This window comes from Bison bison, unplaced genomic scaffold (genome assembly GCF_000754665.1).
Source record: "Bison bison bison isolate TAMUID 2011002044 unplaced genomic scaffold, Bison_UMD1.0 scf7180017864330, whole genome shotgun sequence".
NCBI lineage: Eukaryota > Metazoa > Chordata > Mammalia > Artiodactyla > Bovidae > Bison > Bison bison.
The window spans coordinates 539,021-607,299 of record NW_011494902.1 but is presented as its reverse complement, the minus strand read 5'-3'; the positions used below and the strand labels follow the sequence as shown (position 1 = coordinate 607,299).

Here is a 68,279-nt window from a genome sequence, read left to right as displayed (position 1 = left end):
CAGCATCAGGGTCTTTTCCAATGAGTCAACTCTTCACATGAGGTGGCCAAAGTATTGGAGTTTCAGCTTTAGCATCAGTCCTTCCAATGAACACCCAGGACTGATCTCCTTTAGAATGGACTGATTGGACCTCCTTGCAGTCCAAGGGACTCTCAAGAGTCTTCTCCAACACCACAGTTCAAAAGCATCAATTCTTCAGTGCTCAGCTTTCTTCACAGTCCAATTCTCATATCCATGCATGACCACTGGAAAAACCATGGCCTTGACTAGACAGACCTTTGTTGCCAAAGTAATGTCTCTACTTTTTAATATGCTATCTAGGTTGGTCATAACTTTCCTTTCAAGGAGTAAGCATCTTTTAATTTCATGGCTGCAATCACCATCTGCAGTGATTTTGGAGCCCCACTGTTTCCACTGTTTCCCCATCTATTTTGCCATGAAGTGATGGGACCAGATGTCATGATATTCATTTTATGAATGTTGAGCTTTAAGCCAACTTTTTCACTCTCCTCTTTCACCTTCATCAAGAGGCTTTTTAGTTCCTCTTCACTTTCTGCCATAAGGGTGGTATCATCTGCATATCTGAGGTTATTGATATTTCTCCCGGCAATCTTGATTCCAGCTTGTGCTTCTTCCAGCCCAGTGTTTCTCATGATGTACTCTGCATATAAGTTAAATAAGCAGGGTGACAATATGCAGCCTTGACGTACTCCTTTTCCTATTTAGAACCAGTCTGTTCCATGTCCAGTTCTAACTGTGGCTTCCTGACCTGCAAACAGATTTTTGAAGAGGCAGGTCAGGTGGTCTGCTATTTCCATCTCTTTCAGAATTTTCCACAGTTTATTGTGATCTACACAGTCAAAAGCTTTGGCATAGTCAATAAAGCAGAAGTAGATGTTTTTCTGGAACTCTCTTGTTTTTTCGATGATCCAGTGGTTTTTGGCAATTTGATCTCTGGTTCCTCTGACTTTTCTAAATCTATCTTGAACATCTTGTAGTTCATGGTCCACATGGAAGCCTGGCTTGGAGAATTTTGAGCATTACTTTGCTAGTGTGTGAGATGAGTGCAACTGTGTGGTCCTTTGAGCATTCCTTGGCATTGCCTTTCTTAGAAATTGGAGTGAAACTGACCTTTTCCAGTCCGGTGGCCACTGCTGAGTTTTCCACATTTCCTGGAATACTGAGTGCAGCACTTTCACAGCATCATCTTTTGGCTTTTGAAATAGCCTGACTGGAATTTCATCACCTCCACTAGCTTTGTTCCTAGTGATGCTTCCTAACGTCCACCTGACTTCACATTCCAGGATATCTGGCTTTAGGTGAGTGATCACACCATTGTGGTTATCTGGGTCATAAAGATCTTTTTTGTATAGTTCTTCTGTGTATTCTTGCCACCTCTTCTTAATGTCTTCTGCTTCTGTTAGGTCACTACCATTTCTGCTCACAATGAATTGTGCCCATCTTTGCATGAAATGTTCCCTTGGTATCTCTAATTTTCTTGAAGAGATATCTGGTCCTTCCCATTCCATTGTTTTCCTCTATTTCTTTGCACTGATCACTGAGGAAGGCTTTCTTATCTCTCTTTGCTATTCTTTGGAACTCTGCATTCAAATGGGTGTATCTTTCCTTTTCTCCTTTGCCTTTCACTTCTTTTCTTTTCTCAGCTGTTTCTAAGGCCTCCTCAGACAACCATTTTGCCTTTTTGCATTTCTTTTTCTTGGGGATGGTCTTGATCACGGCCTCCTGTACTATGTCACAAACTTCTGTCCATAGTTCTTCAGGCACTCTTTCAGATCTAATCCCTTGAATCTATTTGTCACTTCCACTATAGAATCCTAAGGGATTTGATTTAGGTCATACCTGAATGGTCTAGTGGTTTTCCCCACTTTCTTCAATTTAAGTCTGAATTTGGCAATAAGGAGTTCATGATCTGAGCCACAGTCAGCTCCCAGTCTTGTTTTTGCTAACTGTTTAGAGCTTCTCCATCTTCGGCTGCAAAGAGTATTAATCAATCTGATTTTGATATTGACCATCTGGTGATGTCCATGTGTAGTAGGGTCTTCTCTTGTGTTGTTATAACCAGTGAATTCTCCTGTAAAAACTCTATTAGCCTTTGCCCTGCTTCATTCTGTACTCCAAGGCCAAATTTGCCTGTTACTCCAGGTATTTCTTGCCTTCCTAGTTTTGCGTCCCAGTCCACTATAATGAAAAGGACAACTTTCTTGGGTGTTAGTTCTAGAAGGCCTTGTAGGTCTTCATAGAACCATTCAACTTCAGCTTGTTCAGCATTACTGGTCAGAGCATAAAGTTGGATTACTGTGATATTGAATGATTTTCCTTGTAAACTAGCAAAGATCATTCTGTCATTTTTGAGATTGCATCCAAGTGCTGCATTTTGGACTCTTTTGTTGACTATGAGGGCTACTCCATTTCTTCTAAGGGATTACTGCCCACAGTAGCAGATATAATAGTCATCTGAGTTAAAATTCACCCATTCCAGTCCATTTTAGTTTGCTGATTCCTAAAAAGTTGATGTTCACTCTTGCCATTTCCTGTTTGACCACTTCCAATTTGCTTTGATTCATGGACCTAACATTCCAGACTCCTATGCTACATTGCTCTTTACAGCATCAGACTCTACTTCCATCACCAGTCACATTCAGAACTGTTTTTTTTTTTTTTTGGTATTGTTTTTGCTTTGGCTCCATCTCTTCATTCTTTCTGGTTATTTCTCCACTGATCTCCAGTAGCATATGGGGCACCTACCGACCTGGGGAATTTATCTTTCAGTGTCCTATCTTTTTGCCTTTTCATACTGTTCATGGGGCTCTCAAGGCAAAAATACTGAAGTGGTTTGCCATTCCCTTCTCCAGTGTAAGATGTTTTGTCAGAACTCTCCACCATGACCTGTCTGTCTTGGGTGGCCCTACATGGCATGGCTCATAGTTTCATTGAATTGGACAAGGCTGTGGTCCATGTGATCAGATTGGTTAGTTTTCTGTGATTGTAGTTATCAGTTTGTCTGCCCTCTGATGGAGAAGGATAAAAGGCTTATGGAATCTTCCTGATGGGAGAGTCTGAGTGGGAAACTTGGTCTTGTTCTGATGGGCAGAGCCATGAATGGGCAGTAAACCTTGAATCCAATTTTCTCTTGATGGGTGGTGCTGTGTTCCTCCCTGTTATTTACCTGGGGCCAAACTATGGTGGAGATAATAAAGATAATTGTGACCTCCTTTAAAAGGTACCATGCAAGCACTGCTGCATTCAGTGCCCCCAATATTGCAGCAGGCCACCGCCAACAACCCACACTCTGCCAGAGACTCCTGGATACTCCTGGGCAAGTCAGGGTCAGTCTCTTGTGGGGTCACTGCTCCTTTCTCCTGGGTCCTGGTGCACACAATGTTTTGTTTATAACCACCAAGAGTCTGTTTCCCCAGTCCTGGGTATGTTCTGGCAGCACTATGGTGGAATTAATGGCAATGGCCTCCAAGAGGGCTTATGCGACACACCGGTCTACTGCACCCAGAGCCCTTGCCCCTGCAGCAGACCACCACTGACCCATATCTCCACAGGAGACACTCAAACACAATTATGTCACAGTCTCTGAGGAATCTCTGGGTCCTGGGCAAAGCTCAGTTCAGTTCAATTGCTTATTCATGTCCAGCTCTTTGCAACCCCATGGACTGCAGCACGCCATGCCTCCCTGTCCATCACCAACTCCTGGAGTTTACTCAAACTCATGTCAATTGAGTTGGTGATGCCATCCAACCATCTCATCCTCTGTCATTCCATTCTCTTCCTGCCTTCAATCTTTCCTAGCATCAGGGTCTTTTCAAATGAGTCAGTTCTTCGCATCAAGTGGGCAAAGTATTGGAGTTTCAGCTTCAACATCAGTCCTTCCATGAACATTCAGGACTTATTTCCTTTAGGATGGACTGGTTGGATGTTCTTGCAGTCCAAGGGACTTTCAAGAGTCTTCTCCAACATCATAGTTCAAAAGCATCAATTCTTCAATGCTCAGCTTTCTTTATAGTCCAACTCACATCTAACATAACTACTGGAAAAACCACAGCCTTGACTAGATGGACCTTTGTTGGTAATGTCTTTGCTTTTTAGTATGCTGTCTAGGTTGGTCATAACTTTTCTTCCAAGGAGTAAGTGTCTTTTTATTTCATGGCTGCAGTCACCATCTGCAGTGATTTTGGAGCCCACTGTTTCACATTTATTTGCCATGAAGTGATGGGACCAGATGCCATGATCTTAGTTTTCTGAATGTTGAGCTTTAAGCCAACTTTTTCAGTCTCTGCTTTCACTTTCATCAAGAGGTTCTTTAGCTCTTCTTCATTTTCTGCTATAATGGTGGTGTCATCTGCACATCTGAGGTTACTGATATTTCTCCCAGGAATCTTGATTCCAGCTTGTGCTTCTTCCAGCCCAGCATGTCTCATGATGTACTCTGCATGTAAGTTAAATAAGCATGGTGACAAAATACAGCCTTGGTGTGCTCCTTTTCCTATTTGGAACCAGTCTGTTGTTCCATGTCCAGTTCTAACTGTTGCTTCCTGACCTGCATACAGATTTCTCAAGAGGCAGGTCAGGTGGTCTGCGATTACCATCTCTTTCAGAATTTTCCACAGTTTATGTGATCTACACAGTCAAAGGCTTTGGCACAGTCAATAAAGCAGAAATAGATGTTTTTTCTAGAACTCTCTTGCTTTTTCTATGATCCAGTGGATTTTGGGAATTTGATCTCTGGTTCCTCTGCCTTGTCTAAAACCAGCTTGAATATCTGAAGTTCACGGTTCAGTACTGTTGAAGCCTGGCTTGGAGAATTTTGAGCATTACTTTGCTAGCGTGTGAGATGAGTGCAATTGTACGGTAGTTTAAGCATTCTTTGGCATTGCCTTTCTTAGGGATTGGAATGAAAATTGACCTTTTGCAGTCCTGTGGCCACTGCTGAGTTTTCCAAATTTGCTGGAATACTGAGTGCAGTATTTTAATAGCATCATCTTTTAGGATTTGAAATAGCTCAACTGGAATTTCATCACCTCCACTAGCTTTGTTCCTAGTGATGCTTCAAAAGGCCCACTTGACTTCACGTTCCAGGATGTCTGGCTCTAGGTGAATGATCACACCTACATGCTTATCTGTGTCATGAAGATCTTTGCATAGCTCTTCTGTGTATTCTTGCCACCTCTTCTTAATGTCTTCTGCTTCTGTTAGGCCCACACCATTTCTGTCCTTTATTGAGCCCATCTTTGTATGAAATGTTCCCTTGGTATCTCTAATTTTCTTGAAGAGATCTATAGTTTTTTTTCCATTCTATTGTTTTCCTCTATTTCTTTGCACTGATCACTGAGGAAGGCTTTCTTATCTCTCCTTGCTATTCTTCGGAACTCTAGATTCAAATGGGTATATCTTTCCTTTTCTCCTTTGCTTTTGGCTTCTCTTCTTTTCACAGCTATTTGAGAAGCCTCCTCAGACAACCATTTTGCCTTTTTGCATTTCTTTTTCTTGGGGATGGTCTTGATCCCTGTCTTCTGTACAATGTCAGGAACCTATGCTCATAGTTCGTCAGGCACTCTATCAGATCTAGTCCCTTAAATCTACTTCTCACTTCCACTGTAAAATCATAAGGGATTTGATTTAGGTCATACCTGAATGGTCTAATGGTTTTCCCTACTTTCTTCAATTTAAGTCTGAATTTGGCAATAAGGAGTTCATGATCTGAGCCACAGTCAGTTCCCAGTCTTGTTTTTGCTGACTGCATAGAGCGTCTCCATCTTTGGCTGCAAAGAATATAATCCATCTGAATTTGGTATTGACCATCTGGTGATGTCCATGTATACAGTCTTCTCTTATGTTGTTGGAAGAGGGTGTTTGCTACGACCAGTGCATTCTCTTGGCAGAAGAGTCATGTTCAGTAAATCTTTAATACTCTTTTTGAAGGAGGTTGCCATTATCTTCATTACTTCCACCAGAGCTTGGCCTCAGGTCAAACAACAGGGAGGGAACACAGCCCCACCCATGGGAGACAGAAAATTGGATTAAAGATTTACTGAGCATGGCCCCACCTATCAGAACAAGACTGTTTCCTCAGGGTAATGATTCACAAATGATTCCTAGGACCAGCAGCAGGAGCATTACCTGGAAACTGCTAGACATGCAAATTCCCAGGCCTTCTCTAACACTTCTCAATCAGAAACTGTGGAGTGGGGACCAGCAAGCCCCGCAAGAGATGCTGGTGAAATCCTCAAGTTTTAGAGCCACTGGTCTTTTAGTACATTGTCTCTCAAAAACTCTACTTGGAACACATATATTAAAATACATATAATTTTGCACTAAACTACTGCAGAGGTCAAAAGAACTTAGTGTATTACCCTTTATACCAGAATATCATGACACAGATAGCCTTCCACAAAATTTTGCTTTGGATGTTACATGATCTAACTGATTGACACTGAATTTTTTTGTTGAGGAAAAAAAGAAAATTGAGAGCTATTCTGAATAAACAAATACTGGCAGTAAGATTCTGAGGCTGTTTTCACCTTATGTCCAAAATAAATAAGATTCTTGAAACAAAAATCTCTGCCTGTCTTACAAAGATCCACTGAAGTTAACAAATACCAATGCCTGACTTTATTATTATTTGCCATAATTAAAACTAGGTATAGGAAAACCAAGTAGGAATTTAGTGAATTACCTTGTTCAAAGTTTCAATTTGGAGGGTTTTCTTTTCCACCTTTAAAATATTAGTATCATGAAGGAAATCGTGTCATCATCTGAGTACTTCTCCACTCCAAACCCCCATATGAAAAATAAAATCATTTGTTACAAAAATTCAAAATGTTCTCATTGGAGATTTTGCCATTTCACTTTAGCATTTTGGCAAATACGCCTAAGCAAAGAATACTAATTTCTTTTCATATGCAATTTTCCCTTAAATATATGTCAATGATTTCATTAGCTGTCATTCTAATATATATATTTCATATAGGAAATTTTATAGGAAAGCATTGTTTTATAAATGCAATGACATTAAAAGATGCTTAGTTTCTAAGATACATAAAGCACAATTTTTTCTTAGAAAACAAAAAAAAATCACAATGAAAATAAGGTAATCATTAAAATGAGTTAAAATTAAAATAGAGATTTCAATTATCATGTACTCTTGGTGCCTGATGGCAAAAATAAAAAAGTTTCATGTTAATATAACAATAAATTCTCGGTGGTCATTATTTGCTTCAAATTTATAATTAACCCCTTTTCTATCTCCAGTTTTTTAAAGGTTTCCAATATTTAAAAGGAAATCTCCTATGGAGTATATATAGAGTATGAACTATGAAATACTTAATTTTTCCACAGATGAATGAAACTAATAGTATTAAAAAGGAAATGGGGTGGGTCTAAAACCTGCAAGTCTACGTAAAAAAAGTACCTCAATTTATCTAAATGGAATCTTTGGTACATGACATACTAATAAAGTAGAACCCTACCTTCAAATTCTGCATGTATGCCTTGTCACTACTGAAGAAAAGTCAGCACACAATTATGCTAGCCATATAAATCTGCAGATGTCACAGCTAACAGTCATTTCTGTTTTTTTTCACTCTTCCTATAATATTATTTAGTAATAACTATTTCAAAAAGAAAGTAGGCAGAAATGATGCAGGATTACAACTAGAATTGCTTGATATAAAAATAACATTTCATTTATTTGCTAATACGATTCTGGGAAATATATGTTAAAATTAATTCCTACTTTATCCTTCCTTAAGGACATTTTGCTTCTTCAGCCAGCACACTGAGAATTAGTGTTACAGATCTTACCAAAGTGCCTGACGAAAAACCTTGGATTCCACAGAAGTCATACCTTGCAACCCCAAATTGGCTCTGCACGACTGACTATAAATCATTAGCATTCTTTCTGAAATAAGACTGTATAATTCTGAGAACATTCATTTTACCTTGTGAGCTCAATTCTATAGAAAAAATGAATTTTATTTGTTCCTTGCCAGTGGAAAAATCAGTTTAAGGGGTTAATCAGGCTGATAGAAGTCAATTAAAAAAATCATTTTTTTAAATCAAAATTTATTTACAGGAATAATTATAGGTATCTTATGTACCCCTAATGGCTTTTTTAAGCTTCAAAGTGTTCACCTAAGCTTTTAAGGCTGCCTCACTTTTTGGTTTTGTTTTAGTAGAGATTCTGATGTTCGTTTAACACATAGTACGAAACAGCAGACTCCCTTTCATCAAGGTCATAATTTGAAACATTATACAATAATGGGATTTAAATTATGTATGGGAAGAAAAGTAGAAGACTGAAACAAGATATTAGAAATCTCTATTTGGGTCTTTAGATTCAGAAAAATATAATCACAGGCCAACACTGTTCCAAGAGATGAAGGACGTTAGCAAATACTTCAATGTAGCCTCTCCCAGTAGTTCCAAAGGTCCACAATGTGACTGCTGTCACATTCTGACAGAGCCCTGTTAGCTAGATTTCTAGGTAACCACAGCATGGAAGTAATCTACCATAACTATTTCTTGAGAAGATGAACCCTCAACTACAAAGATGCAGGAAGGAAGTCCTCAACTGCTCATTTGCACTGGTTACAGTATTCAAATATAAAAAACATTGAAATAGATATAACTAGGAGAGAAGATAATACTGTAAAGCAGTAGTAATTCATACTTTCAGGTAAGCAATAATACTGCTTCCTTCTAAAGAGGCTGTTCATTGATAAAAAGCATAATAGCCAAGTGGAAGAAGACCTCCTCAAGATTTTTCCAATATATCAACAAGGCTTACTACTTCTGGAATCCTGAGTGACAACACATGATCTGTATGGCATATGAACACAGAGCACATGGACAACTAAAAACTTCTGACTTCAACTTCTTTTCCTACCATATTTAGAGAATAATTTAAAGTTTTAATTTCACTATCACTGTTTCAACTATTTCATCCTGTAATTGCCAAGAAGTATTGGCAATGGTCAAAACAGCAAAAATAGAAAGTAGAGAGGTATACAGATAATAAATTTCAACCAAACTTAGTCTTTGAGTAACTGAAATGTTACTTCAGTAGTTCTTCCCAGGATAAAATTTCTTAGAAGTCCACATTCTTTACACGCCTTTAACCTGTGCCAAGCTAACAAAATCAATTATGATTTTCAGCATAAGATTTATTGGTGGCACCAAATAGGAGAACAGATGTCTATTTTTTAAAATTTAATGTTAGCAAGAAACAATCTTTTAAATTAATGTAATATAAAAATTCTCAGGACAAGCTAAACTTCACTTTAGACTTGTAGTAACACCAAAGCAATTTTAAGATTGTGAATAAGACAAACTGAAGCTAAGCATTACAAAGGGAATTCTTAAAAATCATAATTCTTTGAACTGAATCATAATTCAATTCTTTAGAAATTCTAAAGAGAAATGAACTAGTCTCACAAAACTTGAGAAGGAAATGGGTTCTGATTAATCAAAAGACTGAATGGATTCTGGGACATACATTAATCCTCTGAGGTCTACAGTGAGTAAAGTCCAGGAGCAGCTGCACAATAAGGATGTAAGTCTAAGAGTTAAATCAGGAGTATTTTATACTTAATTTAATCTTGGTAGAGGAAAAGTACAACTGTAATTTTTAAAGTAGAATTTCTTCTTGCCTCCCTTCTTTGGTTTTTAATCATAAAAATTTATTTAGGAAAACTAAAATTATTTTAAAAAGAGGCATCCAGTTCTAGAACAATTTTGCATATTTATATATGAAAAAATCAGAAACCAATTGGTAGATCTGTAATACACACACACATATATATAAACATTTTATTTTAATAATACTTTATCACTTCAATTTACATCATTCCATTATGAAAATGTTCAATTGAAGAGAGGATATTTCTTCAAAACTCTAAATAAGCAGAGCTTTATCAATTAAATTTACAGCATTACAGCCTTTAGAAATACATAATTCTTCATTTTACAGTAATACTTCCCCTTTAAAAATTCATCATGGTTTGTCACAGATTTAAAGTACAAGGCACCTAATGCTATGAAAGATAATACAGTATATGCAGTGTAAATGAAACAGATCTGTCAAACATTGATTCTTTTTAAAGTCCTACCAAATTTGTGTGAACATATTTGTTGCATAAATTAAACACTTTTTGTTTTGTTAATTTGTAATATTCTACAAAACTCAAAAATATAATTCGTACCTATTATAGGCAGCTTATTTTAGCATTTTACCTGTAAGAAACACTGATCTATGTACTTAAAATGATTTCTGAAAACATTTTCCTAATATAGTCCAGCATTTAACAAATAATAAGTGAAAATAAAGTCTTCAGAACATTAAAATTTTATTCTTTGATTAGTTCAAATTATTTCATCAGTTGAATTCCTTGAGATGTATAAGGCAGGTTGGTCCTTTAGATGGACTGTAGACCGAAACTTCCTATAACTGTAGTGGTATGTACACAGCTACATAGCAAAGTACTTCATTATGAAAATGAAGACAAAAGATATGAGGAAAATATGTTTTAGAGTTCCAAAGAACTGAAACTGTTATTTTTCAGACTAGGCACTGAAACATTTTTCTACAAAAACTTGCCAGAGATTGTCTCTTCGCTGTATACTACTCCATCATCAAGCTAAAAATAAAAACAAACACATAATCATCATTAGATTACAACTGTCATTTTTAATTTTCTAATTTATATTTTAAAAAGCAAATTATCTTAACATTGAAATACATATCAAACAGTCTATATACTTAAATAACTGGATACCAGAACTTGAGGTGAGTACTAAGAACTGATGTAAGTGAGTTCTACGTGTTGACTGACATCTGAAGCTATTTTAAGATCACAAAATAACAGTTTTATTCATAATACATCCTATCATTATCCCTGTGGAGATAAAGACTCCTGCCTAACCCAGTCTACCTTATTCTACTCTATTATAGTCTATCTTCTTTAGTCTTCACTATCTTCCTTTTATCCCACTCTCACTTCCAAAAATTTCTGGGTGAGAGTGGGTATGAATGTGAATATGAAAATGATGCACAGCATACCAGGGAGGGAAAATGCATAAATTAAAGCATTAAAAAGATTTAAAGAGGGACTTCCCTGATGGTTCAGTGGTTAAGAATCCACCTTCCAATGCAGGGGATGCAGGTTCAACTCCTGGTCAAGGAACTAAGATCCCCCATGCTGTGGGGCAACTAAGCCTGTGCCCTGCAACTAGAGAGCCTGTGCACTCCAGAGCCCAGGCACCGTATCTAGAGAGAAGCACAAATGCCTCGATGATAGATTCCATGTGTAGCAACTAAGACCCAACATAGTGAAATAAATAAATAAAGTATGTTCTAAAAAAGCTTTATATAACTATTTGCATTTTAAAAAAATTTAAATACGGCAAAATACATATTTAGTTCTACTGTCTCCAAAACCTCAGGAGAAAGACAATAAAGGGATTTTTTAAGGTTTAAACCACATGGACAAAGAACAGAGACAAGAATATAGCAGCTAATTCTTAGTTAGCAATGAAGAAATACAACCAGGTTTCTCTGTAGGGAGAGTTAAAAGAAACAACTAAAAATAGGTAGACTACAAACGTACAACTAAAAAACTAAAAAAATGTACAACTAAAAACGTACTAAAATTGGTACAAAATTTATAGAAAAAGGCAATTAGATACTCAGATGCCGTCCCTTCACTTTTCACAGCTAGTCAAGTGCCTCTTCTCTATCCCAGGAGAAGATCTGAGGTTAATTCTCTAAATGCCAGGCACAATCCTACATAGTTCAGGAAAAATAACATTTATATGGTCATAACTTGGTAAACACTGATAACATATCTATCCAAACCACACGGTAACTATCCTGGATGATGAGGATGAAGGAAGGATACAGGGTTGGAAGGCAGGCAAGTGGAGTGGGAGCAGAGGAGGGGGAAGCTGAAACCTATCTTATACTGCCATAGTGGGAAAATCAACTGAAGATGCCTGAAACTGAAAAATCAAGAAATAGAAGTATAAGCATGGTACTTAGATGGAGAGGAAAATACAGAAATAATCAATGAGGAGTTTAAAGGGACTCCTCAGGGTGGGAAAAAAAGTGAGAGCAATATAGGCAGGGCAGGAGACAGCTGCACTGAACAAGAAGTCTTATAGAACTCTAACTCTTCACACTATTGCATGCATAGCCATCCTAAGAGTAAAAACTAGAAGAAAAAGGGACCAATCAGGGGTTCCCTGGTGGTCCAGTGCTTAGGAATCCGCCTGTCAATGCAGGGGACACAGGTTTGATCACTGGTCTTGGAAGATCCTACATGCCATAGAACAACTAAGCCCATGTGTCACAACTACTAAACCCGTAGGCCTAAGAGTTCTGTGCTCCATAACAAGAGAAGCCACCACAATAAGAATCCCGTGCATCACAACTAGAGTAGCCCCCACTTGTGGCTACTAGAGAAAGCCCACACATAGCAGTGAAGACACAGCAGCCAAAACACAATAAAACTCTTTCTGTCATGTAAGAAATATAAAAGATACTATTTCTTAAAATTAAAAAAAAAAAAAAAAAAACTGTTCTTGAAACACTGTTAAGAGAAAAGCATAGTCAGAGAATCAGGATATGTTGGATGTATCATGCCAGTTATGGTAAACACACACATGCATAGAGAAAGGACTGGATATACTTGGTAATCACTTATTTGGGTTAGGTACCATATTTCATGTGTTTTAAACTTACCAAGTATTCAATACTTCTAACAACTTTGTGAGGGAGGTTCTTCTGCAACCCCACTTCACAGAGAAGAAAACAGGCACAATGAGGTTACAAACCTTGCATAACGTCACACAGCTAGTACACACAGAAGCTGGAATTGGATCCCAGGCAGTTTGACTCTAGAGTTGGATTTTCTCAGCCTCTAAGCTGTATCAACTCTCAAAAATATTAATTATAGGAAATTGATTCTGTATTTGAGCAATACAAGAATAAGAACCTGGGCTTCCCCAGTGGTTCAGTGGTAAAGAATCTGCCTGTCAATGCAGGGGACACGAGTTCGATTCCTGATCCGGGAAGATCCCACATGCTGTGGAGCAACTAAGCCTGTGGGCCACAACTATTGAGACTGCTCTAGAGCTCAGGTGCTGCAACTAAGGAGCCCAGATGCTGCAACTACTGAAGGCTGTGTGCTCTAGAGCCTGTGTTCTGCAACAAGAGAAGCCACTGTGATGAGAATCCTGCATATGGCAACCAAGTAGCCCCCACTCACAACTAAAGAAGAGCCAGCGCAGCAAAGAAGACCCAGCACAGCCAAAAATAAAAATAAATAAACATTTTAAAAGAATAAGAACCTTATTCAATACTAATGCCCACTAACATACAAACCTGGAATATAGCTAACTAGCGCCATCCTCCTGAGAAACACCATGCATAGGAATGAGACTCTCACACTGTTCACTGTCTTCTGGAACCCTTAAAAAAAAGACAATAGTTAGGAAAGCTTTAGACCTGAAAGGAACTTTTACAAATGATCTATTCCACTGGCTAATGCCTGAGGTCAGACCTAGGACTAGAGCAAGACTGCTCAACAAACTGTCCCAAGTTCTTTACAGAATGTAAGAAGTTCTTTACATTCTGTAATGTAATGTTTTAGAGAATATAAAATACTTTCTCTCTTAAAAAAAAAATGAAAAAGAAAATGAGGCAATGTTACCATATTTTATTATGAATTTTGTTCACATCAATAAATTTTTTCTACACTTAAATTTGTTACAGCAAAACTGTAAGCACTTTGATTTCACCTGTGAATTAAAACATTTTTTAAAAAACAGCAGTTTTGAAGAAACTATCCTATCACCCATAGATCTGAACAGATTCTTTTATCTGGCATTGTATATATAATATTATAATCTTTTAAAAATTCTTCATAGAATCTCTAAAAGCTAGGTCAGCATGGTATGATTCCCATACTTGGCAAACATTTGAAAAATTTATATTGGAACTTAACCTACTTCTGAATTCGATGTTTTCTGCATATAAAGGCAAAAATTCTTCTGATTCCCACCATCACAGGATCCCAATTATTGTAATGGCACAGGAGAGTTGCAATAAAAAATGAAAAAAATACAGGGATAGCGCCTGCAAAAAATAACCAAGAAAACTGCACCTAAAAATAAGAGACAGGAAAAAAGAAAAAAAAACCCCACAATTATCATTAAGACAATTTTCCCTTAAACACAACTTTTACATTTGTGATAACGTGGACAAATAAATTAAAACACCAAGAAAATAATACTAAGCACTGACAATATATTAAGAATGTTATTATTAAATATAAGGATTTACTTATACTAATCACTTGCTTCAATTACCAAAAAAATAACTTCTTACTTAGAAAATATCCTAAAGGAAAGGCAGGAAACCATGCTTTTCAGTTATTAGGCAGAGTACATCAGAAATAGAACTATGAATTTTTAAGCATCTGTCTTACATATCACACTGCCCATTTGTTCTTTACTGATTACTGACTATTCTCAAGTTGATTCTTCTCCTCTAGTTTCTGAAGTCATTTTTTTTTAAATTCCCATTTATAAAAAACTAAGTTATGCTATAGCTGTGATATTGTGTTATGTTATGGGTCTTTTCTTATGACAGTACTGAAAACAGATGAAACTCTTAAGTGAAACTTTGGCAAACAATTTACTGATGAAATACAGCTTAAAAAGAAAAAGATTCCAAAGGAAATCACAAGTAAAGACTACAAAGAGAAATACTTTTACTAGGAAATGTGAGCCAAAGGAGACAGGCAAAGCCTCAGTGGTGAGGAGCTCTCAGATTGCTAATCCTGACCCTTCAAACCATCATTTTACCTGGATCATCAAGAAAATTAAAAATAATGAGATCCCATAAAGTTACCAAAAAAAAAAAAATTATTTCCTTTACCACCTAGATTCAACTTAGGATCAAAAACAATTACCAAAAAAGCCTACACTGATTAATTATTGAGACTCAGCTGCAACACACTGGTAGTTTGCTTTCAAAATAATGATGAAAACAGTAACTCCTATCTTTAAAATAGGGAAGAAAAACTGCTTACCCTTTCTAAGTATTAAAGAAATGAGGTATAGAAACAAAGGCAAGACTCCCTCTTGTGGGAAACACATACTATTCCATTGCATATTAGCTTTAGTCAGAGTAAAGTATTTGTGAAAATAATTATTTATTTATGAAGGACTCATAATGCATAACACAAGGAAAACCACTAATAAATTTCAGCATGCACATTCTTCTCATATGGTACATATACACAGGCTGAGTCAGCCTAACACCTAGCAGGCAGTACTAAAAAGTCTTCACATGGTTATCAAACTATTGGTGTAGCATATTCTTGGAATATTTGCAGGATATTTAATCATCTAGAAAAAACATGATGAATTTAAATGACCCAAGAACAGAAAAAATACAGCATAAAAAAACTTATGACTAATTAGAGCTAAAAACGCAAATATAGTTGACAGAATGATATCATGACTATTCAACTAAAAAAATCCTACTGAAAAAACCAAACTTCATAAAGGTAGGTGAAACTCTAGATGACTTTTACAGGCAAAGTTCACTTTTAACAATGCAGTTATTTTTATGTTGCCAAATAATAAAAAACTTCTAATTTGAATTCCAGCAAGCTATGAGGACAAATTTTTTTTTAAAAAAATGAAGACATTTATTAACAATGAAAACTGCCCAACTAAACAAAAAAAGTCTAATTTCTGAATATATCTGAATATAAGTCTGAATGCAATCAGGGATGCTTCCTATTATATCAAATAGCAATAAGTTAAAAACAAAACAAAACAAAATGTATCTTAAGCACAGTAAATAAAGTTAATGAATGCAAAATTTTTCAGAAACTATTGATATCTATAAATACCTTTGACTATTAGAATAAAAAAAAACCTAAGAAAGTAAGTTACTCCCACTATGTTTCTATTGCAGTTCTGGGACACACCCTGCTACTTTTTCCAGAATGTTTCTTCTGCCCTTAATTCCCACCAAAGGCGCAGCCTACTCATTTAACTAAACGCCTGATGTGCAATCAAGAAGTGACTGTCGGTGTGTTTTTCTAATCAATTATATATACATATATTTTCCCTTCTGTTTTGCCTCCATCTTAAAATATTTGAACAAATTACAGTATCATTTACTAAAATTAAATTCGCTATTACAGGTCTTCTTAAAAATCCGAAAATAAAATTAAACTTCAATTTTTATTTTTCAAAACTGCAAAAAAGCTGATTTTTCAAAATATCAGTATGGTAAAGTTCATTTACACAGCAGCTACCAAAATCGTCTGTCTGATAAGCATCATTTCCCTAGTTTCACTAATTTTGGTTGATATTCAAGATTATGACCTGAAGATGTAGAAAGGCCTGGATATTATATGATGTATGATTTTAGTGTTATATATATTTAATAATATTCACATTCTTTGAAAATCATGGTATATGAAGAATAATTAATTCTCAATTACAGAGATTTCCATTCTTAACCACAGTAAATAAATAATATACTGAATCAGAAAACAAAATTAAATAACAAAGAATTGTTTTTTAAATAAAAAACTAAATGTGACTAAATTACAAAGATGACCATTTCTTTGGTACTTTTTATATCTCTATGTAGTAAAACAGCTTGGAAGAGAAGGCACCAAGTATTATTCATGGTCATCTTTATAATTTAGTCACAGTCCCTTAACTTTCATTATTAGCTCTGATTTAATAATATACTTAAAATATATAGTAAATAGTTTGCCTTACCTTTTGCATACACATGTCAGCTATTATGGATAGAGGTATTGTAAGGCTTAGTGCAAGTGTGCCTATCAATGATGAGGTAAGAAAGCAGCCCCTAAAAAAAAAGCAAAGAAAGAAAATATACGTTGCCATACTGAAACAACAAAAGAACCAACAAAAAACAATGACCCCAAATTATCTATCCTCGTGGGGGGGACTTCCCTGATGGTCCACTGGTTAAGACCTCACTTTCCAATGCAAGCGGTGCAGGTTTGATTTCTGGTTGGGGAGCTAAAATCCCACATACCTTGTGTACAAAAATCCAAAGCATAAAACAGAAGCAATATTGTAACAAATTCAATAAAGATTTTAAAAATGGTTCACATCCAAAAATCTTAAAAAATAAAAATTATCCTACCATATAGGCAAGAGAGATCAGGATAAAAGCTTAGGACGGATTAACATAATAAAAAATACAGTTACTAAGATAATTCTCAAAATTCATCTTTAAATATTAAAAATCCAATATATAAATATACAAATTTCAAAAGATTTTATATTATTTTCTAAATCTGCTTACAGATGATATTCAACTTTGGATGTGTAACTTATATTTTGTTAACACTTTTTATAAAACTGTCAGAAGAATTCTTAGTTTTGTGATAATGACACTTAGATAACAAAGGAAACAGCTATAATAAAAGTTCAGGACAATAACTTATAACAGTAAGAAAGTGATAACCAACAGGTGAGTCTGTCATTAAAGCAAAAATATCTTGCCCTCATTAAAAATTAAGTACTCTTTAGATGTTTGTTGCTCTTTTGGTTTGGCTTAGTATCAGAAAAAAAAAAATGAGTATTTTTTAAGGATCTTTCCTTGCTGTTTTTCATTTTTCTAGTAATTGATGTAACCAAAATATAAGCTCTTCATTTTATTTTCACATTGAATTATCAATGTTAGTATCAAATTCTGACATACCAACTGCATATAATTTTATATAACTGAATGAAAAAAATGAAGAAAAGCATTGTATTGAATAGATATTGAGTGTATAAAAATTAATTATAAAGCTGTAATATATATACAGTTAGGACTATAGAACTATGGAAATTATAGGTAAGTAAATTCTAGCTGTTAGGGTTAACAATATTGTCCTGAAATAAAAGAGGCTAACTCTTGATAATATCAATAACCTCAGATATGCAGATGACACCACCCTTATGGCAGAAAGTGAAGAGGAACTAAAAAGTCTCTTGATGAAAGTGAAAGAGGAGAGTGAAAAGGTGGGCTTAAAGCTCAACATTCAGAAAATCAAGATCATGGCATCTGGTTCCATCACTTCATGGGAAATAGATGGGGAAACAGTGGAAACAGTGTCAGACTTTATTTTTGGGGGCTCCAAAATCACTGCAGATGGTGACTGCAGCCATGAAATTAAAAGACGCTTACTCCTTGGAAGGAAAGTTATGACCAACTTAGATAGCATATTCAAAAGCAGAGACATTACTTTGGCAACAAAGGTCTGTCTAGTCAAGGCTATGGTTTTTTCTGTGGTCATGTATGGATGAGAGTTAGTTGGACTGTGAAGAAAGCTGAGCGCTGAAGAATTGATGCTTTTGAACTGTGGTGTTGGAGAAGACTCTTGAGAATCCCTTGGACTGCAAGGAGATCCAACCAGTCCATTCTGAAGGAGATCAGCCCTGGGATTTCTTTGGAAGGAATGACGCTAAAGCTGAAACTCCAGTACTTTGGCCAACCTCATGCGAAAAGTTGACTCATTGGAAAAGACTCCGATGCTGGGAGGGATTGGGAGCAGGAGGAGAAGGGGACAACAGAGGATGAGATGGCTGGATGGCATCACCAACTCGATGGACGTGAGTTTGAGTGAACTCTGGGAGCTGGTGATGGACAGGGAGGCCTGGCATGCTGGGATTCATGGGGTCGCAAAGAGTCGGACACGACTGAGCAACTGAACTGATCTCTTGATAAAGTATGTCACTTTAAGTGTTCAACAGAGGCTGGACAATTAGTTCTTATCAATGTGGTAAAGAGAATTCAAGGGATAGCCCGCAATTCATAAGCTTCTCTGTGAAAAGAGTATTTGGGGATCAAATATTGGGTTTAAAAAATTATTATTGGTCTTTTCTTTTTTGGCCGCACAACTTACAGCATCTTAGTTCCCTAACCAGAAGCAAGGCCTGGGACTGGCAGTGAAAGCACTGAGTTCTAGCCACTGTATCACCAGGGAATTCCCTGAGGTTTTTTTTTTTTAATTATTTATTTGGTTGTGTCAGGTCTTAGTTGTGGCATGTGGGATCTTTCTTTGTGGCTCGAAGGCTCTTCGTTGCAGCACGTGGGCTGGTCTTTAGATGTGGCATGTGGGGTTAGTTGCCCCACAACATTTGGGATCTTAGTTTGCTGACCAGGGATCCTAAACACGCACTGCCTGCATTGGAAGGTAGATTCTTAACTGTTGGACCACCAGGGAAATCCTGGGTTTTTAAAATACATTTGTTCTTAGAAATTCATAATGCAAAGTAACATCAGACCGAGTCTGAGATGAAGTATTAAAAAACCCATTTGACTTATAGCAGGTTTCCCAATTTAGCTGATGGCTGAATTCATTTGATCTATTATCCATTCAGGACACTTCAGGAAATGCTGAGACAGAGGACTAGGTGGATAACCTCACATCTACACTAGCAGTACAGTATATGGAGCTAATGGTGCACTTGAAAAATTTTTTTAAATAAACAATGAGTGACAAGTACACATCTCTAATTTCCAAAAAAATTTACAACTGCACTTTTAAATCTTTAGTATGCTACTCCGTACATGATTATATATATGCTAAAGTTAGTTGTCTATTTATAGTTAACATAATCTTGCCTTCCTAAAAGAAAAAAATCATCATACATGTAGATTATGACTTCTGATTTAATTATTTTTAAGATATAAAATTATATAAAACATATAGATATGCTTCTTATAGTTGTTTTGAGTTACAATAACACCTAGAATTTAAGGGACATGAAATTTGTTCCATTACAGATTAACTTACTGCTATTGAATTGTTACTAAAAGTATTCTTAAGTGCTTGAGTATAGAAGTATATCTGAAAAATAAAACTTTTTTGAAGTCCTGAAAAATCCAGCCCAGGTAGCTTTGATCATAATATATGACTTTGAGTGTTCAGTTTTTTCAACAACAAAGATTCAAATACACAGTTGGGAATATAAACTGTGTTCCTTCTGTGGAGGATATTTTGTAACTCTTTATCAGAATCAGAAGTCCATGTGTTTGATTCAGTTTTTTTCAGTATTTATCCTATAGAATAATTACGTGTATATGCAAAAATATAAGGATGCTTAATACCATATTACTTTCAAAGCAAGAGACTACAAGCAAAAACATCTCTCAAGAAGGAACTGGTAAAACACATTATGTTCTATGCATTATGTTACATAACAGATTGGAGCATAACAGATTAGAATACTACACAGGCTTTAAAAAAATGAATCTAGTGGCTGATATGTAAGGATTTACATGACAACAATTTGTGGGAACAAAGAAAAGTAAAGAATGATATCCATAGTTTTCATGTTAAAAATAAAACAAATTGGAGGGGGGAGATCAAGAGATTGATACACACTTCTGTATGTACAGATAATTTTGTATGGTAGAAGGCTAAGAAATTAACAGTGGTTGCCTTTGAGAAAAAGAAATGAAAATTTGGGGTAGAAGACAAAGATTATTTTTTCATTATAATCCATTTTGTACATTTTTTAAATTTTAAAAAAGTTAAATATAAAAAAGAATACTTCAAAACATGTTATTTTATTATTTGAGTAAAATTTTCCAAGGGTGCAAACTTAGAATGCTCACATTAGAGAGCTTACATATGTCACAACTTGTATTTATTCATCCTCAAAGCCTACATTAAAATCTGCTGGCATAATGAAACTCTATCCTATATATTTATTAAAAATAAAACTCTCAATAAGGAATGAGTATTTTAACATTTGAAAGTGGCACTGTCCATGTTTACTCTAAGTCTTAATGTAATACGAACCATGCTAAACCTTTCTCTAGTCCAATATCCAAAATTTTTTAAATTATTTCTTTCAAATATGTAAGAACTCTTTGCTTTGAAATTTTCTAATTTAAACTAAACTTAGAATAGTACAGAATATAAACTTCTATTAAAATACAGTGAGTGAATAATCATTTAAAGCATAGGGTTCACTGCATTGAACCCTCTCAAACAGCCATCAAAAATGGCTGAAAATCAACAATTCTCTATGGTTCAACCAAGAACACTCAAAACATCACCAGTAAGTAGTTTCATCAGCTCAGAACCAAGAGTGGAAGGAGGCAGGAGAAACGATATAACAAAAGAAGTGATAGGATAAAAGAACAAGACATATGATACATATTAATACATAAAAAAGGTAAGTCCTTTTGGTTTAAAAAAAAAAAAAAAAGCACCTAAAATAATTTGTACAAAATGAGAAAATAGATTTTGATACCAAAGGGTTCTAGATCAACAAAGGAATTTAAGATAATTACATACATTGTGTGCGTGTGTATTACTCAGTCTAACGACCTCATGCTCAGTCTTGGCAACCCCACGGACTGTATCCTGCCAGGCTCCTTTGTCTTTGGAATTCTCCAGGCAAGACTACTGGACTGGGTAACCACTCCCTTCTCCAGGGGATCTTCCTGACCCTGGAATTGAACTTGGGTCTCCTGCACTGCAGACAGATTCTTTATTGTTTGAGCTACCAGGAAAACCCAACTACATGAATTACTACAATATAAACTAAACCTTTAAGTACTACATAAAAGGGAGTGAGAGTGGAGGACATCAAGGAAAAAGATACTTCCTTAATTGGAGAGGGGAGACAAGTGCAGGTAGCATATTAAGCAAGACTTCATGGAAAAGGCTATTTTTGTTGCAGTCTTTTGCAAGGGAAAACTAATCAGTAGTTTAAATGGTATGCAATAAAATTCAGTCAGGAGCTTAAGTACAATTTGTGTTTCTAAGTTTCTATTAGATGGGAATAGAACTAAGTGTTAAACTCTATATTTGAAGGTTTTCTAAAACACTATATAAGATATTATCTTCAAAATATTTTAAGATTATTACCACATATCAACATAGTTGATACATCAAAGTATGTTAAAACCTCAAATTAATCAAACCCTAAAGATTAGGGTTTACATATCTGCCTCACTCATATGAAAAGTCCTGAGAATAAACAAAAATCTGAACAATCAAACAGACATTTCAAAGACTCCTGAATAAGCAAAGTTCCCAGATTCTCACTTAGAACTCACGTATGCATACCTGGGATACACATCTCCTAAGTGTGAGTGTCCATTAGAAAATGATACCATTAATCTGCGTAACACTCTACTTTATAAAACAGTTCTATAAATATAGGTCATTCATATTCATCTAATCATTCAACAAAGATTTATGAACTTCTATATGCAAGCCACTAGTCTATGCAATGGGAACACAGAAATTTAAAAAAATTAAAACAGTTCCTGCTCTAATGGAGTTACTGTATTACGTTGTAAGTATATAAGCTGAGAAAGTACATAGGAAGGGCCATCAGAAGACAGAAAATATAGAAATGCTTAAACTAGCCAAAAGTCAATAAATTCATAACTAATAAATCACAGGGTAATAAACAGTACATACCACAACCACAGGAACTCTGAGAGCACTGTTCCAATAAGGCCATTAATGACAATGCACATTAACACTACTTTATTGGGGAACTCAAAGTCCTCAAATCCAGTATAATGAAGTAAAAAGAAACCTGGCCATAAGAGCAGCAGATTAAAGAGACCTACAAAACCTAAACACGTATAAAAGAGACAAAAAGTTAGTAACTGTGATTTATTTCAATCTTTCAAAATTGCAACTCTACAATCAGAAAACATTAGGTTTCCTATAATGAGCTTCATTAGGTTTCCTTAACTGAAAGTTCTGTTACTTTTGTTTTTAAGTAAGTCCTATGGAGAGATGAACACAAGCAAAAACTTTATCAAGCGACTGGGGATCACAGAGTCTTCAAGGTTCAACTATCCCTACTGCATAGAGCAACTACTGAAGAAAAAACATTTACAATGATTCAAAAAGATTGGCTGTCAACATCAGATTATGATAATACAGTGTCCTGGAACGTAAAAGGAATAACTCGTGCATATCTATGTGTGCACGTGTTCAGCACAAATTATTACGATGAACTACATACACTGTTTACTCTCTGATTCAATCTGTATTTATGCTTAAAGCACCCATGCTATGCTAGGGATAATGGAGGAAGGTTCTAAAAAAAGATAAAATTCTTGTTTCCTGCCTTCCTAGAGCTCATAAGCTAGTCTGTGAGATTACATACATATACAGATAGCTATGTAAATATGAACTAAACATGGACTATGTGTAAAGGATGGGTATAACATTTAGTGGGTAAGTGCAGTCTGACTGCCCTGGGATCCAATCCCACTCTACCATTCACTACTACTATAATCTTTAGGCAACATGCTAACCTCTTGCAAACCTCGGTTTTCCAATCTGTAAGTATAAAATAACATTTAATTAGGTTACTAGGAAGATTAGAAAAAAATACAACACAGTACATGGCATGAATAAACAGTTAACAAATGCTGTTATTTTAAATATAGAAATGTGAGCTTATATATGACTACACACATGAAAATATAAAGACACAAATGTTATAATTTTATAGTAGTTTTTATTGGACTTTCTATACAGTTTAACTGGAGAAGGAAATGGCAACCCACTCCAGTGTTCTTGCCTGGAGAATCCCAGGGACAGGGGAGCCTGGTGGGCTACCGTCTATGGGGTCACACAGAGTCGGACATGACTAAAGTGACTTAGCATACAGTTTAACATCACAATTTCACTGTGAGATCCAAAGGTAATTATAGAGCTTTCCTAAAAGAAAATTACAGTAGATATATATTTTATATTTGCTGCTAAATAATAAACTTGTATTTAGGATGCCTAGTTAAATTGTAATAGGGAGGGAATGCCCACTCTCTATCTGCCACTAAGACTTACAGTACCTGCCTTCTCTGAAGAACTGTCTTGGAGAGTGAGTGACCAAGTCTGTCTTTCCCCAAAAGATCCCACCCTCTCCCCACTCCACACCCTCTGCAGCCAAATCCTAACGGCTCTAGGCTAGGACAATTCTGAGGACTGCCTCTGCTCTCCCTATGCTCCCTGCCCAGGGACCTATAACAAGCTGGCCAAGCCTCAGCTGCACCAGAGATCACATGGTTCTTGCCCCTTCTCTATTCTGCTTATCTCACTCGCTTGTCAGTCTTTCCTGCAGAGCACCCCTTCCATGAATCTAGCACACCAAATTACTGTCTCATATTCTGCTTCTAGGAAAACCAACTTAAGATACCTAGTGATAAAAATAAAAACAAACAACACACACAAAAGGCTTGTATAACATTAAAAAATCATTGTACTTAAAACACCAAACTTTGGGGTAAAGCGTCTGCCTGCAATTCGGGAGACCAGAGTTTGATCCCTGGGTTGGGAAGATCCCCTGGAGAAGGAAATGGCAACCCACTCCAATATTCTTGCCTGGAGAATCCCATGGATGGAGGAGCCTTGTAGGCTACAGTCCATGGGGTCACTAAGAGTCAGACACGACTGAGTGACTTCACTTTCACTTTCACTTTGACATTATCAGGAAGCAGATCTCTTTTTGTTCCCTGAACTTGAAGCCTGTGAAATTCCACATGAAGTGACAACCTTTGGATCTAGAGATGAAAGGTTCAAATCACTTCACTGGTTCTGCAGATTCTCATACGCCTCATATGCTTCTCCTCTTTCCTCAACTGAATGCTCCAGCACACTGGATCTACTCACTGTTTCCTGCTATGCTCTGCTCACACCGTGATGCCCAAAGAACTTTCCACATCTCAATTCTAACTACTTCTTCTCTAATTCTGTCTATTCTAAAGCCCAGGTCAAATTCATATTGCTTTACATATCACGGCATATGTCTACACATACTCTCCAGCAAGAGTAAAGAAAGCAATTTTTCTTTCAAAGCTGCCAATCTTAAAAAAAAAAAAAAAAAAAACTGCAAAATATTAACATTTCAATCCATTCCAGATGGACTTTGCTATGACTTCAAAATAAGACGTCATTAAAATTATCTTCATATTTAAGGTATACTTAGGAATTCTCTACTTGAAAGCAACTTGAGTGATCACCCAGTCTGGTGGGTTTTCAAAGATTTTATTTTTGTTAATCATTAGGTGCAGATATTCAAACTACTTTTAGTAGAAAAATCATTTCTACAAATTAATTTATAATGCTAAAAAAACAACAAAGCAGAATTGCTTCAGTAGAAGCAGCAGAGCAGTCTGGGAACCAAACTCACACATTCAACTCCACTTCCTTCCAATCTTCCCAGGATCCTTAATAAATCAGCTACTAACCTAGTCTAATCTCATTTTCAGATGACTATGAGATAAAAGAAGTTACAACAGCTAGAGTACTTTGAATTCTCATCCCTAGGCTCCATTATCTATTGATATTCAGATATCGTTTGGAACATATCATGTCAATGTACTCTTCTTTTGTAATCCTAGATATCAGACTTCTTTACTGAGCTCATTTCAGGCAAATAAGAATTTATAAATTATATTAGGCATTTACCAAAATTAAGAATTGATGCCTGAAACTGTAATTGGGTAATTTAAAAAATCTATGTCATAAAAGAGTCTGAGTCTTACAGTGCAAATGACCTACAATTTTTAGTAAAAATTAGCTCATAGACAGAAATAGTATTAGACATCATTTTGGGGCAGTTTCCCCAATTCTATGCTTCTAACAATTCAAAAATGGCAAAATGTATAATACAACAGGTAAACCCTCACATGCTTATAACAGCATAACCAGTGATATCAATGAGGAAAATATCTGATTTCCAGGTTAAATATATTAATTTGAAAAAGGTATGTTAGAATTTCTTTTACCTCACATTGAGAGAGTGAACATTTCCTCCAGGTCCACAATTATGCAGAACAAGATAAGAGAAAAACACTGAGAGTGGACTTCATAATCTTTAAAGTCTAATGATTTTAAAGAATTACATGGGGGAGTGGGAAGGGAACCTTTCCTACTCCCTCCAAAAAACAAAAACAAAACCCTAAGTTAATCATTCAGAGTACATAGTCTCAACAAGTTAAACATATTCTTACCAAAGAACATTGGAATATCCAACTTATCTTCTCTGTCTACTTTTCTCTTAATCATAACAATATAAACAGCATAGAGCATGGCTCCAACAAGAGACCAAATGGAACCTGTAAAAGTCAATATAATAAAGTATTTGTTCACGAACTCATTCAACACATATTTAATTAAAATCTGACACAGTCAGGTCCTATTTCAAGAAATGAGTACCATTCAAATATGAAAAGATAAAGTATAACCCACCTTTTCCATGTCCTCCAGGAATACAGGAAGGACTTTAAAGTGTAAACCAACAAATACAAAATCATTCACCTTGATGATTTAACCAATCAGTTACACATGTTATAATACCAACACTTTGGTATTTAATTTTGAAGTGCATACTTCCTATCTTCCCGTACATAAACAATTTTGAGACCTGACATAGACAACTTAACAATGTTTTCTTCCCACTCTAGGCTATTTATATTGTTCCGCCCCCCGCCATGTATCATTTTAATACACATTCTACCACCATTTTCAAGACTGTTTTAAAGTCCCACACTGTCACCAAGCATCCTCTTTCTACTCCACTAAACTTCCATCCTACTTGTCTTCTATTTTAGACAATTTAATACTTACTACAGTTGAATCTAGTATGATTTTATTCTCTAGGAGTTTCATTTTGTCAATCATATATATTGATTAAAAGAAAAAACTTCTTGACAACTACAAACACATAATTTATACTTTTTCATGTTCTAAAATATCTAACATAATGTAGCACTAGCAGTTCCTTCCTGCGTAATGAATATTGATTCTCTTTAATATATTAACTCACTCTCAAAAACATTTAAGTAAGCCTTTAAAAACAGCTATAATAAGGTGCTATTTGCCAAGTGACCACATTCAATACTTTAAATCAATTATCCAAAAGTTCAACGTTTCATTTATTTATTATTGCTATTAAAGGATAGCCTGTCAACAAAATCTCACACACAAAACACATATATTGTTTTAAACATACAGAGCTGCTCTAGGTGAGAAGAAGCTAAGACAGTTCAAGAGGCACAGCTCCCTGGGCACTATCCAGGAATAGCTTAGAAAGCATTATTCTATTCAATGGACTTTAAATATCTAAAGAAAGTATACAGAAGGAAACCAAGGAAACTGGATTCTTCTGTTAAATCTAAACAATGGATCAAAAACTAAATGTTTACCATAGTAGTAATTGTTTCAGGTAAGAATCAGAAGAGAATAACAAAATTAGTGGCTGCAAGCATGATGGGCAGGATATATGTATAGTCTCCATATCTCTAACAAGATGCTTATCACTTACAAAGGGAAAAACTAGGAGCTACACTGGAGCAACCTGACAGACATCACTTTAAAATTAATGTCATTAGTAATAGAACAAATAAATATCATGAGCCTTCTTGATATGATGGATTTGTCAGGACACAGTATCACTTCCATGGTATTCTTGCCAAAAACGCACAATATTCATTTAACCATAAAGAAATACCAGAAAAATAAATTGAAGGACATTCTACAAAAAAAAGCAGACAGTATTCTCCAAAAATATTAAAGTTATGAAAGACAAAAAATGACAGTGGGATAGTCACAGATTAAAGAAAACCAAGGAGACATGATACCTAAACACAACAAATGATCTTGGACCAGAAGAAGAACATTAGTGGGGAAAAATGGTGAAATTTGAAAAGAACCTACAGACTAAATAAAAATGACTGTAATCGCTGTTAATTCCTGATTTTTAAACCTATACTGTAGTTATGTATGTTATAAACAGTTAAGAGAATCTGGGTGAAGGTTATATGAGAGTTCTGTGTTCTATTTTTTAATTTTCTTACATTATTTCCAAAGGAAAAACTTTTTTAATAAAAGCCTTTTTAGTGCCCACCCTCTGCGTGTATATCTGTGTGCACATGTGTGCATATGCATGCACGTGTGTGTATGTGCACACGCACAATGATATGCACAGGTCTTTCTTGTATACTCTAACAGGAAGAATTCAGAGTCAGACACTTACCTATTGTGTTTCTTCCAGGAGACTTTTCAGATCCTGACAGATTTACCAGCACAACACCTCCAATGCTATGAGAAATAACCGTCATTACTGATGAGTAACATAATAAATTCCTTTAAAAGACTAATCATAAAGATCAAAGTTATTTACAAGTAATAAAGACTAATCTTAACTTTAGGTCAAACCATCAAAGAATTCATGATTTAATTAATACTGAATAATATCAGTATCGGAGAAGGCAATGGCACCCCACTCCAGTACTCTTGCCTGGAAAATCCCATGGACAGAGGAGCCTGGTGGGCTGCAGTCCACGGGGTCGTGAAGAGTCGGACATGACTGAGCGACTTCACTTTCACTTTTCACTTTTATGCATTGGAGAAGGAAATGGCAACCCACTCCAGTGTTCTTGCCTGGAGAATCCCAGGGATGGGGGAGCCTGGTGGGCTGCTGTCTGTGGGGTCGCACAGAGTTGGACACGACTGAAGCGACTTAGCAGCAGCAATATCAGTATACTATAAGTGCTGTATTTGTATTAATTCATTTAATCCACATAAAATGACTGACATTACCTTATAAGGAAGGTATTATTAATCATTACCATTCCCATTTTACACATGAGAAAACTAACGCACAAAAAAATGAAGTAACTTGACCAAAATCACATAGCTGGGATTGAAACGCAGGCAGTCTACTTCCAGAGTCTAGTGTTCTTAACTTGCTATGCTTATCTTCTGCCTTTCAATTAGGAAAAAGTCAATTTGTCATCCCTCCTTCAATCTTTTTTTTGAAATGTACATGTATTAAACCCATATAAACCTAGCAATAGTAATAACTCTTGATATTGTTATGGTTGTTTAGTCACTAAGTTGTCTGACTGTACAACCCCATGGATTGCAGCCCACCAGGCTCCTCTGTCCATGGTATTTCCTAGGCAAGAATATTGGAGTGGGTTGCTCTTTCTTACTCTAGGGGATCTTCCTTACCCAGGGATCAAACCTGCATCTCCTGCATTGGCAGGTAGGTTCTTTATCACTAACCCACCAGGTAAAATCAAAATTAACAGTAAAATTATTCTTAAATATTTAAATAAATAATTCCATCATTTTAATGGATAAAATAAGACCAAATAAAGGAGGCAGAGAAATCAGAGGTTATTTCTTCATTCAACTGTTGCTTATTGAGCAATAGTTTGGGTTAAGCAATGAACAAGAGAGATGTGATTCCCATCCTCACGGAGCCTTATATTGTCTTTCTATTTCTGTGCATCTTTCTACTTTTATTAAGACAACACAAAGAACAGTTAGAAATAGGCATGAATTGTGAACAAAGCTGGATAAACCTCATTACTTCCCTAATATAAATATACTGTATTTTCCTAGTGTAAAAATTCGTCTGGCTAAATCATGGGCCAGTCATGTAAAAGAATAAATTCCTAGCATCCATGAAGTCTAAATGGTAAATCAGTTGGCTCAACCAGACTGCCCATGAAAACTACCACTGTCAATCTACCCTTGTATCTAAAAGAGAGAAACACCACTTTGTGACTGCCAAGAACCAGTCTCTATTATAATCACTTTTCCTATACATCCTTCCAAACTTTAAAACAAAACTGTAAATTAGATGATACTATCATCATTTTGCCATCAAGGAAATCCTCTCAGAGAGTTAAGAGGAAATGACCAGGGGCAAACAGAGCTCTGATTCAAAGCCAGCTCTGATAGCTCAAAAACACTAATCTTTCTGGTAAATTATTCTGGTACCTTCTCTGATTTCTGATTTTCTCTTACAAAAACAAGAGTTTCATCAAATCAATATATCTATTTGAATACTGACTGTAAGCAAAGCCCTATGCTAGGCCTTTGATAACACAAAGAAGCAGAAAACAAGGATTTAGTCTTCAATGGTTTAAAATCTCCTAGGGAAGACAAGACAAATAAATACAAAGGTAAATAAAAATAAAAGATTTAAATTAGTTACTAATGGCACTTATGTATTACATTACAAATAGTAATACAAAATTGCCAGATGGCTTATACAGAAAATAACTAAAAGATTAAGGCTGAGACAATCAGAGACAACTGCATGTGAATGTCAGTACAATACTTAGTTAAGTTCACAGTCTCATGAATGGGAACCAAAGATCCTCCCTTCAGTTATGCTCCCTAAGAAGGTTTTAAAAACTAAAACTAGCCAAGGATGTGATGCAGAGCTGATGTTCATTTAAAACCTTCTTTTATCTTCCTCTTTCTCTGCCTATATATGATATTATAATATAAACCCTCCTCTATCACTACCAGAAATGCTTTAAACACTGCATTTTTAAGAAGAACAAACTAGCTATTATACTATATTCTTACCTTAAGATTACAGCTAAAAGTTTAGAAAGAGTGAATCTATCTCCACTGTTACTTGGAAACATTGCAGCAAGGATTAAGGTAAAAAGTCCTGTGGAAAGAAAAAGATTTAAAGAAAGATACATTCGCTTAAATAAATACTGTTAAAATTATTTATTATCAACTTGATTGTTTAAATAAGTAAATTACTTATTACCTAACTTTTAAATCTTGTCATTTTTAAATGACTAAGAATATGACTACAGTTACCTAGGCTGAAATGTTCAAAGACCATACAAGGAAACAGTCTCCAAATTAAACTGTTTATCTCACCAATACAGATCAAGTACAGTCCTATTTATTTTAAAACTACTAAGAGAGTTAATCTCAGCATTCACAGTAATATTCTGACCTCATCATAATCAAGTATGTGTGCTACAGTTATTTTTACAGCTCAAAAATACTTTTTTTATCTTCTAGACCTGGAAGTTGATTCAATTTTAAAAATATATAAAACACCTTTCATAGAGCAAATTATATATCTGAAATAAGCAACCACATTTAGCCAAAGGGTCGAAAAAAATATCCTTAGAAAGAATATGTGAAAAGAAAGACAGCTACAATACAAAGGGTCAGCCTATAAAACTTTATATACAATGTATTTTTGTTGCATAGAAAATACTGTAAAGCATTAGAAGGAATATAAACAGTACAAGGCTATGGTACTAAAGTTTAAGATTAAGTAATAGTTATAATACATTAATATATGTTAAAAAGAATGAAATAATTTATAACAAGATAAAAATATTTATATGTACACATATATATCAGAAATAGGCCTCAAGTTATAATACAGATAAGACAAATTTCTTACCAGAAGTTGAGGACAAAATATTAACTATAGCAACTTGTGTGTCTGAAAGTGCTTCTTGATATGAGAAATTTGCCAAAAACCACTGAAGAAACAGAAAATAATGAAACCTAATAAATTACTTATTTGTATTTGTTATTATAATTTATAGTTCCCTCCTTCTTTTCTCCTGCTAAATACTATTATAAGAAGTTTTAAATTTTGTTTTGCATTGAAAAATCACAGGCCTAAAAAGAAGACACACATTTATATCAGACCAAAAATCTTTGCTATCCAATTTTCTTAAGAAATGAACAAATTGGTTAAAAATTAGCACTCTTCAGGCTTCTTTTTAAAAATTAGGATAAATTTAATATCAAATCAACATTGAAATTTGATTTATCTAAGCACTGATAGTATTAAATTTATCTAAATCAAATTTAAGAGAAATCAATTGAACAGGTGATGCTTAAGGAGATGGAACTGGCCAGACTGATACAGACAAAGGCTGTATTCACTTTGGAAATTTTAGAATGTCCAAGAATACTGTGAATTTACTGGCTAACTGTGATTGTTTCTGTGATTCTCAGTTTTGAGACATAACACCAAAACTGGAGGTTTTCCAGTTATGGGAATTTTTTTCCCCTTCTTTCTTCCCTTTTGCTCATCTAAGCTAGGGTATCTTTATATTCCCAACCCTGGGCCCACTTTGATTTAGAGAATAAGAAATAAGGCCTCTTTTGACGAAGCCTGATGTTTGTGTGTATGTGCATACAAAGTTATTTTCACTGCCATCAGATATTCTAATGCAATTTACAACAACTTATCTATTTTCTGTTGGTGGACATTTTTTTGACTATTCCAAACAATGCTACCAAGAACATTTTAGCATATGCCTCCTGGGACACATGTGCATGAGTGTCCCTAATGTAGCATACATTAAGAAGCAGATTGTTGGTCTAAGTAAATTAACTGCTTGTCTACCTGTTTTCTGTTGCTTAAACAGATGGACTGGATAATCATGTTCTGCTGGAGAATGATTTGTCTCTGTTAATGGAGGGACATCTCCTGATCTCTTTCAGAACTTTTAGTTAAGTGAGTGGTATGATTATCAGCGTTTATATTTCAAAGAAGCAGTATAGACACATGATTTTAGCACACTGCTAGGAAGCAGCAGATGGTTGAGAGCCTAGAAGTCTCCATTCAGTCTACACTGTAAGCTAAAGCCAGACTGAAAGCACAGCAGAGACTCTGATTCCATCTGTAGTCTTCTGACATCCTAATTTCACTTGACTATCTAAATAAAAAATGAGGTTAGCAAATGGCAGGATGAGCAATATCAAATATATATTGCAATAGGAGCCACAACTGCTTGCAGTTGATGCACTAAACAAGAAGCAGAAGATTCTGCCCTTTAATTATCTTTTGGAGATTTTCTGCAAGAATAGGTAATGCTTATCAGGTGATAATTAGCTTTCTTGACCTACTTTCCTTACCATTTTAATACTTAAATACTGTGCTCACTTTCCAAACAATCTCACTGCTCTCTGCTAATGCAAGATAAAGAAATAAAATAAGACCATTTAGATGGTAGGAATGCAAAGATTCTAACTACTCATCATTAGCTATGAACTCTTTCCAGAAAAATCTTCCCACTCTCCAGTTCTCCCCAAATTCCATTCTCTGGCTCTCAAACTCAAGGCAGCCTCATCACAAAGTCAGACCATCTCAATTACCCTCAGTAAAAATTATTTTTACAATGTTTCTCTTCATTATTTCAGAGTTGAGGAAAACCACTTACTAATAATTGAGCTATCACAAATAATTTATATAATACTTCATCATTTCATGAGTGGTAATTGATTTTAAAACTAGCGTAAAAGCCTGTGAGACCTAAATTGTACTTTACAGAAAAAAACTGTAACACCATAAATAGAGGAGGGCTGGCAAATACAGTAATTATTAACTCCTTTTGAACTGCAATGTCCAATACACTAGCCACTAGCCACATGTCACTATTAAGCAAATGAAATATGGCTAGCTTGAATTGAAATGTTTAGAAATTGAAATAAAAACAGAAAATGAAATGAAATAGAAAAAAATATTTAAAAACTGAAATGTTTAGAAGATTTTAGTACAAAAAAAAGAATGCAAACTATCTCATCAATCATCTTTATATCAAGAGTATGTTCAAGTGTTTTATATACATAAAGTGGATTAAATAAAAATATAGTATTAAAATTAACTTTACTTATGTGGTATGGATGGACCTAGAGTCTGTCACACAGAGTGAAGTAACTCACAAAGAGAAAAAGAAGTATCATATATTAACGAATATATATGGAATTTAGAAAAATGGTACCAATGAACCTATTTGCAGGGTAGAAACTGAGATGCAGACTTAGAGAGAGGACCTGAGGACACAGTGGGGAGGGGAGAGTGGGACGAAGTGGGAGGTTAGGATTGACATACATACACTACCATGTGGAAAACATAGCTAGTGGGAAGTTGCTATATAGCACACGGATCTCAGCTCAGTGCTGTGATGACCTAAAGAAGTGGGATGGAGCAGGTGGGAGGGAGACTCAAGAGAGAAGGGATATATGTATACATATAGCTGATTCACTCTGCACAGCAGAAACTAACACAATGTTGTAAAATAATTATACTCCAAAAAAAGAAAAACAAAGAATTAATTAAGGCCTATAAAGCGTTTCAAAGGCCAAAGATGAAAGACATCATACTAAGTACAAAGCCTCATTATGGGCCCTGCAGTTGATGGAATACAAAAACTCATTTATGGTTGGCAAAATTCTAAAACAGCTAAATTTTCAAATAATTCTCAAATAAAGATACAAGAAAAAAAAAAAACTTTCTCTTTTTTTAATGTGGCTACTAGAAAATTTAAAAATACATATATGACCTATATTTGAGGCTCACATTGTATTTCTACTGAATAGCACTGCTCTAGACCTCAACTAAGCTTATCACTCTATTGAGTCAGGTTTCTAAAAAGTTGAATTCCTGGACTGTACTACTCTGACTTCCTATAGAAATGCCTTTACTAAAGATTAACATAGCTCCCTGCTCTTATATTAATAATGTACTTAATACTGATTTTTCTTTCTTTTTTTTTTTAATTTTATTTTATTTTTAAACTTTACATAATTGTATTAGTTTTGCCAAATATCAAAATGAATCCGCCACAGGTATACATGTGTTCCCCATCCTAAACCCTCCTCCCTCCCCATACCATCCCTCTGGGTCGTCCCAGTGCACTAGCCCCAAGCATCCAGTATCGTGCATCGAACCTGGACTGGCTTCTCATTTCATACATGATATTTTACATGTTTCAAAGACTATTAAAAGTGGAAGCAATCCAAGTGTATATCAATGGATGAACAGATAAACAAAATGTGGTATATACACAGAATGGACTATTATACAGCCTTAAAAAGAAAAATATTCTGAACATGCTACAAATATAAACCCTGAAGAACAAGAATTATTTATTGAATTATGAAGTGAAATAAGTCAGTCACAAGAGGAAAAATGTTGTATAATTCTATTTAAATAAAGTACTCAGAGCAGTTAAGCTCACAGAGACAAAAAATAAAATGGTAGCTGTCAGCAGCTAAGGCAGGTGGGAAAGGGAAATTATCATTTAATGGGTATAGAGTTTCAGTTTTGCAACATGAAAAAAGTTCTCCTGACAGGCACTGGAGATGTTTGCAAAACAGTGTGAATGTATTTAATGCCACTGACTTGTACACTTAAAAATAATTAAAACAGTAAGCTTTGTGATATGTATATTTTACTTCAATCTTTCTAAAAGGTTATTATCTGCACATATCTACCTGTAAATCTGCTATACAGAACAATATCTTGCTGCTGCTGCTAAGTCGCTTCAGTCGTGTCCGACTCTGTGCAACCCCATAGACGGCAGCCCACCAGGCTCCCCCGTCCCTGGGATTCTCCAGGCAAGAACACTGGAGTGGGTTACCATTTCCTTCTCCAATGCATGAAAGTGGAAAGTGAAAGTGAAGTCGCTCAATCATGTCCGACTCTGTGTCACCCTGTAGACGGCAGCCCACCAGGCTCCTCTGTCCATGGGATTTTCCAGGCAAAAGTCTGGAGTGGGGTCCTATTGCCTTCTCGAACAATGTCTTACTGCCTATGAAATTTATTCTCTCAGTTTTGAGTTGGGAAAAGTTAACTTTATCAATAAAGAGAAGTACTTCTTTTTAATAGACAACAAGCTACGTAAATCAGAAAGGTCTCCATCTTTCCTTCCTGTCAAACTGCCTAGAGATAAATTGTGTGCTTTCTTTTAGTGGAAGTTCCTGACATAATCAACGCATTCCACAGTCAGTTTGCCCCCTATACAGACATTATATGTTTAATCTGGTTCTTATCTCTCGCCTCCTTTTAAACTTTTACTATATAGATTCTTTGCGTTTCACCTCATGTCTCCTTTAAAAGTTAAAGAGATAAAATTAATTAATTTTAGTCTTGCTTTACACATTTAAAACAAGGTAATGGAAATCATAATAGCATAATCTAAATACATGAGCCTTTAAGTTAACCTTATTGCATATGTAGTTACCATATTACAACTCCCAAAGATTCTTTGATTTTCATTCCTGAATATATTAATCAAGGTATCACTAAAACAGAGGTTATTCAGGCAGAGGATGGTGAAAAATTGGCTATGCCGTATATATGAAGCAAAACTGTAATGTAAAAAAAAAAATCTAATAATCAGGCTAATAATATTGACATTAGCACTGCATCATTACATTTAAATCCTAAAGGTTCATACAAAACAACCTTGGAATAGGTTGAGTACTAAAATTCATTTTTAAATTGTAAATCAGAGTTTTTACTTACTCAGACAAGTTTTCTAATCCAAGATTAGCCTAAAATAATATTTTATTTGCTAAATGAATTTTTTATGTGAAACACTAAGCATATTTTTTGGTTTCTAAATCAAAATAATTGAGAAGCTATAATAAAATATTCTGAAAAAATGTTTACTATAAATACTAGTAATATTTTGACCACATTTATATGGCTTCCCAGGTGACACTAGTGGTAAAGAACCTGCCTGTCAATGCGGTAGATATAAAAGACCCGGGTTCAATCCTGGGTTGGGAAGATCCCCTGGAGGAGGAAATAGCAACCCACTCCAGTATTCTTGCCTGGAGAATCCCATGGACAGAGGAGCCTGGTGGGCTATAGTCCATAAGTTCACAAAGAATCAGACACAACTGACATGACAGCACACATACGAATTTTAAGTAAAACTACAAAAGCAATTATTTGAAGAAATCAATGCAGTCAATGCAAACTCTTATCTGGATATTTACTAGCATTTGTATTAATATATATCATAGTATAAAATAACTATTTATTATCCAAATTCTAAATATATATGAGTAGTTGTAGTGTACAGTATTTATTACATTCTTTCACATATGACTAGTAATTATTAACTTTAATACTCTAATTTCCCTCTGATGACAGATAACAGAGTTTAGCAACCTAATTTGTCTTACACTTCCATAGTATATTGTTGGTATGTATACTGTCTTAAAATTCAAATTCCAAACATATAATAAAGAGAAGACTTACCACAAAGCAAAAAAAAAAGCTAATTTTTGCTACTTGAGTTGCCGTAAGTTTCCCCACAGTTTTGAGTAAGGATTCTTGTTCTTTCACAGTAGGATATGACATGCGAGACAACTTAGCTTCCAATGCATGGCTTGATGGAAGTTGTCGAATCTCCATAATATTACTAAATCTTACACGAGACTTTTTGGGAACTTAAAAGGAAAAATATAGTACAAAATCATTAAACATTTCCCCTCACACCCAACAAAAGTTAAAAGTTTTAATATAATGATAAATGCATATAATTTATCTATGATCACGTTTGAATAGTCAAAAAAAAAAGTTACATTATTATATGGGACAGCTCTGCTTATTGAAAAGAGTTTGCAAGAAAAAATGTTTCCATTTATGAAACATTTTGATGATTTTAAAATGAGACCAATATTCAAATAAAGTTTCTTCAACTGTATACATGCACAACTGCCTGATTCAGGATATAGTATGAATATTATTTTAGCATTTATATTGTTCAGTCGCAAAGTCATGTCCAATTCTGTGCAACCCCATGGACTGCAGCATGCCAGGCCTGCCTGTTCCTCACCATCTCCCAGAGTTTGCTCAAGTTCATGTCCAGTGAATCGGTGATGCCATCCAACCATCTTGTCCTCTGTGGCCCTCTCCTCCTGCCTTCAACCTTGCCCAGCATCAAGTTCTTTTCCAATGAGTTGGTTCTTCACATCAGGTGGCCAGAGTATTGGAGTTTCAGCTTCATCATCAGTCCTTCCAATGAATACTCAGAACTGATTCCCTTTAGGATTAACTGGTTTGATCTCCTTGCAGTCCAAAGGATTCTCAAGAGTCTTCTCCAACACCACAGGTCAAAAGCTTCAATTCTTTCACACGCAGCCTTCTTTTTGGCCCAACTCTCACATCCATACATGACTACTGGAAAAAACATAGCTTTGACTAGGACCTTTGTCAGTAAAGTAATGAGTTTAGAGCTCAAAAAAAAGGAAATCTGTCACTGCTTCCATCTTTTCCCCTTCTATTTGCCATGAAGTGATGAGACAAGATGCCATGATCTTAACATTTTTAATACTGAGTTTTAAACCAGCTTTTTCACTCTCCTCTTTCACCCTCACCAAGAGGTTCTTCAGTTCCTCTTCGCTTTCTGCCATTGGAGTGGTATCATCTGCATATCTGAGTTTGTTATTTCTCCCAGCAATCTTGATTTCAGCTTGTAACTCATCCAGCCCGGCATTTATAGTAAAAGCTTATTTGGATTTTTTCTCATAGATATTCAATTTATGAGAATTATTTTCCTAGTCAAGCATGCAGAACATTCTTCTACAGTTCCACTACTTACAAGAGAATATCATAGATAAGTTCTTCACTTTACACTGAAGCTGGCTTTCCTTATCACATTCACAACTAGCAAAACTCCTGTAATTCGCTATCAACGTCTTTGATGGCCTGGTTGCAGAAAACATTGTTGATTAAAAAATAAATCTATGTTTACAGTAACACCATAGAGATTTCTGGTATTTGGAAGCTATTTCCATTGAATTAATGAAAACTTCCAGTCAAACTACCAGACAACTACAGGTTGAACCAATACCACATGGAATAGGCAACCCACAGAACCACTTAATTTTGGAATGGCTTGAATGAAAAGCTAAAATTTTCATCCATTTCTAAGTTATGAAATTCTAAGTTTTGCTTACTTTTTTCAGTATCAATGTTTGTGTTCTCAGGTTTTTCACTTGGAAGATCATGAAATTTCACAGGAACATATAGAGGCTCACTCTGGAATGCAGCAAAAACAGAAACAAATATAAACAGCAAGTATAATATCTGATACACTGGCTAAATTTAAGTGAATGGTTTATAGACACAGATACCACCCAAAAGAGAGCCTTTCACCACCATGCTTATACAGCATAATTTTCCCAAAATGCATTTTCAAGACTTAAAAAGGAAACTCAAATGATCCACTCAGGTACAAAGACAGAAAGAATAAGTTTAAAGTTTAGAAATGTAATCGGACAGCACTGGCACATTATGATATTTAACATTTAAAAATCATAAAAACAGACCTCTCTCAGCTAATAGATTATCTCCCATTCCTTTTCATTCATTCTTTTAAGATATATATATTGAGTGTCTACTATGTCAGGTACTGTTCTAGGTCCTGGGGATGTAACAGTGAATAGAAACAAAATCTCTGTTCTCAATGATCAGTCAGTCTAATGGGGAAGGCAGACAATGAACAGATAATCACATGTATAATATGTATACAAATTTGCCAAATTGCTTCCCCTTACTACTTGAGTCACCTAAAACCAAAAATTCCTAAAAATCTGAACTAGATTAACAGATAGAAAAATAGCTTCCTCTTATCAGTTCTTACTTCTCATGTCCAGAGCAGGTAAACTTACATTTCTCATTAGTCCTCACAACAACTTTATAAAATGGAATTTTAAAGGAACTTTTCTAGAAGTTGAGATATAAAATAATTGAGTGGTAGACAACAGAATTAAATTCAGGTTTGTCTAACCATGCTCTAAAGATCTACATTTTTCAGTTCAGTTCAATTCAGTCGCTCAGTCGTATCCGACTCATTGCGACCCCATGAATTGCAGCAGGCCAGGCCTCCCTGTCCATCACCAACTCCCAGAGTTCACCCAAACTCATGTCCATTGAGTCGGTGATGCCATCCAACCATCTCATCCTCTGTCGTCCCCTTCTGCTCCTGCCCCCAATACCTCCCAGCATCAGGGTCTTTTCCAATGAGTCAGCTCTTCGTATCAGGTGGCCAAAGGATTGGAGTCTCAGCTTCAACATCAGTCCTTCCAATGAACACCCAGGACTGATCTCCTTTAGGATGGACTGGTTGGATCTCCTTGCAGTCCAAGGGACTCTCAAGAGTCCTCTCCAACACCACAGTTCAAAAGCATCAATTCTTCAGCACTCAGCTTTCTTTCTACATTTTAAGTGGTTCTAAACACCTCAACTGTTTTTGCAAATGTTTCTCAGATGATCTGTATTCAAGGTACAATTCTCCAAAGACAGTTTCTTAAATCAACATAAAATATTTTTTATTTTTATTTAACTCCTGATACAGATTCTGTCAATTAAAACTATTCAGTAAATGAAGAGATAACAGGATTTGGAAATAGAGTCTCTTTGTTGCATTACAGCATTTGACCTAAAACAATTTGACATGTACATCTTACAGATAACAGCAAAACTTAGCAAAATAGTAGGGCTTCCCAAGTGGCACAGTGGTAAAGAATTCATCTGCAATATTGCAATGCAAGAGACGCAAGAGACGGGGTTTGATCCCTTGGTCGGGAAGACCAATTCACTCCAGTATTCTTGCCTGGAAAATCCCATGGACAGAGGAGCCTGGAGGGCTCTACAATTCATGGGTCCTATAGTTCATGGGGTCCCAAGAGTCAGATGTGACTGAGCACAGCACAGCAGCAGTAGAAGAGTAGGTTGCCATTTCAACTCGTCTTCTACACTGACAGAGACAACTGATATTAGTCTTGTGTTTTCTTCCCCTAGTTTTCTTTTTGCTGTTATTTTGTGTTTTGTTTTGTTTTTTGCTGCGCTGCACAGCTTTGTGATATCTTAGTTCCCTGATCATGGATCAAACACATACCCTCAGTAGTAAAAGCACAGGATCCTAACCACTCGACCATCAGGGAATTCCCAATGACTAGTCTTGTTGACACTGAAGATCCGAGAGAGAAAAGACATGACACTTTCTCTAAGTTTAACAAAGCCTACACTGTGCCGAATAACCTATCTTGCAAGCAACCGTAGTTCTAAGAGCCAGATGAACTAAAAAACAGTCAATAAGGTCACCTATAGTGCTTCATTAATTGGTACTAAATTTTAGAGTAACTTTAAAATCTTTCTCAAATAGAATACCACACTTGGAATAACACATTTTAAATACATAACTTAGTAACGATCTAAAAAGAGTATTCTTACATACTGTCTCCAACAAGATTAAATAGAGTGACTATGTTAATTCCTTTGTAAGCTTGTTTATTATCTGTCTCTCTCCCTTCCTCAAACACACACTGGAGCATAAGCTATATTTCAAGAGTCTAGAAGAAGTATTTAATATATTAAGTGCTCTTAAAAATTTGTGAAATGAATACACAATCTGCTTATAGAGTCTGTTTCAAGTAAATGCATTTGCTTCTAAGTGATAAAATATAACAAACATGATGTGACAAAGCTGGTAAGAAACAAAGGACTTCCTTTTCTCTTTTCACTCCTTAACTAATTTCCTCTTCCCTTCTCCCCTTAGAGGTGGCTGAATTGCTTGCTTCTAGGCCCCAGGTACCGCTAAGGAAAGAAAGTACCAAAAAAAAAAAAAGAAAGTACCAAATTACAACTCTTGTGGAGAGCACCTAACATGGAGATACAACTATCTTAACATAGCTGTGGTGCTATCAAAGTTATTTCAGTCCTTCCCACCATGGTCAACTCCACCCAGTCTCTCCCTGATGAGAAAATAAACACTTACCAAAGAACTATTCATAGTTGTATCTGTTGTGCAAGCAGCAAAGTACCCTTCAGCATCTGCAAACTACAAATTATGAGACATAAAATTCGATTAAACTCATGTTACAAACTAGAACTGATGTGAGTCACAGCTCAAATCAGTAAGGAAGAGTCAATGTAGAAAAATGGACAAGATATGGACAACTCACAGAAAAATTCTACTATGCAACAAATACATGAAAAAAGTAACCAAAAACATGCAAATTAAACAAGATACCACTGCCTACCTACCCTACTGGCAAATGATTAGGGTTCTGCTGACAGTTTAATCTTACACACTGCTAACAGACATCAATCAGGTGAAACTACTACAGATGCTAATTTAGTGAAAGGAATCAAAAGCCATAAAATGACACTGGTGTTTTACCCAGCAATTATGCTTTTAGGAATTCAGCCTAACTAAATAACTACATATGAATACAAAGGCATTCCTATTTATTCACAACAAAAGAGAAGGTGAAAACACTCTAAAAATTGTTAGTTAAATAAAATAGGAAACAATGATAACAAATGTTTATTTGTCTGGAAAAATATTCACGATATGGTAAATGAAAAATCAAGTCAGGTTAGAAAGCAATATATATAGACCAAACCTATTTCTGCTATAAATCTTTTTTAATATATATACATATAAATAGATATCTACAGATAGTATCAAATATTTATAGTGGTCTTAGAATGGTAAGAGTACGAATAGATTATTCTTATTCTTCCTGTTAACATAATTTGTCTCCAACAATGAACTTTACTACTGCAATTAAAAAATACTTAACACTGAAAAATGTTCCAACAATGTTAAGTTTCATAAAAAGTTGTTTGTGATATACTATCAAGCACAAAAAGCAAGTAATAAAATAGGATGTAACAGAATAATTTCATTCTTATAAAAAGTGAAACAAAAATACACACATGTAAAAGAATGGTAGTACATATGCCAAAATAGTGTTAGAGATTATTCCTTGAATGGTAGAATTTATTATTTTCTTTGTTTTGTTCCTCTATATCTTTAAAATTTTCAACAATGTACATGTATTAATACACATGTAACATATTCCTACATGTAATACTACAATGAATGTGCATTTCTATAATGTATACATCTTAACTTTTACAAAGTAAAAACTACTCATATTCATAATTTTGGTAAGTTTTTGTGCACAGGAGTATAATTTCCAGTCTTTACCTCAAAAATTACTGAAAAGCCCGATAAAAATCTAAAAAGTTCATTTCTCAGGCATGCATTCATTAGCTAAGACAAGAAATAATATTGTTTTAATTCACAAAAAGTAGTACACATAAAAGAAAAGGATTTATGGAAACAGAAAATAAAACATAGGTTACCAGAAGCTGGGGGAAGGAAAGAATGGGCATTCAAGCAGAGTTTCTGCTTGGGATGACAAAAAAGTTCTGGAGATGGATAGTGGTAATGGTTATACAGAAAAACAAATGTACTTAATTCCACTGAACTACACATTTTAAAATGGTTAAAATAGTAAATTTTATGTTATATATATTTGAATACAATAAAAATAGGGTAAAAGAAAAAAATGATTAAAATGGTAAATATGATGTTATGTATATGTTACCAAAATTTTAAAAAGAAAGAGAGGGATAGAGAATCTAAAAACAAAAGAAAAAGAAAAGAATTAATGTAAGAGATAGTTTTATATTCTTTATTATCAAAAATTGAGTTTCCACTACAAGGAAGATATATCACTATATAAACTGTCATTTTTTCCCAACACTTAAAAAGAAGCATGTATGTCACATTAATGAAAGAATATAATTTGATTAGCCAAACATCTGAAAAATGCTCTGAAATACGTTATTTTCATTTTAACATACAAACTTTGAATTATTTTCTTCTATAATCAACTAATTAGATGATATTCATCTGGTCTGCAAATGACCAAAACTCTAGATACTTTTCTTATCCCTTCTCTTCCATTATTTTCTCCACATGTTCTGAACTGAACTGAAATAATATTTAACAACTCAGAGGATATCACAAGGTAAGCGAAAGAAACTGATTATGTACCTTTGATCTTTCACAAAATATTCTGATGCCAAGCTGATTAGAAAAAATTTTAAAGTATCAACAAAAGTAGGTTTTTCATATATCATACTATTTTCATTCATTTAACTGAACAACTTAAAATCTGACATCTTTCAAGAAACTGGTACTTTGAAAAATTGAAAACCCCCTCTCCAAAAAACACTTGAAATTTAAAACTTACAAAAGTAGCATGCTTTCCTCGAAATCCTCTTGTGCACTGTTGTCTCCAAGGCTTCCAAACTATAAAGCCCAAAAGGTACAGAACGAACATAGACGTTTTTGCAAAGGTGCTGAAGAATGGTTTGTTGTACTGAGTAAAAACATACTGTGGAGGAAAACAGTTACACAAACTGAGACAAACCTCATTACTCGTTTCCAATAAAATAAGATTATTACATGATTTTTAACTCTTTGGAAAGATTTTTAACTTTTGGAAAGATCAAAAGAGACTACAAAAATATTTTTAATTCATTTCTGAATATTGTCTTTTTCTTATATGCCAAGCATAATATTTCTAAACAACTTGCAAAAAAAAGTTTTTAGTTTGCACTGAAAACCTACTATGCAACAGTATCTATATTAGGGACTAAGGCAAAGTAAGACAGGCTTTCCTGAGAGGAGATAAAAAGATCCAGATTTTATATATAGATAGATATAGATAAGAAGAATACACAGTGTAATATGCTAATACCATGACAGTGGGGTACAGGGTACCAAGGGAATACCAAAGAAAGATCATTCTGAAGGTTATAGAAATTTTCCAAAAGAAGCTATTCTTGATCCATATCTGAAAGGCTAAATAATAGCCCAAACAGAGGAAATAGCACAAAGAAAGCCAATGAAAAAGTATGGGCTATTAAGAAAACTGCATGAAGTTTAAAATTATTAGGAAGTTATAAAAAAAAAAAACCTGCAATTATCATTTTTGTTTGATTTTTTTAAAAGTATAGTTGATTTACAATGCTGTCTTAGTTTCAGGTGTACAGCAAGACGATTCAGTTGTGTGTGTGTGTGTGTGTGTGTGTGTGTGTATAAACTACCTATTTTTTCAGATTCTTTTCCATTGTAAGTTATTACATGGTATTGAATATAGTTCCCTGCACTACATAGGATATCCTTGTTATCATCATTTAAATTGAAAATATCAGCAAGAACTCATAATTTTTATTTCAAAAAAAAAAATCTTAAAGACAATCTCTTTAACAAGTGGTGCTAGGAAAACGGGTCAACCACTTGTAAAAGAATGAAACTAGAACACTTTCTAACGCCATACACAAAAATAAACTCAAAATGGAGTAAAGATCTAAACATAAGACCAGAAACTATAAAACTCCTAGAGGAAAACATAGACAAAACACTCTCCAACATACATCACAGCAGGATCCCCTATGACCCACCTCCCAGAATATTGGAAATAAAAGCAAAAATAAACAAATGGGACCTAATTAAACTTAAAAGCTTCTCCACAACAAAGGAAACTATAAGGAGAAAAGACAGCCTTCAGACTGGGAGAAAATAATAGCAAATGAAGCAACTGACAAACAACTTTTCTCAAAAATACACAAGCAACTCCTGCAGCTCAATTCCAGAAAAATAAATGACCCAATCAAAAAATGGGCCAAAGAACTAAATAGACATTTCTCCAAAGAAGACATACAGATGGCTAACACACACATGAAAAGATGCTCAACATCACTCATTATCAGAGAAATGCAAATCAAAACCACAATGAGGTACCATTTCACGCCAGTCAGAATGGCTGCTATCCAAAAGTCTACAAGCAATAAATGCTGGAGAGGGTGTGGAGAAAAGGGAACCCTCTTACACTGTTGGTGGGAATGCAAACTAGTATGGCCACTATGGAAAACAGTGTGGAGATTCCTTAAAAAACCGGAAATAGAACTGCCTTATGACCGAACAATCCCACTGCTGGGCATACACACTGAGGAAACCAGAATTGAAAGAGACACGTGTATCCCACTGTTCATCGCAGCACTGTTTATAATAGCCAGGACATGGAAGCAACCTAGATATCCATCAGCAGATGAATGGATAAGAAAGCTTATATGTTATGTGGTACATATACACAATGGAGTATTAGTCAGCCATTAAAAAGAATACATTTGAATCAGTTCTAATGAGGTGGATGAAACTGGAGCTGATTATACAGAGTGAAGTAAGCCAGAAAGAAAAACACCAATACAGTATACTAATGCATATATATGGAATTTAGAAAGATGGTAACAATAACCCTGTATACAAGACAGCAAAAGAGACACTGATGTATAGAAGTCTTTTGGACTCTGTGGGAGAGGGAGAGGGTGGGATGATTTGGGAGAATGGCCCTGAAACATGTATAATATCATATATGAAACAAGTCACCAGTCCAGGTTCGATGCATGATACTGGATGCTTGGGGCTGGTGCACTGGGACGACCCAGAGGGATGGTACGGGGAGGGAGGAGGGAGGAGGGTTCAGGATGGTGAACACATGTATACCTGTGGCGGATTCATGCTGGTATATGGCAAAACCAATACAATATTGTAAAGTTAAAAAATAAAAAAAAGGAATAAAAACAAATGAACAAAAAAAAATCCTAGTTATGTGCATTGAAAGCCCTAGAAAAAAATAACCCATAAGGAATGAGCACCACAAGAATCCAGATGATAATCTGTACCTCTTTGAAAACAAAAAAACCATTGATCCTTGAAGAAAGGGTCAAATCCAAGGCAGGAATGTATGACATAAGTCTAGGACATTTTGTGTCAAAAGGCAAACAGGATGGGGTCCTACTGAAAAAAGACACTAGAGACAATTTAAAGGTGCTCTCACTGGCCAAAGATAGGGCAGTTTAAGCATCAAAGGGATAATAAGCACAATCCTATTTCTTTTTTAAAATTTAAATTTATTTATTTTTAATTGGAGGATAATTGCTTTACAATATTGTAATGGTTTCTGCCATATATTAACATGAATCAGCCATAGGTACATATGTATGTACCCACCCCCTTGAGCCTCCCTCCCACCTCTCACCCCATCCAATCCATTAAGTTGTCACAAAGCAGTGGATTTGAGCTCCCTGTGTCATATAGCAAATACAGCAAATTTCCATTGGCTATCTAATTTTACATAAAATAATTAATAACCACAATTGTTTAAAACACATCAAACATACAAAAATCCCTAAATGTATAATGATATACAAAAAATGCTCAATGATTATTTCTGGAAGTTGCTAGGTAACATTAATTTAAAATGAATAAAGAAAAGGAATAAAGATGTATCCAAACTTTCCCATATGAACCATGTTTCAGGATAACCAAACAGTAGTTGCAGAAAAGTTCTCCTTAAAGAATTTCAACTAATAAATGCAGAAGGAATGATCCTTAGAAAAATCAACATTTTATAACCTCTAGTGAAATACTCTCTCCAGTACTCTTGCCTGGAAAATCCCATGGACGGAGGAGCCTGGTAGGCATTCCGTGGGGTCGCTAGGAGTCGGACACGACTGAGCGACCTCACTTTCACTTTCACGCACTGGAGAAGGAAATGGCAACCCACTCCAGTGTTCTTGCCTGGAGAATCCCAGGGACGGGGGAGCCTGGTGGGCTGCCATCTATGGGGTCACACAGGGTCAGACACGACTGAAGCAACTTAGCAGCAGTAGCAGCAGCAGCAGTGAAATACTCTATCTGGACAATAATCATATGGATATTCAACAACTACATAAAGACTGATGAGGAACTTACAGTGCTCAAATTGGCATCATTCAAAGTAAGACTTGTAGCCATTACCAGCCTCATGCTATGATGTCAAAGGAAGTAACCAACACAATAAATAAAAACTAAACTATTTGAAACTAAAATAAAATTTTAAAGATAAGCGTATTTCCCTATCAACATTAAACAGATTTCTTTGTAGTTAAACTACAGAATGCTAATCTTAAAAAAAAAAAAAGTTTGTAGAAGAGTGAAAAATCAATGGCCTAATGTATTCCAGAGTCTAACTCCAAAAAGGCTAAAAATTTATTCATCAGATACAATGCCAATGTCAACTATTTACTTAGCTACCATGTGGGATGACCAGCAGTATCGCACTGCTTCCTTTGACATTTAAATTCATTTTATAAATGCTAGTCTTCCTTTTGCCTTAATATAGCAACATGTAAGTTGAAACAGTAATTTCTGAAAATGAATTTTTGCAGGGATCGTTAACTAAAGTGAATTAAGTACCTATACAAGTTGAAGGAAAAACCAGCTTGTGAACTCAAAATACCACATTACTACCAACAGGTCATCAATAAAAACAAAATAAAATTTAATTAAAGGCAATCACCCTATACATGTATTTCACAAGAACGTTTAAATCAGCAAACACATAAATGTCCATGCACCAATGTATGTGTACAATAGTGACCATACATGAAAACTCGGATCACTTTCACTCATTTGTCCAAAAGTATTTTCACTTTCTACTAAATGGTGACTCTTGTATGGCTGTTCCACTAGAAAATAGTATTTATAAAAAAAGAAATAAATTTAGAGAAAAAAAAAAACACCAAAAACCCACAAATATTAAGAAAATAGGCATGTATCTCATTTTCTACATAACCTCCTTCTAGGGATTTAAGAAAACTGAATGAAACAATAAAAACAGTATCCTTTCAGCTTCAACTTGAATTGATACTCGTTCGTTATAAAAGAAAATTTAACAATATTCAAAACACCACTTAAGTGGGCATGAGAGACAGTAATGGCTAGAGATAAATATAACGATATTTCAATAACACAGCATCATTCCTAGAAAAGGCTTACATACCGAAGTAAGTTCTGAGGATGCAACCCATATCACATCAACAAGTAGGAGAATAACAATCCCAAGAGCCATTCGCTTCCGCTGAGTGAAACCACTGCTCTGGGAATTCATTCGGTTCATGATAAACACACACACCATTTGCAGTCTGTTTTTAGAAAAACACAGATTACATTAGAAAGGATCTTTAAAAAATAACCATATAAAAATGAGAATATAAGTACAACATAAGTATGACATTTGTTAAGCTAATGTTCAAAGTCACACAGTTTTTGTTTTTTTAAAGTGTTGAATTTACCTTATTTTAAAGGCCTTTCTGAGATCTTGAAGAGCAATGCCTGAAAACTTAGAAGATCTGAGTCTAAACGGAGGTGAAGAACTCAGTGCACCTAAAAATCACCACAGAATAATGCTTGTGAAAACATCAACCACTCAAAATAAGACTCATAAGCTCTTTTTCACTCTTCACCTTTAAAATGAAAGCAAATGAAAGAATATCGAGTATGTGAAATATAACTGACATTTTTCTCTACACTTCTGTTATCTACTATACATTTCAAATTATACTCAAAGAAAACGATACAAAGAAAAAAAGCAAAATTCAACAATCAGCATATTTAAGAATACTTCACTAGTGAAGAACAGCTTCATAATAGTTTCATAAAGACAGAACTGGATTCGCCGCTCTTGCTGCTCTCTTCAGAGGCACCCAACCCCCGGACAGTGTCTAGACACGCGCCTGTTTCTAAGTGTCTTCTCCGTCCCAGATCTTGAGTGGACTTGGCAGATTTGAGAGGAAGCGATTTGTTTTGTGTATTGAGGGCACGTTTCCAAGCACCTCACATGGTCAAGGGAAAGGATCCTCCACGCTTCCCCCACACACCCTTCAGTGTGTCTACTATTTCGATCCGAAATAGTCATTCAGGAGGTGGGTGGGGAAACAGCTGTTCAAGGGAATCTTCCTTTTTTCGAGGAGGGAAAAAAAGAAAGTTAAGGCAGTGACGTCTCCCCGGAGAAAGAGATTAAAGCCCTGACGCGGCGGCGCCGGGAAGCTTCCTCAACTACCAGAGTCTAGACTGGGCTCGCGCGCCCCTGTCAGCCTCCCCCTCAATAGGTCCCCAGACACTGTGGCCATTTCGGTCAGAGCACCTCGGCTGCTACCAGAGGCTCAAGAGTGGGGCTGTCCGGGGCCCTCGGTCCCCGGCTTCGGTTCCGAGTGATTTCGCGGCCATCCTGTGCCTACTTACCTGGCCTTCCTGCCCCGGGATGGTGTCGTGGCGGCACCATGAGCGGACCCGGCCCGGACCCGCCGCCGCCCAGGGCCACGGCCGCGGCCTCGGACTCACAGAGCTCTCGCACCGCCTGTCATTGCGCTGCGCGCAGGCCTAGCCCCTGAAGCCGCGGTGGGCCTCGGGGCGACACTGCCGACGCCAACCGGCTCCACTCGGTTCGGGAGGGCTGGGGGCGGGCGAAGGTAAGGAACCGCGCAGGCAGCGATGGCCGCGGAGGCCCTGAGCTGGACCCTGGCCCCGGCCCCGCCCCCGGCCGGCCAGCCTGCCAGCCCGGCCTGCGGCCCCGCCCCTCTCTCCGGCGCAAGGGCGGTGGCGCACGGGTTTCGTCACGACTGCGCGACTGCAGGCGGCAGGAGGGTGTACGTCTAGGTTGGTTTGTCTATTGACGGGCGCTGGGCACAGAGCGAGAAGACGCCGCTGGGACGGCAGAGAGGAGATGGGAAGAAGGGAAGCAGGGCGCGGTGGAATGAGAAGAGGGAAGAAGGCGTGGGTGGTTGAAATGGAGCGAAGGACGAGGGTGGTGCCTGAGCCTCCAGATGGCCCCGCACCAAAACAAGAGCTAACAACTGCATTTGTTACAAAATTCGGTCAGGAAACTCTCAGTAGTTCTTTCTCGAGAAGAGGACGGAAGAGCAGAATGGCCTGGGAGAACTTTTGCTTTTTGGAAACTTGTATGTAAAATAGATCCCAGGTTCGGGAATTAGAAGTTCTGTCAGTAAGGCCAAACTATTTCACCTCCCTGGCCCTCAGATTACTGAAAATTAGGCATAATAATAGTACCTGCCTCGTCTATTAATTTGTATATATGCTAGGATTACTTGAGCATACAAATGTGAAGGGTTTAGATAGTTCATACAGGTAGAACACAAATGTTAATAATTATTAAATTATACAGATTTTTTAAATTAGCTTTTGAGTAGCCCATAAGAAAAAGCCTTGACCAGCGTCCTGATATGTATTTAGAAAACGAAAATGAGACCAGAAGTTTCTTCACTGGAGTTGTCTACTACCAGCGCATTTGTAACATCTTTATGAGGTGGTGTGAAGAAATTTAAGTTTTCTTTTGTAATCACAATGTAGTGCATTTCTTACCTTCTAAATTTCTCCTGTTTTATAGAAATTGAATATATTGAATTTGTTCCGTTAACTAGTAAAGCAATACCATTGAACATTTTTTGTTGACCCCGTCAATTTCTAATAAACTATCAGCATTAAGCTCCTCTAATAAATATTTAGAAAGGTATCATGCAGAATAAAAAAATCTTAACCATTTAAATTACTTAGGGGAAATTTGTTTGCAGACATTGATCAAATTATTCCAGGAGATGCTTTATTCTTGTTTCTTTAGAGTGGCAGACCCATAGTAGACTGAAAAAAAATAATAGCATTATGAATACCTTCCAGGATCTAAGAACCAGGAAAATTAGGTTGTACTTTTTTTTTTCTGTTTTGAGATTTATTTTTTTTAATTTTATTTTATTTTTAAACTTTACAATATTGTATTAGTTTTGCCAAATATCGAAATGAATCTGCCACAGGTATACATGTGTTCCCCATCCTGAACCCTCCTCCCTCCTCCCTCCCCATACCATCCCTCTGGGTCGTCCCAGTGCACCAGCCCCAAGCATCCAGTATCGTGTCTGACCACTCTTTATTCTGTGATCTTGAGGACTATTATTCTCTCTACCTCAATTCATTAGAAATATGCTGATACTGTTACCTATTTCTTAAATAAATAATGCAAATGTAAGTACTTTGTAAATGTATATAAATTACCATTATTACCACTTATTTCCAGAGCATCTGTTAAAGGACAGTGCCTCTAGTCCTAGGTTAATCTTCCATTAACATGTTTTCCCAGCACACTCTGAGGAAAATTCCACTGGACTACTCTGAGTCAACAGACCCTGGTGTGATTCTGTGGTGTGGCATTCTGAACTCAGGCATTTCTTTCTTGTGTCCCCACATCTTGTCCAAGGCCAAGCCCTTAGTAACTTCGAAGTCTTAGAAAGCTGCTTTCTGTTATAACTTTCACTCTTATTTCTGTGATTAATTCTTAGATGCAAGAACTTTACATTTCCCTCCCTACAAAATCCCAACTGTCTACATTTTCAAATATAAATTCCACAAGAACAAGAATTTTTGCCTTTATTATCCTCCACTATACCCTCAGCATCTAGACTAGGGCCCAACACAGAAGAGTGGTCAATGTCTTGAATGAACTGGAACATGTCGCTGTCTCTTGACATTTTAAAGCCTATTTTCTTCCTCATATCTTCATTTTTGTTGGTACCACTATTTTTGTAGTCTCACAGTCTTAAAAGATTGATTTTTCATTTTTATTAAATTCCTTTTTACTCTTCAAAGTTGATCACTCTTTAAGTCCTTTTGAAATCTCTCAGTAGTAGACCCTTAAAATTCATGTTATTAAGTCCGATATCTTAAAAAAAAGTTACCTAAAATATAGAGAATATAATTTCCTCAGTAATTACATGTGTCATAATATGAATATGAAGGTAAGATCATGTGTGAGTGTACAGGGCAGTCAGTAGTTCACTCCTGTACACCAGTATCAAAGATTACATTTCAAATTCAAGCCTTAGTAAAATCACAAATGGCTATGTCATGAGTCTTTGGAGCTTCCAGTTAATAGTTGAAACCACTTATAATAGTTCTGTGAATTCCAAGCGTGGAAATAAAGAACACTCAAATGAGAACAAGCAGAAAACATTTATTCAGAGCTTGCTATAGCAAGGCAGTCAGCCCACATCATTTGCATTTGGCAGAGATTCAAAGACGGGGAAGTGTAAAAGTTTTCCAGTAGAAACAGGGATAGGCTTCAGGTATACCCTGACGGTTGGCATGGGGAAACAAGGAAAGCTAACCAGAAACAAGGCATCCTTTGTGGTTGGAGGGATACATATTTACCTTGCTCTGGTTCTAAGTTGGAAACAAGACAGAAACTTAGGAAGCTGGCAGTTATTGATCAAGTGCTGACCAACAGTCTACTCTTGTCTCTTATATTTCATCATATTTTCTACTAGAATGCTGGGCACAAAAGCTCAATAAATAATTGATTTGATTTGTATCTAACACATGGTCTAATGGATTGGCGTTCACGATTTAGTTTTCATTACTGTACACAAGAGACTGCTTTTGAATTTGAATTACTGCATTTTACGGGGTAAGTCAGAACCTTGAGAGGTTCTGAGATTTAAATCTAAGGTCCTAAGGGTTTATTGTGTACAATCAAGTCCTGCATTTTCAAGGGTTTACAGGCAGTTTGGAGGAGCAAAATATCAACAGAGAATTGAATAAAAGTTCTAAACACCCATAAAATAGGCATCTTAAGACAATGCTTGATTCATGGCCACTCATTGCCATGCCCTTGAGGGTATGGACCAGAGTTCTGCAGGCATGATCTCTTCAGGTAAATATAAAGAAAGCTTTAGAAAACAGGTGGATCTGAACTTCATTTTAATAATGGGTAGAATTTTGATGGGGATGGAATAGAGGAATGATTTTTTTTTTCTAAGAATAAAAGAATATGAGTGTAGGGGAGGAAAAGTTCTTTTTTCCTTTTACCCTCCTGGTTTTCCAGCTGGGGTCCTACAAAATTAGACTGACAAAAGCCACGTGAACAAGGGAAAAACAAGCAGTTTATTAACCCATAGAGGGCATATCACTGGGGAGGAATCTAAAAGAAGAGTAACTCAAATTGGTGGTCAGAAGGTGGGCTAATACAGCATCTTTAACAAAACAAGAATAATTCGTAGAGATGTGATAAAGAAAAAGAGTTTCAGACTTTCAGGAGTGGCAAACCATAGGAAGGTAAATATTAATATGTGGGGCTGCTAATAGAATTAGGTTTGTTTGTGCAGCTCCATCTTGGCTTTCTGTCATCTTCATGGCTGTAAAACTTCCCAAGGAGGGCTTCCCCCATTCCATCCCTGGTCTGGGAAGATCCCATGTGCTGTGGAGCAACTAAGTCTATGTGCCACAACTGCTGAGCTTGCACTCGAGCCCATGAGCCACAACTACTGAAGCCCGCATGCCCGGAGCCTGTGCTCCACAACAAGAGAAACCACAACAATGAGAAGCCCGTGTACCTCAACTAGAAAGTAGCCCCCACTCGCTGCAGCTAGAGAAAGCCCTCTTGAGCAGCGATGAAGACCCACCGTAGCAAAAAAATTAATTTTTTTTTTTTAAACTTACCAAGGAGAGGGAATGTATGTATGGCAGTCCTTTTCAGAAGTTTCTGCTTTTAGTCAGGAACTTAGTCCGCATCTATTGATTTTAATTTGCCTCCAACTTAAAATATTCCTTACTGCATGGCCACGGTACCCACTGGAGGATGGCGAACGGTGGCCAGTTGGAGGGTCTCTTAAGTATAATACTGTTCCACAATTAGACTGGTTTCGTAAGGAACAAGGGAAATGGGTAGAAGTAGCATATGTGTTGCCCTTTTTCTCTCTGCGAAATATGCCAGACTTATGTCCTAAGGATGTAGATTTGGGGGTGAAACCTTCAGCTCCCTCCTGTCCTCTTTGCCCCCATACCTGGGGCTCCAAGCTGAGCAAACTGAAAGCCAGAGAACCCCCCTCAGAAGGGTTGCCTTGGTCTCAGTGGAAATCCAAACTGAGATTCAAACTGCCCACGTGGAGGTCCAAACAACTCCTGTCTCAGTACAACCTCAGACTACTCTGGTTTCAGTAGAAACTCAGACCATTGAAGTAAGAGCTGAGATGGAGGACAGGAGACAAAGAGAAGAAGAAAAACAGGTTTCTCCAATCTATCCCTGGGATCATATGCGCAGAGCAGCCAGAGACTGAGGAACAGCCACACAAGCTGTTGCCTCTTTATGAAACACCCACCCGGAGAAATAATCAGTCTGTGAGAGTTAATAAGCCTTTTTCTTATCAAGAAATACAAAGAATCAAGGAGGATCTGGGAGACTATTTAGAGGACCCAGAAAAATATATTAGAGCTTTTAAAGGTGTTACTCTGCTTTATGACCTCACTTGGAAGGATGTGATGTATATCTCGGGACAAACGCTGACTCCCGACTCAAAGACTCGAGTTTTGGGAAAAGCGGTTGCTTATGGAGATGAATGGAGAAGGCAATGGCACCCCACTCCAGTACTCTTGCCTGGAAAATCCCATGGGCGGAGGAGCCTGGTAGGCTGCAGTCCATGGGGTCGCTGAGGGCCGGACACGACTGAGAGACTTCACTTTCACTTAAAATATTACTTATGCCAAAGTGACATATTCTTGTTCTCAACATGAGCAAGAGAAAAAGACGTGTCCAGAGGCAACTTATAAAACACTTGGCAGGGAACTTGCATGGTGGGCCAGTGGCTAAGACTCTGCATTCACAATGCAGTGAACCAGTGAAGCTGCTCAGTCCTGTCTGATTCTTTGCAAGCCCATGGACTGTCATGTACCAGGCTCCTCCCTCCATAGAATTTTCCAGGCAAGAGTACTGGAGTGGGTTGCCATTTCCTTCTCCAGGGGATCTTCCTGACCCAGGGATCAAACCCAGGTCTCCCACATTACAGGCAGATGCTTTACCATCTGAGCCACCAGGGAAGCCCTTAACATATTCCTTATATCAAAGTGACATATTCTGGTCCTCAACATGAGCAAGAGAAAAAGACATGTCCAGAGGCAACTTATAAAACTTGGCTGGGAACTTGCCTGGTGGGCCAGTAGCTAAGACTGCACTCACAATGCAGGTGGCCCCAGTTTGATCCGTGGTAAGGGAACTTATGCGAAGAGTTGACTCATTGGAAAAGACTCTGATGCTGGGAGGGATTGGGGACAGGAGGAAAAGGGGACGACAGAGGATAAAATGGCTGGATGGCATCACCGACTCGATGGACGTGAGTTTGAGTGAGCTGCGGGAGTTGGTGATGGACAGGGAGGCCTGGTGTGTTGCAATTCATGGGGTCGCAAAGAGTCAGACACGACTGAGTGACTGAACTGAACTGAACTGAAGGGAACTAGATCCCACATGCCACAACTGCAAGTTCACATGTTGCAACTAAGGAGCTCATGTGCCACAATTAAGACCTGGCGCGCGCGCGCACACACACACACACACACACACACACACACACACAGACCTGGCACAGCCAAATAAAAACTAAAACACTTGGCAGAACACAGCATGTATGTAGAGAAGCAATAGGAATTAAAATTTTGTCAAGGTTGCAGATATCATGGCAAGGTTCTACTAGCTGCAGAAACTAATTCAGAGAGTTTGGACTTTGAGAAACTAAGAGCTTTTAAATAAGAGAGCACTACATAAGACATCACACTTGAGGAAACCATGTTATAGACAAAACTGATTATCAAATTAAGGCAGGTATTTGCTAAGCTAGAAAATACTGAATCTAAACATATATGTCTAGTATCCTCTTAGCACTCTGCACCATGCCAGACACCAGATTGACACTGATGCTCTTTTTCTGAAAATGGTCTCACTTGAGTATGACTTCATTTTATATCTTACTGTTGAAGGCATACTTGGTAAGGATGTAGATAAGGAAATAAGGGCCCCATCTGACTGGTGCTGAGGAATCTAATGTGGCACTGTGCATGCTCACCCTGTGCTTTCAGCCAGCTGATCAGCTTCCTGCCAACTGAGTCGCCCATGCCAGCAGGTTGTGGTTGTGGTTGTTAGTCACTCAGTCATGCCTGACTCTGTGACCCCATGGACTGTAGCCCACCAGGCTCCTTGGTCCGTGGAATTCCAAGAATACTGGAGTGGGTAGCCATTCCCTTCTCCAGGGGATCTTCCCAACTCAGAGATTGAACCTGATTCTCCAGCACTGCAGGCAGATTCTTTACCGTCTGAGCCACCAGGGAAGCCTCAGCAGCAGGTTAGAGCATAGTAATGAGGAGCTCGTTGACAGCTGCATCCCCTTCCCAACATGATCCTGACCTCCTCAGCTTCTCTCTTCTTCTCCCATTTTGGTCTTATGCTCTGATTCTGATACTTGATATCAACAACTTGATATCTGATACCACTCTACCAGTACAACCTTGGGTCTTTCTTATCATTTCACCGACACCTGCACTCCCATCTGCTGCCAGGCCATAAGCAAACCAAACAGCCTGTGCCTCACAGTACCTGGAACACTTTCACAGCCCATGTGGCCCCTGAATAGCCCAGGTTCCCTCGATGTTCAAATGAGAAAATTTACAAAAAGCAAACTAAGGCTATGATATATATAATAGGTTCTTAGATGTGACTCTTTGTATTGTCTCCTGCTTTGAGCAGAGGCCCCAAAACACAGAATAAAAATAAGTAGCAGAGACAGTCATGTTCTAAGGTGAGATATTAGACTGCAAAGAGGGTGTCCTAACCCAGTTTTACTGTCAGAACACCGCTTGTATCCAGGCTGTATGTGTACACTCTGAATCCATGAGAAGGATCTAAAGATGGGGAAATATGCATTTGTTTCAAGAGGTTTGCCACATGATCTGAATATTCCCATCAGCATCCCTGTATAGATTTGGGAGGTGTGTTTCTCCCCATCTCAAGAAAAGCAAGGGAGGAGGCAGGCACTTCAAGAGAGTATTCCAGAGTCTTGGCACACGTTCTCTTAATTTAAGGAACACAAAGTATGGTGCCCAAGTTCAGGGGCAAGAGGATGTAACTAGGGCCTGTAGGAGCCTTGCTGCTTGGTCTGCAGGACAAGGAAAGAGAATTCTGATGGGAATGGCCTATATTTCCAGGCACAAAAATTAAGATGAACTTCTCCTGGGCCAAAAGTGGACCACATAGGAAGGAAACATACTGGGTTTCTTTTTCTTCTCTTTTTCTTTCAGTTTTATTGGCGTATAATTGACATATGACAATGTATAAGTTTAAGCATAATGATTTGATTTACATACATCATAAAATTATTACCACAATAAGTTTCGTGAACATCCGTTGTCTCACATAGAAAGAATATTAAAGAAACAGAAAAACAGTTTCTTCCTTGTGATGAGGACTAAGGATTTGCTCTCAACAATTTTCATATATAACATTCAGCCATGTTAATTGTATTTATCATGTTGTTACATCACATCCCTATTACTTATTTTTTTTAATATATTATCAACAGCAGGAAATGAGTTTTTATTGCATACTGGGCTTCTTAAGAGTGACTCTACCAACTAGGTCTGCCTAGAGAGATGAGGTCTGTAACAGAGAACTACTTGGGGGGTTGGGGGAATTGTAAGCGGTCGTGTAAATGAAACAGGATTGTGCCTAGGGAACAAAAGGAAAATATTTCCCAGCAGAAGCATTCCATGAGATCAAGATCTGCACTTGGAGTATACCATGCCAGTGGTGTTCCAGTAAAGGTTTACCACCTGATCTCCAGGAAGAGTCCAGATGTGTAGCATTTCTGCCTTCCATGGTGTGATTGGTTGGCTCCTGTCTCCTGCCACAGCCAACTTATGTGGGAAAGTTGCATGGTAGGACACCATTATAAAGTGTCTTTACCATGCAGATACAGTAGATGTAAATAAACTCAAGACAAGAACAGAGATAAAGTGTGTGCTCAGTTGCTCAGTCATGTCCAGCTAGCTCTTTGTGACCACATGAACTGTAGCCTGCCAGGCTCCTCTGTCCATGGCATTGTCCAGGCAAGAATACTGGAGTGGGTTGCCAAGCCATCCTCCAAGGGATCTTCCTGACCTAAGGATTGAACTTGCATCTTCGGCATCGCAGGCAGACTCTTTATCACCAAGCCACTGGGGAAGCCCCAGACATAATAGAAAAATGTAATCAAGTAGCTAGGAGCTATTGCATATTATCCCTGATTTTTAAAAATTTATTTAACTGTAAGTATATATATATATATAAATGGAGTAGGAAATGGCAGTCCACTCTAGAATTCTTGACTGGAAAATCCCATGGACAGAGGAGCCTGACAGGCTACAGTCCATGGGGTCACAAAGAGTTGGACATGACTGAACGACTAAGCACATTATGTATAATTTAGTTTTTTTAAAAGTCTTTCATTTTATTTATTGTTGGCTGTGATGAGTCGTCAATGCTGAACACACGCTTTCTCTAGTTGCAGCAAGCAGGGATTACTCTCTAATTGTTGTGCAGAGGCTTCTCATTGTAGCAGCTTCAGTAGTTGTGGATTATAGTCTCTAGAGTGCAGGCTCAATAGCTGTGGTGCATGGGCTTAATTGCACCATGGCATGTGGAATCCTCCTGGACCAAGGATCAAACCCACGTCTCCTGCATTGGCAGGTGGATTCTTAACCACTGAAAAACCAGGGAAGTCCATAATTTAGTTTTTAATGATGACTGGATTTAACAACCATACAAAATTCCTAATAACTGAACAATTAGTGCTTGAGACATGACATAGGCAAACTTCAGCATGTGTCACTGTACTATTCTCAGAAGTCACAGATGTCATATTACAGCCAAGACCTTTTCTGTCCCTTCCCTGGTACCCTTGCTCTGCCTTATCCTTTATCCATGGAGGCTTCAGAAACAGGATAACAATATACAGCCTTGCTGTACTCCTTTCCCAATTTGGAACTGGTCAGTTATTCGAGATCATTCTATTGTTTTTGAGATTGCACCCAAGTACTGCATTGCAGGACTCTTTTGTTGACTATGAGGGCTATTCCATTTTTATTAAGGGATTCTTGCTCACAGTAGGATATAATGGTCATCTGAATTAAATTTGCCCGTTCCCATCCATTTTAGGTCACTGATACCTAAAATGTCAATGTTACACTCTTGCCATCTCCTGCTTGACCACATCCAGTTTACCTTGATTCATGTACCTAACATTCCAGGTTCATAGACAATATTGTTCTTTATAGCATCGGACTTTCACCACCAGATGCATCCACAACTGAGGGCTGTTTCTACTTTGGCCTGGCTGCCATTCTCTCTGGAGCTAATTGCTATTAGTAATGTGCTCTTTTCCAGTAGCATATTGGACACCTTCTGACCTGAGGGCCTCATCTTCTGGTGTCATATCTTTTTGCCTTTTCATACTGTTCATGGAGTTCTTGCAGCAGGAATACTTAAGTGGTTTACCATTCCCTCCTCCAGTGGACTATGTTTTGTCAGAACTTTCCACCATGATCCATCCATCTTGGGTGGCCCTGCACAGCATGGCTCATTGCTTCATTCAGATACACAGGCCCCTTCACCATGACAAGGCTGTGATCCAAGAAGGGGTTTGATTTTTAAATTTTTAACATTTTAAAATATTTAAAAGTACCTTTTTATGCACAGAATATCCTTTAGAAAGTGTGCAATACAAGTATGTACAAATGTATGTATGTATATATTATTTACTATACTAAATATTTTACACCATAAGTTTATAACACTATAATTCTTGGTAAGGAAGAAAATATTCTAGAATTATAACTTAAAACATATTGTAAGTCTGAAAAGATACTGTTTCCTACCATAAGTCCTCATATGGCCATTGATCAAAAATTATTTATTAATGCTCTCTTTTATGACCGTTGCTAGACAATGTGGGGAATATATTCATTGACTCACAAATATTTATTGAGAGCCTGTTATATTCCAACCTCTATTTAAGACAATAGACTATCTGAAAATGACCTTAACTTCAAAGCACTGAAGACCTAACAGTAAATAAAATAAACAAACCCCTGGGGACTTCCCTGGTAGTACAGTGGCTAGGACTCTGTACTTACAACACCAAGGACCCAGGTTCAGTCCCTGGTCAGAAAAGTAGATCCCACATGGCCCTACTAAGACCAGCACAGCCAAATCAGTCAAGCAATAAATAAATAAATATTTAAAAATAAATAAATAAATAAAGCCCTTATATTCTGGAATTTATTTTCTAGAGGTAGACAATAAATAAACAAAACCAAAAACAAGTAAACACAGACCGTGATAAGTGCTCTGAAGAAAATAAAGATGGAGATGTGATAGTAAGTAGAAGAGACCAGTTTCCAGTGGACCTGTTAGGGAAGGCCTGTCTAAAGAGGTGACTTGTGTTCAGAAGACTGAGATTGAACCATAAATGTGAATAGCTGTGGGGAGAGCAATCAATGGAGGAAATAACAGGTGGTTTAAGAAGACCAGGTGTGGCTGAGGCCTCAGTGGGCAAGATGAGGTATGCTGCTGCTGCTGCTGCTAAGTCGCTTCAGTCGTGTCTGACTCTGTGCGACCCCATAGACGGCAGCCCACCAGGCTCCTTTGTCCATGGGATTTTCCAGGCAAGAGTACTGGACCATTGCCTTCTCCCAAGAAGAGGTATAAGATGGGTTAACTGGTAAGCACTGGCCAACACAAAATTAAAAAAAAAAAAAACAAACAAACCTCTGGCTGCCATATGAAGAATGAATAGGAGCGTGGATACAGGGAAAAGGGAGAAATTAAAAGATTATTTTCCGAGTTCTGAGGAAGATGACAGTCTTGGATTTGATAAGGAGTTCCTATGGCTCATCGGGTAAAGAATCCTCCTGCAGTGCAGAGACACAGGAGACACGGTTTTGATCTCTGGGTCTGGAAGATCCCACGGAGGAGGAAGTGGCAACCCACTCCAGCATTCTTGCCTGGAAAACTTCCAGGTCACAAAGAGTCGGACACAACTGAGTGACTGAGGGCACACATACACAGCAACCAAGACATGCCTTGCAGGAGGTAGGGAATGTAAATCCTATAGAAAATGTCCTTAATTTGCCTTCTAAAAGAATCTCTAGGTTGAAATTTTTTATGCACTGAGCAGTTTGCTTTCATGGATATTGTTAGGTTAGATTTTAAAAGTTAAACCTTGCAAAATCTAAATTACCCACAGTCCCGCTTCACCTTCCCAAGTCCTCTGTATTGTGATTTCCAGAATTGTTAATTGCAGTTCAGTTATGCATTAAGATATAAAATAGTTACTTTTAAAATCAAGAATTTGTGGGTGGTGAGAAGACCAGGCAGCCAAAATTCTCAGAGAATCCTCATCTTAGAATGACCTTAACTTCAGATTCTCCCCCTGCCAGGAATTTGCCTCATTAATGGCTCCTTGAAGCAGCTGTTGTCACTGAAATAGACTTTTGAGGTCATTAGGTATGAGAAGGACACATAAACTAGGAAAATTTGAAAAATGTGGTTAGCGTCCACTACATTTAGCATTAACATCTTAGCAAAGGTTAATTTTTTTCTTTTTTAGAGCAGTTTTATTTTCACAATCAGATTAAGTAGAAAATACAAAGAATTTCTCTGTAATCCTTCCAACTCGACTTCTCCCCTCTACCAACATCCCTAAACAGATCAACAGTATTTTAAATTCTACATGAACACAATTTTTCATGCCTTTCTTGTCTGACAAAGATAAACAAGTGAAGATTTGTTTTTCACAACATGCATTTATTGCAGCTAAGATAAGTCTCTGATATTTCATCATGATTACCCTTCGATTTTCCTCATAGACCAAGTCAATCACTGCCCCTTGGTCACTAAAGCAGCTCCTATGCTATTTCACAGACTTTCCTGTTATCAGTAGGATATATCAGCTGCCTTCATTCCCCCACCTTCCCAGCCAGACTTACACTGTCAATGATCTTTTTTCCTTAAATAAGTGAAAGGAATACATTTTCTGAAACTAATCGCATACCATGCTGGATGTATCTGCCTGTGCCTTATTGGTCAACTAAAGCCTTGAACTTTAATCAAAATGTACCATCATACAGGGTAAAGTAATTCAGAAAGAGAAAAACAAAGATTGTATGATATCATTTATATATGGAATCTAGAAAAATGGTACAGATTAATTTATTTGCAAAGCAGAAACTGAGACACAGATGTAGAGAATAAATGTATGGAAACCAAGGGGGAGAAGGGGTGGGTGGACTGATTTAGGAGATTGGGATTGACATATATATACTGCTGCTGCTGCTGCTAAGTCGCTTCAGTCGTGTCCGCCTCTGTGCGACCTCAGACGGCAGCCCACCAGGCTCACCCGTCCCTGGGATTCTCCAGGCAAGAATACTGGAGTGGGTTACCATTTCCTTCTCCAAATATATATATATACTATGTATAAAATAGATAACTAATGAGAACTTACTGTATAGCACAGGGAACCCTACTCAGTTCTCTGTGGTGACCTAAATGGGAAGGAAATTTAAAAAGTGGATATACTTACAGCTGATTCACTTTGCCATACAGCAAAAACTAACAAAACATTGTAAAGCAACTATACTCCAATAAAAAATTAGTAAAATGAAAAGAGAAAGATTACTTGAATTCGACCCAACCCTTTCTCACACAGTTCTTGGAAAAAAAACTGTTGTGGAGACAATTCAGTACAAACAAAGTGGGATTAATTAAACAAATTAGCAGGAATCTAGTGCTTTGATTCATTACCTTGCTCTTTATCCTGTACTTACTTTGTGCCAGGTGTGGTGCTTGCCACATAATAGTAAATAAATCAGCAATGGCCCCCATTCTTGCAGAGCTCCATCTAAGGTGCTTGTTCTCAGTGGGCTAATTTTATCTACCTCCCCTCCCACCCCCGCCAACCCAAGAACAATTGGCAACATCTGGACACAATTTTTGGTTGTTACAACAGAAAGGCACTACTAACCTCTAGCAGGTAGAGGCAAGAAAGGCTTCTCAACACCTCTAATACACAGGACAGCTCCATAATAATGCCAATGGTGCCCCCAAATAGCCACTGCCCCAAATGTCAATAGTGCTGAGGTTGAGACGCTTTGGTCTAATGAATGGAAATATATTACAGATTTACTGAACAGTAAACTAAATCCTCTGTGGAGGATTCCCAGCAGGAAATCATCACTTAGAATGAAGTGTTTGGGATTTATATAGACATCTCAAACTTACAAACAGAAATAAGTCCAGCCTACATCAGAAGAAGGTATAAGAATATATAGGAGGTTTTGCTCACTGTGATGTTTTCCGATTCTAGTACAATGATTCTCAACCTAAGGACTGATGTAGAATTCCAAAGAGAGTTTTAAAAACTTCTGGTGACCAGTTTGTACCTCTACTAGGTATACAGTAGGGAAATGTGAAACCTAACACAGAGTTGAGAGCTATCTCAGATCCTACCCACAGGGAACAACTGTAGTGAAGACAGTTCAGTAAACCTTTAGGGATATTTAAACTTTCTTTCCTTCTTTTCCTTTCTTTCTTTCTCCTCTAAATTCCTTGAGCAGTTAAGTACAATCTACTTCACACTTTACTATATAAAGCTTTGAAGCTATAGTCTAATCATTTTATGAATGGAAATATTGTCTTTCCAAGAGATGATACAATATGAAATTTCATCTCATCTTCTTTTGGTCCTCCTTTGGCCTAATGTAATGCTAACCATTTAACAAGTGCTAAACAATTGGTGCTTAATGACTTAAATAGATGAAAGAAAGACTCATAAAAGCTCCAAATACAGAGATAGGAGGAGAAGGAGAGTATCAAATATGTCATAAGATGACAACTAAGCACAATGCAGTGGATCAGAAAGGGAAAACCCTAGAAAGACTATTATTGGGCCAGCTGGTGCAATTTGAATACAGATTGACCATTAGATAGTATTATGGTGTCAAAGTTAAACTGACCACGTTTGGTCATCATCCTGTGATTATGTATGAGAATGTCCTTGTTCATAGGAGATATACTAGGAAAGGGTAAAGGGTTAAGATATCTGCAGGTTACTATTAAAAATTCAACAACACAAATAGTAGTAATAATAATACACATATATGTGCACTTGTATGTATGGATAGATATAAAAAGTTGGTGATAAAGCAAATATGGTGGAATGTTAACAATTAGAGACTCTAGAGGAAGAGTGTCTGACTATTTATTGTATTCTGCTTTGCAATTCTTCTATAAAGTTTTCAAAATAAAGACTTACAATCTACATATGTATAATATTCTGAGAAATATTAACTGGGGCTTGGTAGTTGCCTGAATGCCATAGAGCAAAGAAGATTGAAAGATACTTTCCTGAAAGTTATACCTTTGCCATCTGCTATAAGCATGAATTACTTATGTGGCTACAGTGGAAACAGCAAGGTTCAAGTGTGAGATGGAATTTAGCCAATTAGGAAGTGTCATGCTTTTCTGATTAGGCAACATCTGCCAAATCTACAGCTGGACGAGAGCCTATAAAATTTGGATGGAGAGACTCTATAGTTCCCTATTCCAGCTGAAAGGGCAGTGTCCAAATGCTTATTCCTATACTCTCAAGAAAAAAATGTGTTTTTGTATTCCTCCTTGAACCTCTAAAATGGTAGATTAGTGGAAGAACATGGTCAAAGTACCCTGGAGGAGGAAATGGCAACCCACTCGAGTATTCTTGCCTGGAGAATCCCATGGACAGAGGAGGCTGACAGGCTACACCATGGGGTTGCAAAGAGTCGGACACAACTGAAGCGACTTAGCATGCATGCACGGTAAAAGTAATTAGAGGCCTGTTGCTTTTTTTTTTTTTCCATCCCTCACCTCAAGCACTGAAAATATTCTGACTCCAGTCCAGGGCTAATTCTTTTAGACTACTAGTTTAATTTTTTTCTGTCATGGCATTTCTAAATACTCTGTATTTCTTCAAAGATATCTATACCACCAATACCTGAAACTCCAAAAACTCTATCACAATCTAGAGTGATTCCAGACAATTATGTACTCTTACATCTCCTAACAGCAAAGAAGTAAACAACTTCTCTTTCTCATCACCGTAAGTTTGGAACATTATTGATTGAGTTATTGGATCATTCAACAAATATTTGAGTGCCAAACCTCCTCCTCTCCCAGCCTCATTCTCTGTGGAGCAGTGTTAATCTTGTTCACCTCTTTTTTTTCATCCCAAGGATATCAAGTTCTACCAGTTCCACTTTCAAAATGCAAGTCCAGCTACTTCTCACACCCTCATCCAAACCCACTATCACCTCTCACCTTGACAACCAAAGGCATTCCTACTACCTCTCCTATCATTTACCACCTAGCTCACAAGATTCCAACCACACTGCCTTCTATGATGATTGTTCTTCCATCACCCCTAGCCCTTCCTGCCACAGGGCCTTTGCACTGGCCATTGCTTTCCCCTGCAACACCACTCCTGAAGTGTTCCAGGTCATCTCCTCAGAGATTTTCCACAACCCACACAATCTACAGTTATTCCCCCCCACCCTATCCCACACCATCATCACTTTTCATTTTCCTACTCTGTTATATACTTTTTTTTTTCATAGCAATTATCACCAACTGGAAATACAGTATATATTTATGCATTTTTTTGTTTTCCATCAGAATATCAACTCCAGGAGTGCAGGAACTTTTTCTGTTTTGTTCACCACTGCATGCCCCACCTCTAGATAAGGGCCTAAAGCTTATAAGGAGCTAAATTAATATTGACTGATGGAATTAATTCATGACTAATACTTTCTGACAAATTTTCTAAACAAAGCTCCCTACTCCAGAGTAGTTAGCCTACAGTTAATGTTTTCAGGACCACTGTCCTCAGAACTCTTGCTGTTAACTGTTCACTTGTTCTCCTGGGAACTGGTTGTTGTTGTTTATCGGAGTATGATTGATTTACAATCCTTGGAGCTCATAAAGGCCACAGGTTCAAGAAGAGGGAAAAAAGAGAGTAACAATTTGGAAAAGATCCATTTACTTTTCAAGTTTGACATTACACATTGGTGGTAAAGTAGATAGATGCCCATCTACTGAGGTGATAGGAACAGCAACTGTGACAAAAAATACCTTCTCTACTGGACTATTATATACCCTGAAATTCTACTGTTAAGGATTAAATTATCAAGTCATCAACATCAAAGCGCTGATTCTTCTTCAATTTTTCAGACAACAAACAAATTCTTAATGACTAATGTTCTTCTCTCTCCTCTGTGCCTAACGCATGACTTGCATGTATATATATTCAATAAATATTTGTTGAATAAATACAGACTTTCCTCCTTGAGTTTACCACCTCATTTTCCTTGCCATGCACTTAAGTCTCTATTATGCATGTCTCTCCTCTACCACTTCAAACTCTGATAGTTCTTTTCCATCTTTAATTATACACCTGGATTTTTTCCAGAAATATATATGCTGGTTAACAGCAAAGACCTTGGCATCTGAAATGAAGGGCACAGACAGTTTTCTGAAATCTAATCTCTTCAGCCTCCCACTCAGACTTGCCAGAGAACTTATTCTGGCCCATGTGTTCCAAATGTATTAATGCCCGCCCACCTTCCCTCCATAGTGAGGTGGCTGGCCTTCCCATGTCCTCTGTGTCATTTTTATTCTCACCTTTATAACTGCTTATTTGTTCCTCTACCCCCTGCCTTCTTCAGCCCATGGAAATAACACTCATTCTTCAGGGTTTGGATCAAAGAACATCTCAGACCACACTAATTAATCTAGCTTGCCTCTGAAATCTAATAATAATAAGTGTTGGTACCACTTGTTTGAACATAAAATTACATATTACCCTGGAACATAATCTTCCTGAAATTTATTTTGTCTCTCCAGTTTGATTGTATGAGCAGGGAATATATATATTTTATTTTTCTTCTGTATTTCCTCTAAATTTCACACAGAGCCCAGCTGGTTGCTTTTGCATAATACTAGAGATCAATTCGGAGAAGGCAATAGCACCCCACTCCAATACTCTTGCCTGGAAAATCCCAGGGACGGCAGAGCCTGGTGGGCTGCTGTCTCTGGGGTCGCACAGAGTCAGACATGACTGAAGCGAGTTAGCAGCAGCAGCAGCAGAGATCGATTAGTACTTGCTGAATTACACTGAGTACGAATTAAATACATTTGTGACCGGAGAAATATACCTGCTCTCTAAAACAGTTTGGATAAAGCCAAAGATAAGTTCCAGGTCTTGGCATTAATAATAAGCAAGACATCCCATCTTAGGTCCCTGTTGCAAGACAGAAGAGAGGATGAAGCTACATAAGACATCATGGTGCTCTTTCTACCTTATTCTCCTGAAGTCAGTCCTCACCAAATATAGCTTAGCTTCTTTTTCTGAAATATAAGGAAAACAATCTCATCACCGTATTATGTAATTGCATGCATGCTCAGTCATGTCCACCTGTTTGTGACCCAGTGGACTGTAGCCCACCAGGCTCCTTTGTCCATGGGATTCTCCAGGCAATACTGGAGTGGGTTGCCATTTCCTCCTCCAGGGGATCTTCCCGATCCAGGGATGGAACCCGTGCCTCCTACCTCTCCTGCCTTGGTAGGCAAATTCTTAACCACTTTACCACTGCGCCACCTGGGAAACCCATATTAAGTAATACAAATGTTTAAAGCATGCTTTTTACATAACTCATTCTAGTAACAAAAGCACTTAATCTCTCAATTATAAACAAAGTCTAGATACATTAAAAATTAAGTTGGTAATTTTCAGGTGGTCCACTGCAGGGAGCATGGTCAAGGAACTAAGATCCTGCATGCTGTGTGGTGGGCCAAATTTTTTTTCCTTTAATTTTCAAGAAAGAAAGACTGGATTCTTGAAACTTCTGACCAGAGCACCTACGTGTGACCTGTTCGGTGTGGTGGTTTCAAGGTTGTCAGACTTTACTCGGCAGCTCAAGCCCCAAGAGATCCAGATAAGGGCTAACCTTGAAAATGCCAGTCTGATATTTCTGCCAT

At 37.0% G+C, this 68,279-nt stretch overlaps 1 protein-coding gene across 1 annotated transcript; it reads right to left on the bottom strand.

The window, feature by feature from the left end:
• Positions 1-9,822: 9,822 nt before the first annotated feature.
• SLC35F5 (solute carrier family 35, member F5) lies at positions 9,823-50,049 on the bottom strand. Its single transcript, XM_010853615.1, has 16 exons — positions 49,595-50,049; positions 48,646-48,736; positions 48,354-48,495; positions 43,716-43,859; positions 41,441-41,503; positions 38,619-38,700; positions 36,916-37,106; positions 31,306-31,387; positions 30,456-30,543; positions 28,102-28,166; positions 26,078-26,182; positions 22,524-22,683; positions 16,837-16,927; positions 14,035-14,189; positions 13,409-13,495; positions 9,823-10,664 (listed from the first exon to the last, which is right to left on the bottom strand). The coding sequence occupies exons 1-15, from the start codon at positions 49,632-49,634 to the stop codon at positions 13,420-13,422; spliced, it is 1,575 nt and encodes a 524-aa protein (XP_010851917.1). The 5' UTR covers positions 49,635-50,049; the 3' UTR covers positions 9,823-10,664; positions 13,409-13,419.
• Positions 50,050-68,279: the final 18,230 nt, after the last annotated feature.

Excerpts from the sequence above, each read along its gene's own strand:
- SLC35F5 (XM_010853615.1), bottom strand. The coding sequence starts at position 49,634 with ATGGTGCCGCCACGACACCATCCCGGGGCAGGAAGGCCAG. Across the intron at positions 41,504-43,715 it reads GAGGAAAGCATGCTACTTTT|TTTGCAGATGCTGAAGGGTA; the intron begins GTAAGTTTTAAA and ends CATAATTTGTAG. Across the intron at positions 31,388-36,915 it reads GCTTTTTTTTTTGCTTTGTG|TGGTTTTTGGCAAATTTCTC; the intron begins GTAAGTCTTCTC and ends CTGTTTCTTCAG.